Below are 70,541 nucleotides of genomic sequence, written 5' to 3'. Positions count from 1 at the left end.
TTGTCAAGAGGGCACACGTTGTCTTTTTGTACTCTATCATATGAAATATGTTCACCAAAACAGGACACTTGTTCGCCATCCTCTACTGCAACTTTAGATATATCTTCCCTGCTCCTTAAGACTTATGAGTAAAAAAATTTGTTACTTTCACAACAACACTATACTTAGCTCGATTGAAAGAATCGCATGCAACGAACCCAACATAAATGTATAACTTGTTCGTTAATTTATAGGAAGAGAAGCAAAGAAAACATGACATAAAAGGAACACAATACAGTTTCGTTTCTAAACCAAATATTTCATAATCGAGGAAGTGACATCATTTCACATAAAATGGTTTTAAAAAAATAAATTTTTATAATTTTTTTTAAAAAATAAAAAATATGAATAAATAGTATGAAATGAATATAAAAAATTATATATATTAAAATATCATTTTCTATGTATTCATAAGAAAAAAGTTAATTTGACTCCTGCTTAAAAGAAACTTTCATTTGAGACGATTTATATGAATATAATTATTATTTTAAATTAAAATATTATTATTTAACATATGAATAATCTTAAATAAAGTTTATAGTTTTGATTGGATTATAAAATTAGTTTTACCTTTTGGTGGGTATAAGCTTTTAAGCCATACTATGTGGCGTGGAAAAATCTTTTAGGAGTAAAAGTATGGTTAAGCATGAATGCTCGGGCCTAACTAAGAGGCATTGGTTTGGCACCTCATTGCCTTCCTTCCGCCTGCCTAACTTGGATGGTCTATATTTTTTATTTGCACTCTTATTAAATTACTTCGTAAACATATTTAAAACAAATATAAAATCAAATTTTAAATTAAATATATTTTTCATCTTCAAATTATATTAAAAAATTGCATATATGCTTATTATTTCCTTCTTACAATTATAAAAGTAATATAAAATGTAATAAACGTGAAAAAATAAAATTTCTTAGTGATTATAAGTTTTGTGAAGGAAAAATGTTTCATATGATTTTTTATAAGGTATAGGAAAAAATATTTATATATTTAATTTGTAAAATATAATATAATTATTGAAAATAATTTTGCAATGAAAAACATATATTTGTTTATTTTTTTTATTCTTTTGTAAATGTTTGTACAAATATTAAAGGTTTTTAAAATTAAAGGTTATAAAATTGGTAAATGGAACTCATGTTCATCATTTGGTATATTTGGTATTTGTATATGGAAAACTTTAAGTATACATTTTGTTTGATAAATTTGTCATTTGAAGAAGTTGGAAAACACACACATATATAATATTATACCTATTGCTACATATTATATTAGATGGGTCGGTGCAACTTCTAAGTTTTTTTAATTCATTTTGATAATAAGAATTACAAAACGCATTATTTTATTTTCATTTACATTCACACTTAAATTTTAGCCGAAACTATTAATAATGTTTATAAATTTCTTATTTCCAACATAAATATAATATGTCATTTGATTTCTTGTCAAACAAAGTTAAATGTTGATTTCCATCTAAGATAACAAAATATTGTGAATGAATTTCGTTTATTATATCCAAAATGCAAATTATGGTTCAAAATAAATTGTCAAGAGGACACACGTTGTTTTTTTGTACTCTATCATATGAAATATGTTCACCAAAACAGGACACTTCGAGTCATCCTCTACTTCAACTTTAGACATATATCTCCCCTGCTCCTTAAGACTTATGAGTAAAAAAATCTGCTACTTTCACAACAACACTATACTTAGCTCGATTGAAAGAATCGCATGCAACGAGTCCAGCATAAATGTATTCCTTGTATTAGTATTTGGCAATTCCTACTTTATATTTATATTTAACATTAAGATATTACTATAAATAGGTTGTAACTAATTGTAAATGTGAAAGGGAGTTCTAAATATCATTTACTTTCTAACAATTATTATTGTCTTTACATAAAAGTTTTAGTAAATAAGTTATCGTTTAAATCATTTTTTAGTTCCTAAGTTAAGTTCTGATATTCAGTTTAGTCCCCGCTTTTAAAAATGCTAACCTTTAGTCCCTATGATATGAAAAATGTATCAAATCAGTCCTATCCGTTAACAAATCTCAAGTTTTTCATTAAGTGATTTGTTGTTCATAACACCTTCCGTTAACAAATCACAAAATATTGGATACCTAGATATGAAGATTTGATACATTTTTCATATCATAGAACTAAAGGTTGACATTTTTAAAATCGGGGACTAAACTGAATATCAGAACTTAACTTAGAGACTAAAAAAGGGTTTAAACCATAAGTTATTTAGTTATCTACACTCCATTTCTCAGTTAAATTTAACCACTAAAAAAATACAAAGAGAATAAACAATAAAATGCATTCATTTAATTTTATCCATGGTTAATGATTCATTCGTTATTTCTCAAATTTTAATCAACCTCTTATCAAAAAGATTCACCCAACCAAATTTTAAATACTAGATATACGTTTTTGAAAAATTTAAAAAATATATTTTAAATTTTTTCCTACAGAATTTATTTTCAAAACATTTTTAAAAGTACAGTTAAAAATATCATGTATATTTTCCAAAATAACATTTTTATGGAAGATTGTCGATTCAATCATGAAAAAAATTATTAAAACACGAATTAGATTGGATTTTCGATTACATCTTTAATGGATCAAAATAATTTAATAGATATTTTGATCAGATCCATTACAATCTAAATAAAATGGAACTGATCCATTTATTTGACACTCCTAATTTGAACACCGTTTTCAAATAGGTGAGATGTAGTGCTACACTGTTGAAAGAAAACCTTTTTCCTTCGGAAACTAAGCTGCTTCTGTTTTAGTCTTTGGTTGTTTGGAACTAAAAAATCAGTAACTAAACTGTCATTTGCATTGATTTTGTAGTTTTATGCAAATGGCAGTGAGTGGAAATGTGGTACTTGTTGATATGGTATTTCCCTAACTAGGTCTGAAGTATGTGAATCGCATATGCAAAGATATAACTTCATCTTGAATTCAAGACTTCTATCGTTAATATCCATCAATTCCCAAATCAAATTGCAACACCAGCTTTGAATTGAACACCCCATTTTAGTATCCTATTGGGCAAAATTATTTGTAATCACCACACACTGGAGGACTCATTCCTCTAAATGAATGAGATAAGTTGCTGTCATTTTCGACAGTCAAAGCATATAACTCCCCTAGAATGTTTACTTGACGCCTAATTTAGCAAATAATTTTTAATGGATATGGTTGAAAGTGCAAGCTAACTCTTCATATGTATGATTCAAATAATAACATTCTGTCTAAATTACTATGTCAAGTGGTCAGCAAAGAAAGTACAAGATACAGAAGAAAACTGCCAGACTCATGCATCAAACAACGGACATTCAAACGCGCATCCCAAATTTTTAATTTTCTAGAGTAAATTTTTTCCTCTTCGTGAGGGATAGCAGTCCTCATTGTCTCAGCTTCACATCCAGTTCCACAGGAAAGACCTTGCCTCGGTGATTGAAGATCATGAAGTCTAGGTTGGCAGGTAAAGAGACAATCCTGCAACCAAGGAGAGAAAATCAGGTTATGGGGATCCACATAATTCCATAATATGTAATATTTGCCACTAGTGCCAGTGTATAGGACTACTACACGAAGGCACAACCAGAGAAATTACAATGGTTTTCAAGAAAAACTTTTCAGATAAGTGCCTTTACATAAATAGCTAAATACCCAAGTGACAATATGATCAGGAATTTTGACGTAGGACCCTTCAAATTTATAAATGTAAATGAAATAAGTGGGTCCATATAGAGCCCAAACAGTAAGTTTATTCAGGATTCCATTAAAAAAACTTCTATTCTATATGAGCACATCTGAATTTTTAGATAAAGTATCGGAACCTATGGAAAAATATAAAATCAAACAAGTTATTTAGCAAATAAAAAGAACTAGAAACTACGTCAATGTCTTACCAAGTATAATCTACGTGCATAAAATACCCCTTTTTCTTTCTCATTTTTTATTAATGATGTGGATAGTGAGTATATTAGCCAAATCAAACCCAGCCACCCATAATCTACCAACAGTGTATGAATGCAGAACTTGACAGGAGTAACTTAAGTGGCCCCTAATAATGGACTCCGGTAACAGAACTGGATTAGAGTATGCAAAATAAAACAGTGTACATTGACAAAAAAAATCCCTATTTTTTGATCTGTATCAATGAAATACAAGATCAGAAACAAAATTGAAGATACAACGATAGTGCAGATGAAACGACCCTTGGGCCAAGCACTCGAGATCTGGACTCTCCTCTAGCTTGATATTTAAATCAATGAAGACATATCAACAATTATTGGGTTTATACATCCAGATCATACCTCCTAGAATCTCCATTCTAAACCATCATGGAAGACATCCACTTCATAAAGCATGATAGAAAACAAAAGATTTGATTGGTATATATAACAGGAAAATCACAAGAGATTTGCATTGATTAATCATAATCCTATCAAATTATGCCTCTAACGTGAGATTCAAAACACGCGAAAATAACAAAATAAAATGACAGAAGCCAAAAACAGCACCAAATGTGAGAAACTTAACTTATATCCTCTGATAAACGTTTCCAAAGGAACAGAAAAATACGATAAATTACTTCATAAGGTAAAATTAACTAAAACATAATCTAAAAATCAACTTTTAAGAAAACTAATATGAAAGAACTTTTAGATATTAGCTTACTGACGAGCCAATTTTAGCTCATGCATAATCTTATTTCATATTTTTCTCTTTATTTCCTTATCACAGGGTGCCTAACATAAAGTTCAATCTTCCAAAACTAATAATTAAAAATTCAATTCCCCTAGAAGACCATTCACCACATCTAATCCAAACAAAAACATAGAAATAAGAGATGATATTTCACAATCAATTTCATCAGTTCATATTCATCTGGTTACAGCTACATCCATCCTAGCATTAATTTTAGTTACCTGTTCTCCTCGGAGTGAGGGAGTATGGATTTAAACTTCCCGGGCACAGTGAGCGCAGCCCAGAAACAAAGCAGCAGCCCAACAAACAGCTCAATCACCACCTGCATTATTCCCAAAAAAAGTAAGATTAGATACATTACATGAAAATAAACCCTAGAGTGCAGCGTTAATCAAATTACGTTAAATGGAGGCCCTGAAAACTCCTCCTCTGTAATCTTCAACAGACCCCTGTCTGGAACAAAAATCAGATCCAATTTCAGATCCACGAGCCCTAATGCTCAAACACATAATAAAAAGTAAAACAATCATAAGAATGAGTTGTAGAATACAGTGGATAGTGGAATAAGCGGCGTGAAATAGAACCAGAACACCCAAAGCACCGACGGTTAAAGCTAGACCCATTTATACGATCTTCTTCGTCTCCCTCTGCAACACCTTCAAAGGGTTTTCAATCGCCGGTCACAAACGCCAATTTCAGTTCTACCCAATCCTCGCCTACAATTACTTTTTATATTTTCAATTCATTTAACTACTAAAACATATTTTTTATAATAATATACATAAGATTTCTTTTTTATTACGTTATAGAGAGATACATTTTATAATGTTTTTGAATAATTAAAAAAGATTAAGATAATTATGAGAAGAGAAGCGGAATGTTATTAAAATAATTAAAAAAATTCTCGTAAGTCCCAAAAACAGAAGTATCAAGCAACATTTAGATATATATATATTATAATTTTTATGAGGCTAATATAACTTATTCTATTATTATAAATCTTTATCTTTCTAATTTTAAGATATTATCCAATGAGTATAGATATCTTGTATCATCTCAAAATCTGAATTTTTGGTCCAACATGAACAGTTGCAACACAGCAAGAAGAATCACGGGCCACTGACAAAAACGGAGCCCAAGAGCAGCCCTCCTACTAATACGATAAACCAACCTAAAAAGAACATCCAAACACGGCTTGTTATACTGTTTACGAATCTAAGTCATATTGCAAAATCTAAGACACAATAAAACAACCTCAATCTATCGTACAAAAATAAAACCAAAGGACAGGCAGGTATCTAGTCCGTACATATAATGCTTTTCTCATGGTCGGAGATCTTTGGGCTTAAACATAAGTAATAATCGTCCGACAAACGTCACATATCATTTCACTGTTTTTCAGTGGGCTTCTTGGGCTCTTTTAGTTCACAATAGGCCTTTATTATAGTGAGTCTATATTTTTAAGGCTCACTTAAGTTTCAGTGGCAATTTCTTTCTGCACCTCCACCTTTTCTTCCTGCACCCCATAGGCATGATGAAATGGTAGTTTTACAATGGTGCGAGGACCACCGCTTGTATTGAGGCGAACCTGAAGACTTCAAACCACTACCGCCTTCCAAAGTTGAGGGAGTTTTCCTTCATCAAAGAGGTCTGGTGCAAGCGCCACACTCCTAATGGGAGAACCTGACCTTCCACACCGATTACGACTACCTAGTCGGAGCCCTCAGTGATGCCTTTATATTTGAGCAGTGAATTGAAATTGGAGCACAGGGACTTCACCGCCTTGTTGTGCTGCCTCTACTTCCAGCGGCCAAACAGATTCAAGAGAGGATGAATTTTAGAGGGAGTAGAGAAAGAGAAAGAAGGGAGGTGCGAGAAGAAATAAGTTGTCCTGTATCCGTTATTGGGAAGGGCGTGCAGTTATGATTAAAAGTTAAGGAAAAGATAGAATGGGTTAGTGGGTGGAATATTTGTTAGAATGAGAGAAGTCAAGGTTTGCGGGAGAAACAGGGATCATGTTCCTATATGAAAAACAACCCACGAGTTTCTAGGCTTAGGGTTGGTAATTTGCATTTGAATGATTGGAGAGAAAGAGATGAAATTATATGATATGATAGACGTCATTGCTTCCTCAGAATATTATTATTAGTAATTTGGTGGAAATTATGGCACACTGACAAGTGGTTGGAGAAGATAACCTAAAAATGGGTTATGATTAAAGAAAAGCATTGAATGATGGGTGTGACGTGGAACACAGTAGAAGTATGCAGTACTTTTATGAACACCCACACGTGCGTATCCACGTGGGAAGTTCTCAGTGGGTGGTACAGAAAAACACGACATGATGGCTACAACAAACACACATCACACATCACACTTACATTTCAACCTTGTCAGTACTGCACGTGTTTCCCACTAGGTCCCCTCCCTCCCTCCTTCTTCCTATACTCTTTCTTATCACTGTATATATATATATATATATATATGACACATTTGATTAAATAAGAATATAAGTAAATATTTATTTTTATATAGATTTTAAGTACAACTGAAATTACCTAGCAAAAACTGTCTTAATCACTGTCTTTGAAGCTATAGATAGATAGATTTTCATTTTCAAGCATCTTTGTAGAAAACAACCTATTTAATTATTTAACTATTTAAACATTTTAACTTGCGGTGAATTTATGGAGGAGCAGTTAGTTTTAATAACAAATAAAAGACCAAAATATTCGTATAAAATATTAAATAATTATTTTGACATAAAACATTGCGATGATATATTTGACATTACTGTATTTCCAAATAATATATAGAAGTCTTTCAGAGTTAATTATCTGTTGATAATTGTTTATTTAAAATTTAAAATCAATTGCTTTAGTAACATTTTAGTGTGTATATATATAAATAGGAAAAACCAAAAAAGCTAAGGCAAAGGCGTGTTTCTTTACTGCAGTTTCACCAACCATTTTCACTCTAATCATGTCTCTAAAGTCAACTAAAGTCATATGGAATTATCTCAAAGAAGAATATGTGAAGATGATCGTATTAAAGGCATGAAGGTGTTGAATCTCATTAGAGACTTTGAATTGCAAAAGATGAAGGAATCTGAAACTATCAAGGAGTACTTTGAGAGGCTTCTGAAAATAGTAAGATTGCTTGGTTCTGAATTTAAGGACTCTCGTATTGTTGAAGCTACCATAACCACCTTAGAAAACACTAAGGATTTTTCCAAGATCACTTTGGCAGAGTTGTTGAATTCCTTACAAGCACAACAACAACGAAGGGCTATGAGAGAAGAAGGTTTTGTTGAGGAAGCCTTGCCTGCTAAACATGAAGACAGTTGGAAAAAAAAAAAAAAAAGGAACCAACAACCAAATAGAGAAGGTGTTGTCAGAAATGAAAGCAAAGTATGAAGCTCCAAGGGAAAGTATCCTCTTGCAAGCATTGCAACAAGATGGGTCATCCTCCATTCAAGTGTTGGAGAAGGCTTGACACTAAATGCACCAAGTGCAATCAACTTGGGCATGAAGCTATCATATGCAAGAACCAAAATCAACAGGAAGAAGATGCTCAAATTGCAAATGAAGAGGAGGAAGATCAACTTTTTGTTGCAACATGTTTTTCAACCAATGCTTCAGGTGAATCTTGGCTAATTGATAATGGTTGTACAATGACCTTTTACAAGGCACTCTTTAGAGATATGAGGCCAACTAATGTCACCAAAGTCAAAATAGGCAACAGGTTTATATCTCAGTAAAAGGAAAGGGGACATTTGCAATTACAAGACACAATTTATTTAAGACCTTGTTTTCGTTCCTGAAATTGACCAAAATTTATTAAGTGTTGGACAACTGATTGAAAGGAGATTTAGAGTTATTTTTAAAAACAAAAATTACTTGATTAAAGGGAAAAGCTTTGCAATAAACCATTGGAGGAGGAGCAAATTGTTTTTCATTCAAGGAAAATGTGACAGAAATCTGGCACAAGAAGCTAAGACATCCTCATGGTATTTTGGGTGCAGAGAGTTTGTTTTATTTTGCAGCAATGACTGCAAAATTAGTTTCGATCCTTCTCAATGTGGTTATTGTTTGCCATGGAAGCAAAATAAATTTTTTTCATTAGAAAGGTTGATAGGGCTTAGAACATGCCCCTTCACAGTGATGTATTTGTTGCCCCTTCTAGCTACAATGTTAGGGCCATGATGGTATAATGGGTGACCATGGACGAACCAAGAAACAATTTAGTACATTGGAACGATACGCACGAGGATGACCTTCTTGACTACGAAGACGAAGAAGAAAAGGAGCCTGAAGGTGCTAATAAAATCAGCGTGGATCTGTCAAGAAGAGTTATGTTAGAATTCACAGGATTAAGAGATTTTTTGTCTAAAGTCAGATTGACCCTTCATGTTTTGCAGCTCCTAAAGCAAGGACGAGTGTTAAGAAGATGCTTTAGGAGTATTTTATTTTTAATTTAATTGAGTCAAAGTCTGTTCTTTTTTTAGGATGTAGTTAATTTTTTAATTATGAGTTAGAATAATGGATTAAAATTAAGATACAAATGTTAGTAGGTAATTACTTTTTTTAAGTTTTAAATATTGTAAAGTTTCTGATTATTTCACAATCAATAATACAGAAGCATCTAGCTTCAAAATTTTTACTTTTCTTATTTTAAAAAACCAACAATAACAACACTTTTACATATGGCAAAACCTCACAAATTTATCATATTTACATGGATATAAAGAATTCGATTCTAAATTAAACCGAAGTCTATATCTAATTGCAAGAATATAGTCTTTCAAAACATGATGATATTTTTTAAAATATTTACATAATTATGAGTTTTAATTTTATAAAAAACCGAAACTTATAGTTGAAGAAATATTTTCAAAATTGTCACCGTAGTTGTTTAAATAACTTATTACGTTTATTTCAATATTGATTTCTATTTTTTAAAAAACTAAAACTTATAGTTGAAAAAATATTTTTAAAATATAAACTTTAATTCTTCAGTTAACTGATGCCTATATCAACATAGGTTACTGTAGTTGTACAAATATTTTAAAAAACATCATTACATTTTGATAGACTTTATTTTTTTCCAGAATATTAGAAGTTATTAAAGTTTATAATTATATAAATATTTTAAAAAATATCATTACATTTTGAAAGAATTTATTTTTCTTGAATATTAAAAATTATTGAAGTTTATAATTATATAAATATTTTAAACAATATTATGATTATAGACTTTAATTATTTAAATAATTAAAATATATAACAATATAAACTTAAGTAGTTATGCAAATAATTTTAAAAATATCATTGTATTTTAAAAGACTTCGTATTTTAAAAAAAAAAACGAAATTTATTAAGTAAAATTATATCACCTTTTTTTATTAGTGATACCTAAAAATACCTATCCTATTTTCAAAAACAAAGTTACCTATTCTAAAATTACTTTTTGAAAATGTATGAAGAATTAATCATTGTAGAGATAGATGGTTTGACTGTGATTTTAGTAGGCTTTATATATTTGTGTGAGGGAAAAGAGACAAAAAGATTCCTTTAAAAAATTTCAATGTGTATATTTTGCATGTAGAGAGATGTATATATATATATATATATATATATATATATATATANTATATATATATATATATATATATATATATATATATATATATATATATATATATATATATATATATATATATATATATATATATATATATAGGACACTTATAATTTCTCTTTCAATACACACATAGAGGATAGGATTCCATTTTGAGTACACTTGGGTGTTTGAACACTTAGAAATCATTTAAACCCTGAATTATTTTCAACAAATACAAAAAAGGGTCGTTGAAATTTGAATAGGGAATCTAAATTTTAGAAAGCTGTTATCCAAAAGAGGCACAGATCAAATGGACAATGAATTTAAAAAGGCTCAGTCACGGAAAAGCATCTACACGCTGGGAATGTGTACGTCCCATATCCTATACTTAATTTTATTTATAAATATGATCATATAACTCAAATCTTATTTATATAGTCAATAATCTAAGTATCTAAAATATTATATAAAAAATCTATAAAACTAATGTTTATAATTGTTGGAATGGAAATATGAAGTTTCTTGTTAACTTTCGTTTAGTTTTTTTATTTTTAAGTCTATAATAATTTAAGTGTGAAAAAGTGAGTGTATTTCGAAATTAATACTTTATTTATGAAGTGTATAAGAATCTGACCAATTAATTTATCTTTTAATGATTATTAATGTAAACTTTAATCGTAATCATTGTAATATTAATTATGCTTTAACTTTCACTCAAGTCGCTACTAAATGATTTTTTATCCAGTTTATCATCATAATTAGTCAATTATAAGTCCACAATAATATATATATATATATAATATTTTTCTAACTAATTATTCATAAAAAAAAATAAAAAAATGATATTTAGCATTCAACAAGTAAATAAAACCTTGTTTACACCCAATGATGCCATGCAGGAGTTTTGATAGCAAGATCATGATAGGAGGTTTAGATTAGTAAATTCTAGCCTTTTTCAAGTGTAAAGTATAGAAAAATGACACTGTTTACCTGTCAAATGATGGAATAAGATGCTATAGAATAATTCTTTGACTTTTGTTTTGGGGTTAATGATGAAGTTATGTTCATTTATATAGTTTATGTGAACACCCTATTACATGATTGTATTAAGATGCTGTAAAATTGTTATATCACTTTCTTTGAGAGTCAACTATGAATTGTCCATTCTATAATTATGTCAACAGGCATTGGGTAATGATATATAAGACAATATTTTTTTAACAATATTCGAACATCATTATGTGTCATTGTGTGATTGGTCCAAATGACACAATGACACCACCATGGACCAATCACATAATGACATGTATGATGATGTTTGTCAAAAAAATTTTCTCTAAATATCTTTATTCATAAATTATAGTATTTCATTAATTACTTCCATGACAGGAAAGAAAAGAAAGGCAAAATTGTTTTAGATCCATTTAAAATTTTCTTAATTATAATTTGGTGTAAAGAGAGGAAAAAGAGTGAGTAGAGATGTGGGACCTGAAGGATGTAAAAAGAGAGAGCCCACAGTGCAGGAAAAGAGAAGTGAAGGCGCACGAGAGTGAGGGTCAGACTGAGGGCCAGAGGAGCACCTTGGCTGCTACCCACAACTCTCTTTTTTTTCTTCTCATTACGATTCTTGCTGTCTCCTCTTATGACCCCACTCCCTTCACTAATCCCCATCCACCCTACTATCCTACCTATTCCTACCCCTACTCTGTCACACCATGCAAACAAGCTTTTCTTCTGGTAAATATCAAGTAATGGAGAGGTAAAATACCATGCTATCATTGCTTTTGTGCCTCAGTGAGGTAAAATAGTATTTGGTGTTGTGAGGGACCCAATTTCAACTTCATATTGAAAGGTTTTTTTTGATGGACATGTATGCAATGTAACACATGTTTGAGTTGGTCCTAGGTAAGGTTAATCATATTCCTCACTAGTTTCAGAGTCTGAGTAGGAGTAGGTGCTCAGCCATAAACCTAGCTAGATACTTTTCTTTCCCCTCCAGCTCTTACAAACTTTGCAACAGATTTTTATGGAGGAAACTTCCTTGAAATTTCAGACTGGAACAGAAATTCTCTTTTCGATATAAGGATAAGCTAATGATTTGAGAAAGCAACCAACCAGACGTAAAGTTTGTTTCATGCCCAGTCATATTTTCACCTACGTAAAATGGTATTGATAACTTTCTCTTGCCGTGACTTGGATCGAAACATTTAAGCACAGACGACGGTGTGGGATTTGAGGACACAGAATATTATAGAAAAAGTGGAAAGTTAAAAAAAGGGAATGGCGATGGAACCGAGGAAAAATAAAATTAAATTGAGGCTTGATCTTGTCTGATGTTTCCTTAGCACGAGGACCATTGTCTGAAAATTGACTTATCATGCATATTGGATTTTGAAGGTGTGGGTTGCATGATAATTGATGCATAAACAACTCATACATACATGCTCTACTGTTCTAAACTCATCTTCAGTAACCACACAATAATCAAACGGTTTTTAACTTGTGTTCTTCTTTTCACATCGTTTGTAAGCAGGGCCAGGTGAAGCAAACTAAATTTGGATAGCTCAATTTCTTCCTATTAAATAAAGACAACTAATATATTTCTGCATACACGTGCAATGGTTTCACCGCAAATTGAAGTTGAGACAAACATCATGCCAAGTTAGTTTCCAATTAGTATCTTCCGTGAGAGCTATGCATCAAAGAAGCAAAAGTTAGGAACAGTGATTGATTACACTGGTTTGGCACTCACCTACCATACGAGATCTTTGATTATATATGGTAAAGTTTGTTTATAAAATCTGGGCAGATGAAATATAAAGACATGGTTTTATGCAAACAAAGAAATCAACAGTTGAATCCGATGCCCTGGATCATTACGACAACCAGTGAAAGCCCTTTTTTCCTCATTTGAAACTGAAAAAGATAAAACAAATTACTCTCAAGGAGAAAGATGGGGATGAATAGCGACTCAAGCTCCCAATGAGCTAACTAAACCTCCAACATTGTAACATATGTGCAAGTTTGAGAGCGTCTTGACACGTGAAAAAGAAGATCTACTCAGTAGTAGTAGTTGAGAAAGTTGAAACAGATCTAATCTCTTTCACATGTTAGCTGGACGTAATTACACAGAATGCAATAATAATCCTATTGGAAAAAGTAACAATTTGCAGTGTGACATAGTAGTAATATAGTACCCTCTTTATGTTACAATGATAGAGAAAGGGATGGATGATACTGTGGCAGGCCTTGGTATTATTATGTCTCACCACGCTCATGCCAACACAAAAGCATGGCGATGCAGCGGCGAAGAATGTAGAATTTGGCACGCTGCTTCTTGACTAAGTGACTGCACTTTTGGCCAAAAGACTTGCAAGGATCACAAGCTTCTTGCTGCTGCTGCTGCTGCTGCTGCAGCTGAATATTTTGGCTTGTGTTGCTTTCCTTCACTGCCATGAATGATTTTGTTCTGGCAAGTAGTGTACTGATCCTGATTTGGCACCATAAAGCAGTAAATATAGTGGTGGAAACATGGTAGCTAAGGTTTCCACTAGGTATTTATATAGCAGAGTAGACATCTATTTGGGCAAGATGGGAAGCTAGTAATTCTTGGTCTTCTAGATCAAGTATGGACTGTTACTATTACAAAACCACCAGTTGTCAGAAGCGTATGAAAATAGAATGGGCCAAGGTTGCTACATATTTTACCCTCCTCCAATCTCAATGCTTTTATGGTTTTTAGAGAGGGACCTAGAGGGATAAAGTTAAAAGGAACAGAAATCAACTAACTGATTTACTCTCATGGACAACTTTCTCAACTTATTCTTTATAAATACTAGATAAGATACAAAACATAATAACCTTATATTAGATTTGTGGGATTAAAAGCTAATATGTTGGATTGAGTAGTTACTACTAACACACTTGCCCACTGGGAAGGACACAAGCACTGGTCCAGGCTATGTGTATGCCTCATATATGCAATAAGACAGACAGAGGTATAGTGCCTGTGAGGTCCCTAAGGATTGTTTTTTGTTCTTAAAATGTTGTGGGTGTAAGCATAATAGAGGTTATCTTTTCTTCTTGTTTCAATGTTGTTTGGGGAAATTGTGACATGAAATTTCCTTCATCAAGCATACATATGTAATGTCCGGGTCATTGCTCACACTTGCACAACTATTCACATTTTGGAATTTCCAGATTCCTTTCTTTTTCTTCTATTCATTTTCTACTGCCAGGAGAACATAAAGTGAAAAGGGTGCAACTTCCATTTTTTATGAACTTAATTATAGCTAGCTTCATTTGGGTCACCGTGTTCCTTTTCGTGCCTGCAGTGTACCCTTGAAATGATATCATAAAGCAAAATTTGAAGGGATTTGGTGAATGTTGACAGCTTTGTACCCATGCTTGGATCAAGAACTTAGCATCCCATTTACTATTTTTGCTAAAGAGATTATGAGAATGGAATTAGACAATAAAGTTAGATGCACAAGTTCGGTTTTGGTTTTATTTCCTGACGTCAACATTTAATTAAACAGAGGTCCACTTCACTGGACCTATCTTGTGTTAAGCCTGTCTTTAATCACTTTTTTGTGTTTCAATATACCTTTTCTATGAGAGGTCTTCATCTAACGTAATCTAACTCAATTAAACTTTATGATCACCCTCATTCTTTTAAAAAGATTCATACGTTTCCGTTTTAAGGATGTAACATAAGTCCTAGTTCTGGAGAAAGATACAACAAAATAAACCAACTACTCCTATTTGCAAACCCACTTCTTCATTTCCTTCCACATGTGTCATTTTGTCGTTCAAGTGTCGCTAATATGTCACTCACATGTCGTTTACCATATCAAATTAATCCGTTTGTTTTGTAAAGGAAGAAATATCTCAATAGTTTTCAATAAAAAAAAGGTGCTCTTTCTAATGCATGTGTGTGGTTCTGATTAATTCACGTACATATGTCAATGAATCAAAATCAGTCTTATTAAAAGCAACTTTTCCAGGCCCTTAATAATTAATTCGTGTTGTTCTGCATGTGCTTATATCATTTCTCAGTAACTGGCAAATTACTTTTATAAAACATACTTTTTTTCTTCAGAAGCTTGCTTTTCTTATGACAGCAACAAAATTTAAACTTAAAATCTCATATAAACTACCTAGCCCCACCAGAAGAAGTGGCGTGTAAAAATCTAGTTAGTATAATGTTCTTTTAAGTGTATTTAGGTAGAAGCGTAAGCGAATCTAGTAGTAAAACTTATAAACCCTACCACATATATTTGTACTGTAGTGGTTCAGTTAATACGGATTGAAAACTGCAGCCACATATCCCCTTTTCTCATAAAATTTGCAAAAGCAAACTTTACTTGTACCAAGAGGCAATTGGGTTTTTAGAGCACTTGTTCTTTTGAACAAAAATAATCAATTTATTAAGAAGAAGTTTATGTTCATAATTAACTTTTTGAATTGATTTGTATAGCATTTTTTTTTTAATTATGTAACTCCTATCATATTGACTAGTCACTGGGATATGCTTGAACAAATTTCTATACATAAACTTTAAAGAGAATTAAAAGAAAATAAACTTAAAAATATCGTTTTGTTATGTTAACTTCTTTTAAAATAATTAAGAAATATTCTACAAATCAACATGCATACAAACAGATTTTAATTTATGAAAAAGTTAATTCGGATTATTTTTTTCATACTTTCTTTTCTTTTAAAATCCTTTACGAAGAAATTTGTTTATGTAGACTCTTAACCATAAATTGATTTGTATAAATGAATTTAAAGACAGATATATCAATTATCTAAATTGTCTGTTAACTTCTTTTTCTCTTAATTTATACTGAAATGGTTGATATGCTACAGCTTATATTGGTGTCATTATGAGCTCCGTCTCCTGTGTAAAAAAGATACAGCTTAGTTCGTTCCAGTGCAATATAGATATCTCTCTTCATTTATAAGCAAATAAAAAAAATCCAATGTGATTCCACCTATATATTACAGCAGTTTAAATCAAAATATGTTTTCCTTTTCGTTGGCATTGATTTGGCTTCTCAATTTTTACAAACTGCACAAGCTTTTTTAGTTCTTCAATTTTCTTCAATCCCAAATAGGTACCACGGTGTCAGCTTTCTCTTCAAAGAGCTTGATCTAGTCATTGCCTTTGCACTTGGCCAGAAAAAAATGTCACAGAGAAGTAAGATGAACTGCATAATCTTGGTGTCTACTTGTCTATATAAGCAAGTCTGTGTATGCGTCAAGTCCTTGACTTTCAAGACACTCCTTGAGCTTGGACAATGCTCGGCTCTCCAACTGTCGGACTCTTTCCTTGGTCAAACCAAAAACCTTGCCAATATCTGACAACGTTTTTTCCTTGCCATCTTCAATACCAAATCTTAGCCTGATTATGCTCTTTTCTTTAGGGCTTAACATATTTAGGAGGTTGTGCACATGCCTCCTCATTAGCTGTCTTGAAACACACACATCTGGGATCTCAATTGCTGAGTCTGCAGTAATCTCCTGCAATCGTAATAAAATTGGGATCAATATTCTAACCATAACCAATCCTCCAACATTAGGATACCAACTTAACGGAAGAGATTATGTAATATTCCCAACCAAGGCCAAAAATAACTAGCCACTTCAATCAATACAAGGGAATTTTAGACAGTCAGTGGTCTCTGAGTCAACAAAGCCATGTATAGTGGGGATTAACTTTAATATGGAACAAAATAGAGTTTAGTGACCAAGAGTCCAGTCATTATTTCCGACGTACTCACTCCATTCCTAAATATACGACATTTTTTTAGATTTTTGTCCCTTTCTACAAGACTTATTTCACGTTCTCCTTTCCATTAATTAATTTTTACGAAAATATTCTTCATTATTTTAGTCCATAAATAATAATGTCATTGTCTCTTTCTATCTCCTATGAATATCAGAGAATTACGAGTTCTGTTTTGAAAATTAAAACCTCACCACTGTTATTTTCTATTCATACATTAATTATTTAAGGGTAATTGGAAAAATTACAATTATGAACAAATTTAATGTTACTAACTAAATTAAGCAACTTTTTAAATATATGTTAATCAGTTAAAAGAATATAGAACTTTTATTTTCCCTGTTTTTAAATTTTGGATCTAATAAATCATATCACAGGAGAAAAAAAAAATTAATTAAAGGCCTTACCTGGAAAGTTGTCTCTTGGTCCGCCCATACAGCTTGCTGCATGGAAATTGGATTTCTTGAAGCAAATACTAAAGTTTCCAACTTGTCTATTGTAATTCCCACCCTTCTTGCTAATTCTTCTTTGGATGGGTTAATGTTTCCCTCCTGAATGAATAATTTCTTTGCTTCTATGACCTTGCCCAAAAGTCTATATAAATTCTCCTGATCAAACAATCATTCCATGTTGTGAAAATAGAGTTGTTCCTTGTTACACAGATGATATATTATTAAAAAGTTAATGCAGAAGTAACAGTTATTTGTTATTAGTCAACATGCAACAATTTAAATAATAACGACACTGCAGAAGGAGTTAGGTTAAATTCGGCTAACTAGATTATAAAGAAATATACACATTGTTTTTACCGGTATACGGATAGTCCTGGAATGCAGAAATATCGCCTTCCTTATTGAATGCCTTATCCACCAGTATGCGTAAGTACCAAATCGGCAACCAGCTCCTGGTTTAAATTTGTCAATGCTCTTCATAAGACCCGTGCTTCCCTCCTATAATGTCACCAGGAAAGGAATGCCAAGATGTAGTGGCTAATTATGTATTAAGATAATGATTGCAACATTTTTTAAAAGAAATAAAAGATATCCTTTGGCCAAATCAATTTTTTCCAGATATTTATCTTATGGTTTTTGTGTTCAACATAATGTCAAGCCACACAGGAAAAACAGAGTACTAAGAATTAACAATAACTATGCAACGGTCCAGACATAAAAACTTTGATAGTGGGGAATGGTGACTTTTAATTTCTTAGAGGCTATACCTGAAATAAGTCCTGAAGGCTGAGACCACGTCCCTGATAATGTTTAGCAATGTGTACTACCATGCGCATATTGGCATGAAACAGCTTTTCTTTGCTTCTGTTAACACAATGAAGCTGTGTCTGCAGGGCACAACAACTAAGGCCCAAGACATCAGCCCATTCAGCTAAAGTTGGTTCCCGTCTTAACTGAGATTGAAGCCTGATCTTTACTTCTTCCAATCTTGAGAAATCCTGTTATACATTCTACGTTATGGAAAAAGAACCTTCATAGAACATACCGTGCATTTAAAAAAGATATGGAGTTTTGAGTGACACCTGAAGCTGAGTAATCAATTGAGACTCTTCTTCACGGGTCAAAAGTTGCCTTGATTCAGAACCCGACAAGAACATGCGTAGGGGGTCATTTTGATCAAATCCTTCATTTAATTTCTTTTCTAAACGTAGCTTTCTCTGTACAAAAGATTTTCTGTCAAGGTAACTTTCTTCATCAAGAAGATTTGACTTTGATGCTTTTCTCTGTTTAGATCGTCTTTCTGTAATCCGTGTTGATCTCACAATTTTATTCCTTTTCAGTGAAGAGTCAACCAAACTTGTGGAGGCCAAACTGAATGACATACTTTAGCCATTATTCTCAAAAGCAAATTATCCTATAAATAGAATAAACAAATTGAGGATGTCAATGACAACGAGAAAGATAAAACTAACCCAAAAGAAAGTGGATCATCATCATCATCATCAACTTCAATTGATGAAGCCGCTTGCTTTGAGGCTGACAAAGCTTGCTGAGCAAGAGAAACCGCATTCCTTGGCAGACCATCTGCAGGCCTCTCTGAATCGTTATCAACAGGCTGAAGAGTCAAAGAAGCAGCAATTTCCCTAGTAGGATAACAAGTCAGTCTGCAATAGGTACATGCACCCTTTAAGAAGAAAACCTTGGACATACAAAAACTTAGCAATTACAACAGATGAAGTTAACATGAGGTTGCAATTCAATTTCTTTTACAAGTTCTGTAAATGAGACCGGAGATGCAACTGGTGAACAAAATCATGCACTAACTGATCAGGATTGCCTGTGTTGCATTTCTCTTGAACTGAGGACATATCCATCTGCCTTGTATTTAACGTTGCCTTCAGTAAAAGCAAAGGGGTAATGAATTAGTAGTTAACATGAACAAAAAAAGGGATCATTACATCCAACGAAATTACAAGCCACTCTAAGAAAACAAGTAAAGACCATGAAGCACATAAATGATACTTGTATCATATATAAAACACATCCATTAAGGTAATATGATAATTCCAAAAATATACAGAATTTGATGTGTAAGATACATGTATATGCACAAAAATTCATAAAACATAATAAATATATAATAGCAATCCCACAAATCCAAATTAAGAATATAACATACTGGTTGGATAATATTGAAAGCAAACTAAAATTATAATATATGAATGTATGCAAATATCTTCTTACAGGGCTGTTTACTGAGGTTAAGTTAAGTTTAAAATTTATTTTCAAACAATTATAAGTCATACATCATTTCCTACTGCTTACAAATAGAAATAGTATAATTTGTTGAGATCATCCACAAAGAGAAAGCTTTTATTTTATGCTCAACAAGGGTCAATGCTTCCATGTTTCTATAGTACAAATGCTTCTATATCTTATATGTGGCTATATTAGATCTTCCTAACTTTTTTTATGGCATGAATACTTCAGGAATCGATAATATATCCAAGAATATTGATATTAGATAAATACCGAACATGGACGTTTAAAGCATATAAAGTGTTAGCCTTTATAAAACACTTTTATCATTAGTCTGTTTATATAAATTTCTCTAAAAGACTTTTTATGAGAAGAAAATAAAGAAAAAATGCAAAAAGAATCTCAAGCTAAAATTAATTTATAAAGTGTTAGCATTTTATAAAACACTCTTATTATTAGTCTTTTTATATAAATATCTCTAAAAGAAATTTTAGGAGAAGAAAATAAAGAAAAAATGCAAAAAGAATCTCAAGTTACAATTAATTTATACATACGCCAATCTTTAAAATTCTTTTTATATTAATCCTCTAAAAGGTTTATATTTTAACTTGTACACTAGTTTATTTTAGCTTACAGAGAAAGTTTTTTTCATTTCTATTTATTTTTTCTTATTTTCTTCTATAAACTATAAACTATAAACAAGCCCAAGAATGAAGAAATTGGTGTGTGTGTGTGTGTGTATATTAAAAAAAAAAAACCTCCTTATTATACGCGTGCAGTAGGGGCCTATACTCCTCACGCTGTTCTTGTAAGAGAACAGAGGTAGGAAAATGCCGAGCTGTAGAAGTAGAAGACCAGGATGCAACTGCTGGAGCAGCTTGTTCATGAAGCATCATAACTGCACACAGTTTTCAACTCAATAAAAATCCACAAGAACGAGAAAATTACTTAGCAAGCATAATACCCCTAAAACCCTCAATTTAAACTATCTCAACAAACAGCTTCCGGGGAAATAATTTGAAAAACAGAGGCATTTGTGAATTGAATATCTAAGGGAATCAAAATCATTCAATTGAAAGAATGTTACCTGAAGGCGAAGAAGATGAAGGAAACGGTGGAGAGGAAGAGAACATGGTCTTAGACACACTCAATTACTTTCTTCTATTCTCCCTTTGTATGAACTGTGTCTCCAATTTCCAGTTTCTATGGAGGAATTGCAATTGCAATAGATAATGTTCACATAATTAAAATATCTCTGGGAGAGAAAAAAAAAAGTAAGAAGCTTAAAGCCTTTTTTATTTTCTAGTTTTCTGTTTATTTCATCAAGTGTAAGTAACCCTATTGCTACTGCTATTATTCCTCACCTCAAGTTTCGGTCTGCGCAATCTCACAAAGGAATTACCTTTTTTTTTATTCTAGAAGGGCTTTTACTTCCTGCACCTCCACAATAGTTTTTGCACACCTTCTCAAATTTTCAGAATAATAATTCCCTGCTCCATCTTTAACCATCATAATCACCTTCTTCCATCATCACTGCACCTTCATTATTCTTCAACTTAAAATTATGAGAAATATTACCAGATGTAATATTAAGTGTATTGTAACCGTTCCTTGTTATTAATCTTTCATTTCACTCATTTTTACTCCCAACGATACTCAAATAAATAGAAAGCTCTTCTTATCGGCTAATAAGCTTTTTGAAATGTATATTAATTATCGGTCCTTTTATTACTAGTCTTTTATGTAAAATCATTTCGGCATGTTTTATAACGAATAATTTCATTTTCTCAGAAAATATAACTAATCTATTTAAGTTTCGTGTAAATGAAATTTTCATAAACATTTTAGAAATTAAAAAAAAAGTACATTAAACTTGTCTCAAATTAATATAAGCTTAATTTCAAATTTCTTATAAATTTTGTTATTTTTAATTGAGCTCTTATCAATTTTTCTTGATCTAACTACTTAAAATATTTATATTTTTTATTTAACTTTTTTTTAATTGTTTAACATATTTCTTATCTTATCTTATTTACTTATCTTCACATGTAAAATTTTATGATTTATCTAAAAATATTATTGCGGAAAACAAGATATAATTTTTATTAATTTAATTAAAAATACGTTGCATAATAAGATTATCATGTTTTCCATTGACTTTTTATGTTCATCTACAACAATCAAGTGATTGTCTTTGTCACTGTCTTTACTAAGACATTACTAAATCAGTTCTTATTATTCAACATAATGAAAGTAATAAAGATCATTTATAACAATATCACTTTACAATAATTACATAATCCAATTAAAAAAAATTAAACAATAAAAATCCAATTAAAAAATATAAAACATTTGAGTACTAAATAAAAAATATTAAAAATATTTAAATTTATCATGAACTTTATAATTAATTAAGTCATTAATTTATATATCTCTAACTTTCGAAGGAATTAAACAATATAACTTTTAGAGAAATGAATTGTATAAGTTTATTTTAGCCTTTTTTAAGCGGCTCCATACATTTGATCTTAATTTCTTTTTTTAGTGTTTATGAAAAAAAAAATCATTCAAATAGAGTCTCAAGTTATCAATTCAAGAGTAGGAAGTTGTTCACCTTTCAGCTCTTAATTACTAAGAATGTCTATAAACATGACTAATGTTGGATAGAATAATTATTATTCCTTGTTTTTAAAGTGATTTTTTAACATAGATAATTTATTTCAAAATCAACTTAGCAAACACTTTCGCAAGCCTAAGCAAGATGGAAACACTTGTATAAAGCAACGATTCATCGTATCAACTTTAATGTATAATCGTTTATGTATAAAGTTTAGTTTCTTAGCCAAAGCATCTGAAATGTCACTGGAATGAAACTGTGTGAAGTGAGCATACCCAAATTTATGATTATAATTAATAGAAGAGGTAAATGAAATTAATCATAAAAAATAAGCAGCTAAAACATGGAGATATAAATTCATTCCTGAACAAGGAAAATTGTACAGGTTCAAAATGGTGTGTGCTCACTGGCTCAGCTAAGACTCTAATGCTTGCTGCCAAAGCTCCACCACCTTTTCTTCTTTCTAGATTCATTTGATGGTATATCTGGATCACCATGGAAAAACATACACAGGATTAGCCAAGCAATGATAACCAAAATTTCTGACAAATAAATAAACATCCAAAACGAGGGTATAAATTGGAATTTTAATATGCAGAGTTCAAATCCTACAAACTATCAACACAACCAAGTGTGTGTTTGTTGAAAAGTTTCTCCAAACATGTCATCAATAATATATACATATATCCAACCTTAAATTTTATTAAGGTTGTCAGTAAATTTTTTCAAACACAAAGCTTCATGTACCAAGTATCTATTATAACAAACTTCAATCAAGTGTCCAAATAATTTAGAAGTTTGTTTGAGAAATGCAAAATATGTAAAATACCTCCTTGGGGATAAATGGAGTTGTAGTGCACCTCTGCCCAGAAACTCAGGAAAATCACTGCAACAAAACAGTCAAATTACCCAAGTTGTTCGATGAAACTGAAACAACTATCTTAAAATAATTAATACCCAAAGAAAAATGAAAAAACTACTAATGACACACGACAAAAAATAATTATCACAATTCGTGAGTATGAAAAATTATTTGAAACGATTATCTTTAAGATTTCCAACACAATAGAAACAGATAAAATTATAGAATCTTGGTAAAAGCATGCAAAAAATTCCTTTGAAAGGGAAAAAAGGATGAAGTTAAATTATGATCAAGGTTCAGAAAGATTCAAGAAATAATGTGAGGTGAACAAACTGAAGGAAGAAAAAGAAAAGTACTAAAAAGACGAGAGCGAAGAATCAATATTAAGAAAAAAAAAAAAAGAGTTAAAGGAGAATCCTTTCCCCAGACTCATCATAACGAAAACCAACCTCCTTTTGGGTTCTCAAAATGAGGAAGTATCTCTATGCAACAGGTGTCCTTGAAAGAAGTCATCACAAAAATTCTCACACCATACTGGAAGGAAAAGAAAAAAGAAAATCAAATATATTAATACAACTAAAATGGCATATAATTTTCATAGCAATTCCAAATATTACTGTAAACTTTGCAAGGACAATGTCTACAGAAACAAAATGTAATTGATGGAAAATTAGAAATGGCGAGAAGATTAACAAACTCTACCAGACAATGTCTCAAATGATATACCTAGTAATGTGAAAGGGTATGACAGTTTATACTATAAGAACATCCGACAAATGATTCATTTTATAAGCAGATACAGTAGCTAGGTTATCCATAACCAAATCCAATCATCTACTCTAAAGAAATATTAAAAATGATGACTAACAAAATAATTGTAAAGCATAACCACCAATACATTATTTCTATTTGTTTGACAAAACATTTTTTCTTTGTGCAGAGAATTGAATAATAACCGGACCAGACAAGTGCGACAGAAAAGTATACACGGAAGAGTAATAGGTTGCAGCAATCATACCGAATCTGCAGCTGCTTGGAGAGTAACATGATCACCCCATTCGCCACTCCTAGTTCCATTTAGGATAAAACCAAGCAAAAGGGTCTGTCAGTAACAAAACACAAACTACTCACTTGTTCGATGGTGCATGCACGCACACACACACATATATATATATAGAGAGAGAGAGAGAGAGATTATTACTTAGACATCTTGTCCAAATAATCATCGTACTCCATGGGAACATATCCATCATAAATCTCTGGATTAGATTTAAGCTGGTTAAAAACACAACTAAAGTAAGAATCCGAGAATAATTGCACAAACCTTTGCAGATATTATAAGCCTGATAGGCATAAAAGAAAAGAGAAACATAATACAGCAAGCAACAAACCTGATCAACAACTTGTCGTCTCACAAACTTGTGGTGATCAGGTGCGTGATACAATTGATCAGACAGTGCTCGGAACTAGAGAGGAATAATCATAAGGAAATTACATGAAAACTAAACTACTCTGACTATTGATACAACAGAAAAATATAAATTATTTTTATGTGATTGGGAAAGTTTTCGAAGTAGGTTGAGCAAGCAGTTACGTGTAGCTCATGCAATGTAAGCAGAACTGTATTGGGCTTTGGCTGCTCAAAATCTGAGGCTTTGTGTTTGTGAATTACTAGGTTAGAAATGAAATATGAGGATGGTGAACAATAGAAGACCCAGAAACCTCCAACAAATGACTTCAGAAATGGAAAACTAACCCGTTTGAAAACTGATATTCAGAATAATGTGGTAATCACATAAAAATAATAGATATTTCTCAAGTTCTCAATAATTACATTCTAAAACAAATGAAATCTACTCTAACCAATGGATTTTCAGAACATTAGAATCAATTGAATATGAGTAACACACCTGACAATTACCATCGCCATGTACTTTGTTCTCCACAAAGTCATATAACAGCAATCTGTTTGAAATTTTGACAGCTTAGTTTGGCATGTAGAGATAGAAAAATGTATGGAACCAATAATTTTTTAACCATTAATTTATTTACAAATTCAAAAACAACAAAACAATTTGAAATGAAGCCCGTATGTGACAATGGCTAAAGCTTTACTGACAGAAAAGAAGCAAAAGTGGCATACGACAAAAAAACAAAGAAAATAGTGAATACTTAGTTACTGGAGAAAAATGATTCACATTTTAGCAATTATATTAAGTTTTTGTGACTAATACCTATCCAGAAGCCTTTGATGATCTGAAGTTGCTTCGTCAATTGAAGGAATTTCACCATTAATTTTTGGAACATGCTAAACAAGAAAATGAAGGCATTTTGAGCATTGCATTCAAATACAAAAGTCTTACAACTGATCCAGAGAAATGAACTTTCTTAAAATCATACTACAAGTGAAAGGCAGTAGGTTGCCAATGAAGGGATGAAATTCATCATTAAGAGAAAAAGGAAAAATAAAAAAAGTCAAAACTTTTAAAAGTGAGTGCTTGTGAAACCACATTTTTAGAAAAGTAGATGAATTCAGCATCTATTTTTTTCTACTGAAAAGACCACTGTATGGTAGATGACTTAACCCAGAAGTTGCTTCACTCATCAATTAGCATGAAAAATAATGATCTGCAGGACTAAATGTTTCAGACTTTCAGCAACAGATAACTTATCATGACTTTCTTACTATAAATACCAATTAATTTAATAAAACGAAAATGTGGACCAGACAAAAAATCACTATAAGTTGACAAAAGTATAACACAGTGAATTAGCTTCTTAGTACCTAACGAGCATTAAAAAGCATAAATATATCTATTTATTGCTTCAATAGCTAATCCAAAAAGGAATCTACAGAAGCAAAGGAGGCTTAACATACGGGAATTGGTATCATTTGACTCAATCTCCTCCCAACTTCATCATCAAGTGGATAATTGTCAGTTAGCTCCAATGAATATTCCTCTGTTTCACAAGGACTAGAACATGAACTAGAGGGTTCTCCATCACCAACTCCTTCTTGAGCATAATCATGATCTGCATGTGCAAAATATTTAATTGAATAAACCAATACCCAGTAAAAAGATAAATAAATCCCAAATATACCCAAGAAAAATTAGTTTACATCTTTAATGATACCTCCTGAGCAGTAGTTCATCATTGAAGAGTTATGCCAATCATATGAAGGCTGAGTCTCAGGAACATGGAACTGTTGTTCACCTTGCTGAAAATATCCGGAAGATTCAGCAATCTCTAGCTGTGAAAACTCTTCTTGAAGTGTACGGGCAATGATCTCATCATTCTCTACATGGTTGCATTCATTATCATAATGGCTATGGAAGTAGTGTCCATTATAGATGTCTCCAGTATCATGTTGAATTATGTTGCCATAGTATCCAGGACTATAAGCAGGGTCACCATCAAGAAGATTAAGACCCCACTGAAAAACATCCGAATGCTCATACAAAACCATCTCTAAACATTAATCATGACAAGGAACCAAAAGCCTTTTCTTCCGACAAAGTTGAAATGATTCCAAACCAGAAAGAACCACCTATACAAATATGCTTAGATTAAGAGATTGGAACATAACATATATAACAAATACAACAACATGCAGCTAATTAGGAAAAAATCATAATATAAGGAATACAATCATCACAACAAGAGAAGATTCAGCTTTTCAAAGTTTAACATTAAGGACCTAAATTTAAATGTGTAGAAGTAAATTCTCATATGTAGAAGAAAGATAACAACCAAAAGAATGAACTCTAACTTGTCCGTTCAATTTTTTAAGTCCATGAACAGAACTGTTCATAACAATTTAGCGTGTAAATTTTATCAAATAAACAAGCATACCCTACATTCAGCACACCATACATGAAAATTTAAAAACTCCAATAGTAATATACAGTCCCGCAAGGATAGCTTCCCAGACATTGGCCAATAAGAAGTTAACTAATTGGAATCGTTCATAAAAGTACTATAAAACTATATATGATAATAGCTTTCAACTTTCAACTTTGAACACCACACCATATTACATCATGGAAGGAAAGACAGTCCACTTTGCTCTCCTTTTCAATTTGAACGAATCAAAATGCGCCTCCTCCGAGGATCTTATGCGTCACAAATAAAAAATCACAACACAAAAGTATAAACACTCCTCCATATTCTTCGTTCATTTTTGTGAGATCAAACAACTATTACCTTACACCTAGAGATTACCGCTTGCATCAATCTAAAACTAAACAAACCCAAATATGTTCCACGCCAAGTAATCCAATCCAATAACATGCAGAGAAGGAAACACTGAAAAATAGAGTGAACAAGAAATTGAAAAGCCCAATGGAAGTGGGTGATGAAAAAGAAAAGAGATAAGAAGTTCCCCACCTTCGATTCAGCGCCAACTGAATTGAGAAAGCGCAGAGAAGAAGAAGAAGGAAAAAAGGGGTTGTTGAGGTGAAATCACTGTTCACATAGGGAAGGTACAATCGTAATAGATGACGACGATGTGCATTGAATTGAATGAATATTTATGATACGAAGAGGGAAATATATATTGAAATTAATTAAATAAATAAATAAATAAGAGGCGCACTTCAATTCACGCGTAACGCGCTTATATACGGTTCGCCACGCCGTTAAAGGTCCAACACGTTCATTTATTACTTATGCTGTGTTTAATTGTACTACTGTTTCTATTTTTGTGTGTTTTTTCTTTATCACACCCATGATCCTTGATCCTGAAAATCTCCGCACGGTGATGCTCTTCGTGTGTCGGGATCTTGGGAAAATTTTTGTACTAATGACCGTTGATTAAGGAGTGGGGCTGGGTGTGGATCGAATCTGAGACTGTAGAAAGAAAAGGACGGCTCAGATCTGTTGCACAGTGAAAAAGACAGAGAATCAACGTCTCTGATTGGTGCAGCATTCTCAGAAATTTGTTTTCAAATAAATAAATAAATAGACTTTTCATTTTCTTTTACCTTTCTCTCCCTCTTTTCTGAAAGTTCAGTCTTCCATTTGGATGTCCAAGATCTAGCACACTACTTTCAAACATAATCTGGAAAAAGAAAGTGAAAAGATTTTATTCATAATATGATTAAATACAATAATTTATTTTGTTTTGTAGATAAAATACTTTATAGTATCTTTAGCAATTATTTCGGAGAAAAAAAAACAGGGAATTCAGGAAGAGTTGCTTTCCCTTGAACCTTTTAAGCAAATAAAATTAACTTTTTAGAAAAATTGTTTGAAAATAAGACCCAACAGCATAAATTCAGTACAAGATGACGCACTCGTATTTTATTATACCAGATAGTTTTATTTTAGTTTCTGTGTACTAAAATTGTACCCATGAACATTTTTCTTACCAAAATAAAACGAAATGGTTAACACAAAGAAAGTCAGAGTTTGGTTAATAATGGTAATGAATCAGGATTTTAGAGAATTTTAGAAGTTTGGCTGTCTAGATTAAGTCTTCTTTTATATTTCGATTAATATTCAACTAATTACGACTTGAACAGAATTAACTTAATTATCTTTGCTATTAATTTTATTTGTTGTATAATCGATCAGCTTATCGATAGTCTCTCATGAGATAAAAAGTGATTGAATGATCCATTATTGATCGAATGATTATAGTGTACATCTTTTATTATTTATCATATTTTTTATTTATTTTATTTTATTCCTTTACAGTTTTTTCTTATTTTATCTGTCATATAATTTGAGTCTATTAACTATATTACAAACAAAACATCATAAATATTTAGAAAATGATATTTTAACACCATTTTTTTATACCATTTTGATACTGCACACCTGTCAAAATGTGATTGAACAATTTCAAATTAAAAAAGTTGAGGCAGGGATATACTTAGAAGAAAAAAATCAAAGTTTGTTTTTTTAATTTGAAATCGTCCAACCATATTTTGACACATGTGCAGTGTCAAAATAGTGTCAAAAAATGGTGTTAAAATATCATTTTGTTGGTAACACACAAAATATTAGTTACTACAATTTAACTCTTGGGAATTACTAAACGTTCAGGATGGAAATGAGAAGTTACTAATTTAATATTTTTGTTGTTATTCAATTTTGTATATGATTTTCTAACTTACAAGTAATATTTTCTTTCTCTTAACTTCAACAGTTACGTGATTGAAAAATTATTTCCTAAGAAAGAAACTCCATGTATTTATTCTAAGGTCTGCACTGGCGGGCGGAATATCTTGCAACAAGGAACATTAAATTAATTTTCAATTATATTTTTTTTGTATGTTTTTTTATCTTTGTTAAGATTAAATAATAAAATGAAAGTATATTAAAAAGTTTATGTAAGAAACAAATATCTAACACGATTATTAATAGTCAGATATTTAAACCTATTATTCTCATATATTCCATTTTTAGACGTATAAAAGGAAAAATCCTTATTAAAATTCATGTCGATAATTTATAGATTTGAAAAATCAATCTCTTCGTTGTTAATTATAGTTGTTTATATTTTGTAGAATTTTTCTTATAAATATTTGGCGTGACTTTACAAAAACTTATAAAATAATTAACAGGATATTCAAATTTTCATAGAAAAAAAAAACTCACAAAATATAAAATTTAACGTTAAAGTTAGTATTTAATCAAATTCAGAGAATTGGATTACTATTGCAACTTGTAATAGACGTTTATAATGACATCCACGGAAGAATCACATATGCAATGACGAGAGCAAATCAATCCGTTCAATTCAACGCAATTCCATTGTCTATACGTTTCAAATAAAATGAAATAAAAAAAAAATGAAAATAATAAATATAATAAGAAAAGGTTGTCTTAAAATACAAAATTCAAAAACTAAGAATTATCACGTATAATTTTATTTTATTTTTTTACATTTTAACTAGAGCTTAGCTCTTTTTTTTACCATAAATGTTTCCCCATGGAAAATGAAAGGAAAATAATCTATTTGAATTCAACTTTTACAAACACAACATCAATGACTTGTAAATAATCTATTTATTTCAATTGGTGCCAAGACTTTACTCAATTCTACTGTTTATACATTTATTATGGAAATGTGTATATATTGTGTTGAGAACAACGTTAAAGATGAAATCTGTTTATGCATGTAGGACCCTGCAAAATCTGTGGAGAACTCTGATGGAAGTAGTAAAACCAGAATATCTTGATGAAGATTTGTTTAAGACTATAGCTAGACTTTTACAACCATTTTCTATTGAGTGGTTACTTTCCAGCAATTATGATTTCTCCGAAAAGTAAAACAGATAGAAGCAGCACTAGTGTCAGCCAAGATGCCTACAGTGTCTTCCATGGAAACCTATAGTCTCCCATGAGATTCATAATCAATTTCCTCAATTGCCATGACAAGACAGAAGCACCACCCATATGCTCCCACATGCCAGATTTATACACATCTCTTAGATCAGATAAAAAGGCTGCACATTTTCTGTCACAACATGCCACTGTAAAATATGCATCAGTTCTTCACCAATCATAGCATGCTTCCAGATATGAAGTCTTCTTTTCCTCAATAGTCTCTCTTTGTAATGAGTTCATAAACAGCTATACCCATTGACATGAAACTTCCAGCTCTAGCTTATTCGTGACCTGCATGTCCTGTGTTTGGATAAACATTGATGAGATTATGTAACAATTAGTAAGTTCAGTGTAATTTGATCATAACCAGTGTGAGATAAGAACTGCCTAAAATTTTCTTAACTCAATCATTCTTTTAATGTAAAACCAAACATATAAAGATTTGCCTAAAATCACTTAACTAATATTTACTGCAGTTTGGAGAATTCAATGTTAATTACAATCAGTTGATTAGTATAAACGGCCAGCATTTTTGTATTGGGAGCATATAAAGATTAGTTTTAGGAGGGGAAGCCTTTTTAAGGATCAAAGTTTTTGTTTTTAAGAAATAGTTTTCGGTAAGATTATTAATGCGATAAAAAAAAAATCTTTTTTAATCTGGGAAATAACTTTTTCTTTTCATCATAAGTAAAATCTTAAAGGTTAGGATTATGAGCAAAGCAAAAATTATTCATCCTCAATGATGAGTCATTTTACATATAAATTCCACTATTAGTAATAATTTCATATTTATACAGTGATTTGATCATATAAGTCTTAAAAAACAATTAAAACTAAAAGTTATTTTAAAATTATTTCTCACATAAAAAACTTCAATTGTTAATGGATTCCCCTTATGATTTACTAATAATGGCTGGATGGTGCTGCTTGGAATTTAGACGATATTCATGTCAGAAAGGCAATGAAACCCTTTTTGACTTTGGTTTTAAGTCAGGTACCATTGATTGTGACATTGTTACATGATGATTTGATATAATATGAAAAACTTACACAGACAAAATCAACATATATAAATAAACTATCAGAATAATCATTCCTGCATATTTTAAGAGCACACAAAATATCTCAACAATCACAAGTTCACATCATTTTAAACCTATATCAGTTCAACCAAAGGAGCTCAAGGATAAGGTGATTTCCAAGTAGGATTAATTTCTTGGCTTCTGATCTTAGGCAAGAATCATTCGTGCATTTTATGTATTTGTTGCAGAGACTGCAGAACTTCCAGGGACCTCTAACAGAAGTAGTAAAATTACAAGATGAGGCTAAAGATTAATTTAAAACTATAGCTAAACTATTTTACATCAGAAACCTGTCGTTTCTCCTTAAGTTCATAAATCATCGCAGAAAATTTCCTCAATAACTTGACAAGAAAGCAACACCTATGGTACTTGGTAAGTAGTATGTGATGGCAGATTTATACACATCCTATTAAGGGAAAAGTTGCACACATTGTTTATGGTAGCATGGCTGGAGACACCATATCATGCATGACCCTAATCATGAAGAAATTTTGCTCAGGCTTGATGGCTTTAAATTGCAATAATCAACATGTTCTTACAAGCTTTGGTCTCCACATCCTAGCAAACCAATTACTTTCTCCATGCTTCTGATCCATGGTCCGTTTCTTGTTATTTGTTTCAGTATCCTGGGAAGTTTCCACTCTTGCCACACTCCTCAAGGGCAATGGTGGACTGGAACAGGATGAGGAAGATTCTAACATCCCATTCACCATTTCCAATACCTCACTCATCTTCGGGCGATTCTTTGGATTTTTTACCAAGCATCGGTTTGCTATCATAGAAAGTCTATGGGCTGATTTGAAGATTTGTTTCTTATCAAGTCTTGGGTCTAATATTAGTTGAAATTTCCTCCCATCTGATAGGTATGGCCTTATCCATTCCAAGAGCTTCTGCTCACCCCTGGGGCGATTTCGATCTATAGGGCGCCTACCGGTGATGAGTTCATAAAGGAAGACTCCGTAGCTCCACACGTCATTCTTTGATGTTAGACGTCCAGTTTGAACATATTCTGGAGATGCATATCCCATTGTTCCCACAACCTGACAAGCACATACAGCCATATGAACACAAGTAGTATAGTTATTGGATTCAAGTTTTTTATGGTTGGGTGCAGTTGAGCAATTAAGAGATTGGTCATTGTCGTCACTCATGGTTGCAAAAAAGCCAGAACAAGAGAGGTGTGATAAGGGAGAAGAAAAAACCTAGCTCTGATACCATAACAAAGGAAGAAAAAGGAAAAATCTTAATGCATACTGCCTTATCTTTATTAATGTGGCCAAAAGCCAAATATATACAAGCAAAGAAGAAAGAGAAGAATACAAACAAACAAATCAGTTACAACAGAAATCGTGAAACCAAATTGGTAAAAACAACAAATAACCAATTATTCTTGAGAATGCTACACACTTGAACAACAAAAGGGGGTAACTTAACCATCTGCATGCCCATGTTGAAATAACAGTGATAAAATGAAAGCTGAATTTAGATTGAGTATTGTATTAGACTATACATTATTCGAGTAAACATTATTAGAGTACACATTATTTGCTGTTATAGTTTTTGTTTTCTGTTTTATTTAGATTCAAAATAGTCATTAGATGGCTTCTAGACTATGTATGTGCTATTGTTAGTTAACTGTAATCTATTAACCATGGCTAGTAGGTTTTTTGTACAGATAAGCTTTTGTTGACCCTAATAAGGTAGCTTTTGCATCATTCAGAATTAATAAAGCTTCTCCTTTCTTTATGTTATATTAGAGTCTATCTAAAAGGATTACTCGCCACGTTACATACATATGAAGTCCAATAGTATCTGATGTGAGGAAATGTATTGGAAAAACTTAAAATCTCATATCAACTATAGATAATATCAAAATATAGTATATAAATGGATATAATACTCACCTCGATCTGATTTTGTAGAATTGAGTTAGGTCTTAATCACTTTGTAAGAATAATCAAGAAACGAATTCAATTTTTTGCACACATTTAGGTTCTATAGATGGTTATAAGAAGACACCGAGAGAATTTCTTACGATTTTCAGAACTGAGTCAAGATTCATTCTATTATACTTCATATTTTTCACAATGTTATTCAGCCCCACTAGATCCCCCTAGTCTTATGTTGAATTTCTCTATTTTCTCATGTGAATTAAAACGATTAAAGGCAATTACCAGTCTTCATATGTTAGCAATATCTATTACAAATTCATGGATTAATAGTACACAAAGCCATACCGCCGTTGAGACATGAGTCAGTCCATCCGATGGTCCCAACCTTGCCAACCCAAAGTCTGAGAGCTTTGCATTCCATTGTTCATCCAAAAGGATATTTGAAGATTTGAAATCTCTGAAAATTATCTGCATTATGCGTACACAGTTAGCATAGCATTTACTGCACCGAGATATGAATGGTAAATAAATTAAACACGACATTGATCAAAGTACTCAAATTAACCCCTCCGAGATACCTTTCTTCTTTTTTAGCTAAATTACACTTCTCTCTCATGAGATATGCTTAAATTACAGTGCCTTCTCCAAGAGATTAACATGTTTTATGCTTTAGTCTACTTTAACGTGAACAAGCCCCTTACAACTAGTTTTTTATCTTTGTGATCCTTAGGTGACGTCTAGTAGAAACAAAAATTTTAGTTTCCCCGAATTCTGAAATTGGTAAGCTATATTTTCTATGCTTGGTTTACTTTAAGAAAAAAATAACATCCTCACAAAAAGATTCTTACGAAAGAAGGTAGGAAGCTAACTTTTCTGAATTAAATAAAATTTTTAATGAAAAAAACACCATGTTAGCCTTATTACATCATTTAACACAGTAATGAATTAAAGATTTTAGGAAATTTCTAGAAACACGGCATGAATATTTCTAGCAATATTTTTTATCAACCAAATAGAATTTAGTCATTCATGAGTATTATAATTCCTACGATTCATGATTCCCATATAAGAAAAAATGTATCAGATAACAAACAACCTTTTAGCTTAGTAGGTAGACTCTGGAATGCTAGAAGATGAAATAAAGATTTTAAGTTTCAAAGCCATTAACAAGGGTGTCTAAAAACATTATTTCATCATTTAAAGTCCTAAAGTCTGTGTAAAGGCAATGATAGGATGCTCAAAACTAGCAAAAGTTGTACAGAGGAAAAATGTCCCTGGGAAAGTCATTAGTAGTTGTTTGCATTAAATGGACTAACACATTTCATGTCACAAGGGAGGGAGTTTAAATGTTAACATAAAAGAGTGTGAGAGGAAAGTATAGTGTTAGCATCTTTTCGGTGAGGACGGAGTAATTCACCTTTTTCCTTTGGGGATGTGGCCATCTGGGTTATATAAATGTGCAGCAAAAGATTTGTAGACAAAGGCTTATTAAATTGAATAGGAATTTATGAAACTTGTGCCACAAACCTATACCTGAAAACCCATTTCTTCATGCAGGTATGTTAATCCACGAGCTGCATCTCGTGCTATTTTCAATCTCCTACTCCATGAGAGAGGAGCCTCTGATCGATGGGATAAATGGTGTTCCACACTTCTGTTAGGCATGTATTCATAAATCAGAAGCCGCTGGATTCCTCTTTCATCATCTTCTGCACAATAACCCACTAGTTTCACAAGATTCGGATGCTCAACAACACCGAGAACATTCACTTCTGTCACCCATTCCCTGTGCCCCTACAAGCCAAAAGTAGAGTACCAAAAATTAAAGCGGAGAAAACAATACATAGAAACAAATAATTCATATCTTCAGTAGCAACCATAGCATGTCAGTGTATTTGGGAATGCACATCAAATTTATATCAACAGAGAAGCTACTCTTCATGGCTTCTGTAGTTAACATTAAATATGTGCATCGGATGTATGCAATGCAAAAATCAAACATCCACTTACTTGACAACAGAAATCTTCCAGCCTCAACTAGGGATAACAAAATGTAAGAATTTGAAGATTTTTCTCCCAAGAAAATTATAGTATGCGATGAAAACATACAGTAAGATGACCCTTACATTGGAGAGGACCTGAGATAAAAACAAAAGCTACAGCCTTACCTGCATTCCCCTTTTACTAAGCTGTTTAACAGCAACTTCAATTCTTCCAGAGGGGACCTCCACACTTTTAATCAATCCCAGGTAGACACACCCAAAGCCGCCCTCTCCAATCATAACAGAGCGACTGAAATTCCTTGTGGCTGATTTCAGTTCAGAAACAGTAAACACTCTAAGGTTGCTGGACCTCTGGGACAAACTGGGTATTGCATTCCTCCTGAGAGATTCTGTGCTGCCATTGTCTGAAACTTCCTGAGAATTTAACTCAGAACCAGATCTTCTAATATCACCATTCGTGGAATTCTCTGACCGGCCCGATGTTGATCGCAAGCCTTTTGGCTCTTCTTTTTTCTCTCCATAGGAGAATGTAAAACACTTCATGGCTGCTGACTGGACTGCATTTTCATTTTCAGAAGAGAATGTTGAGATTTAGATATTCATTTAGAAGCAACATCGCCTCTAATGTAAAGACATATATGATGAAGAATCCTCAAATTGAATTCGGAAAGAAAAAAAAAATGCTTCAAATAACCATATCATCAAACACCTACTAAAGCATCCATGTCGGCCTAATTCCCCCAGACATCAACGTCTCCAGTTTCAGATAACACAAATATAAACGTTTTTAATCACCGTTCCATGTTTCTTTTACCCTCAACAAAAGTTAAACAAGTCAGAAGGTTTCAGATAACCAATCACAATCTAGGAAGTAGCCCAATTGACCATAAATACTAACAGAAACTAAGTTTTACTTTTGGGAAATACATAATGAATTCAATTTTTTGTCTTTGGGGCGTACCAAATCTCCATACTTTCAGAAATACTGACAGAAACCATCAACCCGTACCAGATAAGTCAAAATTTGAAACTACAAAAGATTAAAAATTGGTAATGAAAACAAAAATTTCTTTTTGGGAAATAAGATTAAGAATAGAAAGTGTCCAAATTGGTCATCCATATCACAATCTGAAAGTGTAGAAGCCCAGCACCGTTTGAATCGTATTAAGGATCATATGGGATCAGTTGCATGCACCCTTTAGTTATACAAAAAGAAAAACTAGAAAAGGAGATATTTTTGGGGGTGAAACTCACCTCCGGTTGGTGCAAAAAGGAAACTTTTGATCTAACAGAAGTGAGATGTTGGCAGTCCCCTTTGGGTCAAGATTCCGAAGAGGACCAGCACCATTTGCCTCCAAAAGTAGAGACTTCAGAGAGTGAAAGGAGAAAGAAGAAAGAAAGTGTTTAAGAGAAGTTTTACACACGGCAGCTGCTGGCTTGGTCACCTTAGTTTACCGAACAAAGTTCAGCCTAACGAAGTAAGTACTAAATATTGGAAGCCATGTTGAGAAGAAAAAGATAGTGTGAAAAGGGTGTTGTTTTGGATTTGACTATAATATTAAACCATTCCTGGTGTAATCTCTGAGCTTTGACAAGAGTGACTCTTGAATTTAAGAACCTAAATGTTGAAATAATGAGTTTTAAAATCAAAATTAAAATTTAATTCTAATATAATGCTTAAATTATAAGAAAAATTATAAATTTCTTACATTGAAAAAAAAAACAATGTTGTAAAATAAATAAAATAAAAACAGAGACTCATGTAACACTCTTTTATAATACTCATAATGGTGCCGTAAGAGAAGGAACAAACAGCCTGTATCATCAAACTTAAGTTCCCTGTTGTCATAAAGCGATACATGTATTTAAAATATAACAAAACGTTAGTAATACATTAATTAATATAATTTTTAACAGTGTTTATAAAATTATAAGCAGAATGCATTAGATAAAGTGTGACTAATGAAAGGAACAGTGTTAGTGTTAGTGAAGTGGATAACTGAATATACGCAGAATTTGGACGAAATGAAATAACTTATCCAAAACGTCAAAGAAGAAAAAATGTAACTTTGGAAGGAACGTGGAAGAAGCACAACTGAATGAAAACGAATATAATTGAAAAGTTAGGATAGCAACAATCAAATTAATGCACATTTCATTTCTTCGTCATGGTCATGTCATGGTGAACCTTCCACCACTCTTCTTCCTTTCATGTTGAAGTCTTTAGTGTTTGACTGCATACATGCACAGTAATTAATTTACTATTTTTCTGCATAGACACTGCAAAGAGTGTATCTTGTTCATAAAGATAATTCCAGTCGTGTTACAGAGATATTTTTACAGGTGGGAGTAAACAAGGTAATAGACAAGAGGTCATATATTTTTAAAATATAATCTTTATAAAAGAAAATAGTAAAAATAAATTTATTCCAAATTGATTTTACCAATAAGTTACAGCGGACAAAAAGATTATAGACGTGACGTCTATATAAACGTCTATTGTATATGTGATCGACGTCTATTTATATATTGGTTATGTACACAGTCGACGTTCATAAAAACTTCCGTGATAACTTGATTGATGTATAATTAACATCATCTGTATAGACGTTGGTTCCATATGTGACATTAAAAGTCCAAAATAGTCGACGTTAGATAACGTTTTTCGAATAGTAAATTCTCTTTTAAATCAATTCACAATCAGTTAGAAAAATATTAACAATTAAAAGAAGTATAAAAATTAATTTTATATATTTGTATTTTTTTTACTGATGAAATTAAAATCATTTTAATTTTTTGAAAATTATATTTTGTTATATAACTTCTTTATATTAATATTTTTATTTGGACTATAGTTGTATTTTAGAATAATATAATTTAACATTTAAAAAAATAAATAAAAGAAGTATGTGTAAATATTTATGGATAAAAGAAATCATGATGAGTATTTTTTAAATAAGTATGAAGTAAGTAATAAGGCAAATTCTCCCCTTATCTTTTTGAAAAACAAATAATAACGCTAATGAGCACCACCTCTGCCTAACTACACTTACACAATTGGATCTTATCCAACATTTCATATTTTATATACTTTGAAGTTTGCTTAGACCTCTAATGAATTTTCTTTTTTTTAGTTTAAAATCTCAAATAGAAGTTCATGAACATCAATTGTCAACAATTGAGGGTTGCCTACTACTTTGTTTTTGTTTCCATCATTGTGTATAAAGTCTTCAAAAGTATTTTTGTCAAAACTTAAGTTTCTCCTCATAATCAAAAGTTTTTGGGGGAATTCCCCTTTATATTGAACCCAAAATGCCCGTAATCACAGTTACATAAATATTGATAAACAATATAAAGAAAAACTCATTTATTATCTAAGTTGGATGAACTAAATATCGATTTTAATATCATGATATTTTGAAAATTCTTATTACCAGGCTATTGGTTTGGTTTGATAAACTTTTTATTTTAAGATTGTGATTTCTCTTAACACATTGTTTAAAGTGTTGATTGGTTCAAGACCCATGTTAATTAGATTAAAACAATCTATATAACCAAAAATCACTCCATTAAAAAGTTTATACGATAAAAATATCACAAAAGTATTTTCGATAAGTAGTAATCATGTATTTTCTTTTTCTAAACAAGAAAATTATATTATTTTTTTAGAAATATATTACTAAACTTTTACTATAGGACGACATGTATTTTAGATAGGACGGACTCAATCGAATTTGTCGTCCAAATTTATGTTCCATCCACAATCGACAAAATTGGCCTCGATCAAAATTTAACTGATTTTTGCCGAATGACCTTGGTTGACATTTGGTCGAGTCAACTTGTTCCGACAATTGCTCGGATAGGCTAGTCTTGATCTTTGACTCAGGACTTACCCGTCTCGACCATTAGTCTAGACTAGTCTGTTTCATCTTTCGACTAAGCTGATCCGTCTCGATTTTTGACCTAGATCGGGTAGTTTCAATCTTCAGTATGGGTTATCCCGTTTCAACCTTCGACTTGGGTTAGGAAGTCTGGAACTATGGCTCATACCAGTTCATCTTAACTTTTGACCTGGATTGACTTGTCTCAAATTTTGATTCGGGCTTACTAGTCTTGGCCTTCAGCCTAGGTCGACCTTCAGAATGTGTCAACCCTTCTCAACCTTTGTCGTGTTAGCCCATCTCAATCTTTGGTCAAAACTGACATGTCCCTGCCTTTGGTCCTGGTCAGCTCATTTCGACCTTTGATAGAGGTTGGCCTTCTCAGCCTTCAGCTCATGCCGGACCATCTAGACTTTGGACCTTAGTTTGCCTGTCTCGACAATCGTTCATGTACGACCTGTCTTTGTCTTTGAATCGAATCAGCCTATCTTGGGCTTTGGCCCAGATTGGTCTTCTCCACTTTCGAATTGGGCAAACCCATCTTAATCTTTAGCCCTACCTGACCCGCCTTGACCTTTGGCACGAAACCACCCATCTTGGTTTTTAGTTCGGATCGACCCGTCTTGACCTTCGTTCTAAGATGGTCCATCTCAGCCTTTGACCCATGATCAACATGTCTTTACCTTCAACTCGAACCAACCCGTCTTAGCCTATGACTCGAGTCGATCCATATCTGCGTTCGTCCTGGATCAGATTGTCTAGACCTTTGACCAAGACTTGCTCGTCTCAATAATCGATCTGATCTAGTTTGTTTCGATCATTAACCCGTGTTGATCCATTTTAGCATTCTATCTAAAGCCAATTTATTTTAAACTTAATTCAAATTAATCTAAGATGACTCAATTCGATATTCGATAAAGACTTATAATATTACTTTTAAAAATTAATTATAATCTTTTATCAAAACTAAACTCCTAATTCAATTGGGAGTGAATATTGAGACATTTTATTAATTGGTAGCCTCTAAAAAAGAATTTTAAGGATGAACTATAGGTGCCCATGAATCATTTATCAAATTAAGATATCTTATCTTATGTTACAAGCATTAACTAATTTTTGTTTGCGAAAAAAAAAAAGATAGAGATGTTAAGCAAGATAATGACTTATTGTATGAAAACGCTAACTATCAAGGATGCTCGTAAGGTTGTTGTTGTTGTTGGGATGGGTTCCAAACCGAAATTTACATAAAAGAAATTTGAGTTGTTTATGTAATTTTTACAAATAAAAATTATTATCTTCACACTTTTTATTATATATTATAACTAAGTTTAAATAAAACAACATGTAAAATAATGAGTTGTTTATAATTTCTTCTATTAAAATATAATAGAATGAATTGCTTGATTATGATATGATATTTTAAGTCCTAAATTTCTCTAATTGGAGATGCTCTAAGTTTAATTACATATGCATGAAAAAACTCCGTGTCTCGTTTGTTATTTCGTTCTTAAACATTCTTACTAGTTCAGAACTTGATACATAATAATTCTAGTACATTTACCCTAATGCAAGATTATCATTATTCTAGATTGTTGGTTTTGACTTATTAATGTGTCTTTCTTTAATTGTTGTTTTTTCTAAACTGTTTTTAAAATTTTTAAATTAAAAAAATATTCGGTACATTGAAATGGTACTTTTCTTTCAAAATAAATGACCCTAAATTAAACAATTTATACATAAAACAACTTATTTACAAAGTTTAAATAAAACATAGCAAAGTCAATAAGATTAAAAGAAAACAATATTTTATTAAAACTAGTTTGGTTTGGAGTGATTTTTTTTCTCAAACTCTTGAAACTTATGTAAGGTTATGACAACTTTGATATAAAAAATGTAATATATGTCACTTAGGACATGTTAATATTTTAGTTAAAATAATCCAAATCCATTGTAACTTTTTTTTTTTTTATGTAATTAGCAATTTTGAGTTGAATTGAAAAGAAAAGAAAATGTAAATAACAAATTTGAACATAGTAGAGCGCCACACCAAAGAAAAGGGAAAATGGAAACCTTCACACAATACCATGCAATATATGAAACCAGCGTTTCGAAACGTGGCTCCCTACAATATATCAAACCGTCTTTTCTCGTTCCTTAAATCCTAACCCTCTCCTTCTGGTATCCCCGTTTTGGAGACCCGAAACGTTTCACCTTTCAGCCCCCGTTTCATGCTTCTCCTCCTCAATGGCGGAGCCTCAGTCGTCGCTAGAGAAGCAATTCGACTCGTTTAGGGTTCAGCTGGAACAATCTGGAACGCTCCGCGACCGAATTCGAAGCGTCGTTTCGGAGATTGAGTCTTCCACTAGGCTCATCTATGCCACTCTTCTTCTCGTTCATCAGTCTCGCCCCCACACCCGGTACCACCGAACACACTATGCTCCTCTGCTCTTCTTAACCCTAACTACATTTGTATCCCCATCTCTTTCGTGCACTTGCAAATGTATTTGTTTTTTATGAGTGTTAAATAGAAAACGTCAAGACTTAAACACGTATTCCGCAATTACTGGTTTCATACGAACATACTTTTTGTTATCCATTGCAAGTTTGAGATGAATTTTGAGGGTTGAAGTGTGTTAAGTTTATTGTTGTTTATGGTTTAGTTTATCGTAGCAAGGGAATGGATTCTGTCATTATCTCATGGATATTTGATTTTTTGGGTTCGAAAGGGCTTTTAGAGAAGGCCAAGTCTCAGTTCAACGTGTTAAAGGAGCAGTATAAGGAGCTTGCTGAAGTTCTTGGAGGAAGCTCTTAGCAATACTATAGGTGATTAAATTCGAAGTAACTGTTCATCTTTTATTTGTTTCATTTTTTTGTGTCTTTGTAATTTTGCCTTTTTCTTGTGTAATGTAGGTATCATGGTGATTGGAAGAGTGAAACACAGACTGTAGTTTCGATGCTTACGTTCATGTACTGGCTAGAAACAGGAAGCCTTCTCGAGCACAAAGAGGCTGAGGAAAAACTTATGTGTATGTCTTAATATTCTTTAAAATTTGAAGTATGCCCTACATATGTTAGAAGCACCAGATCTTCCATTTAATCAAAGGTTTTATAGCCTCAAGTGCCATTGAATTCTTTGTTTTACATTTAAGTGTCTTGCCTTGTGTAGATTTCCAGTAACACGGGGTTTTAACATCTAAATCAGAGAACTAAGCATCTTTTGGACAGTTAAATTATCGAACCTTTTGCAACGCTTTTTTAAATTCTAAGACGCATTTAACTTAGGATTGTGGTAATCTTGTATGGTCGATAGTGTATGGCAATTTGTCTACTTATCTTCTATATGCACCATACCGCAATTATCTTTACTCAGAATAAGTGGATGCAAGTTGTGTTGTTTTTTCCTCCCTGTTTCTTTGCCATGATGCAACTACTTTCTACTCGTTCCTAGTCACTGAGATTTAGTAATTCTGTATGCTAATTGTTGTTTTGCAGTGGGTTCAGACTTTGGTCTAGACGTTGAAGACTAGTTAATAGGTGAGTCTTTTAAAATATGTTCTTGGCTAGCATTAACTGTGTAATAATCGTTTCTGGAGATGAATATGATCCTATTGCGCATTTTCTTGGGCTAGCTTCCTTCAGGGAGCGTGGTCAACTTAAATATGGTTATAATTTTAAAAAACACGGGTATGGCGGTTAGAATAAGTGGGATTTCCGGGATAACGGATCAATAACCAAATGTGTATGTTAGTATTATATTTAGTCCTTACTCATCTCATTAGTACTGATGATTCTTAATTTTTTTTTCCTGATTACTTTAATTAGTCAACAAAAATCTTCCAACTCCATCTTTTGATTTGAGCCATAGGTATAGTTTTTGCGGATTATGATTTCATAGTTTTGACGTATATGTATTGATTCATTTTTTATCATGCAGGTGTCTGTTTTATGTCTAATGAATTGGTAAGAACTCATTTCCTCTGACGTATCATCCTGCACAAAATAGTGGAGATATTCACTATACACTATGTTTTTAACCATATGCACCTACACATACACAACAGATTATCAAACTTCTGTATCTTTAAGGGAAAAATATCATGACTATTGCAACCTAATTTACAATTCATTTGACATTGCAGCCAAGGTATGTGGTGAATCAAGTGACAGCTGGGAATTACGATTGTCCAAAGGTCTTAAAGTTCTTGACAGATCTCCATGCTGCATTTCGTATGCTTAATCTTCGAAATGATTTTTTTCGAAAAAATTTGATGGTATGTTATTACTTGTACCTTGTCCATGCCTTCTTTCTTTTCTTTTCTATTGTCATCACACTACCCAATGATATAGTACTGTCATTGTATTCTCAATGTTGACACAAATATCTATCCTCATAAAGCAAGATTAGTCAACTAACCGCAATGAGTAACGGCATTACCATAACGGTTTTACCCAGAAACGGGCAATAATTAAAAGAACATCATATAACAGCTATGTCTCACTCTCCATCCCCAAAACACGTGCACCAAAGATACCTGCACTGTTTACTCATACCTTCCGTTTGCATTATATCTTTCAATCTTTGACATGGCAGGCATGAAGTATGACCTAAGAAAAGTAGAAGAAGTTTATTATGATGATAAAATTCGGGGTTTGGGGATCAAGGAACCAAAGGACAATCGTTTGTTGTGATAGCTGTTAAGCTAAAGCTAGAGAACTTACTACATGGAGCTTTACCGACTGCTCAACAATTATGCACCTTAAATACTTTGATAGGCTGCTGGATTTTCTCTTTAGCTGTAACTGAACTTTTCCATCACCGCCACCATCAACACCATCACCAATAATACCACCACCACCCCTACCAACACCACAACCAGCACCAGCACCACCACAACCAGCACCTGCACCTCAAATAACAACACCACCACCAACACCAATGCCACAATCATCACCACCACCACTACAACTAGGTGTTTTCACAATGTTCTAAATGGAAAAGTTTTTTTTTTAATCTTTCACCTCTTTGGCCATAAATTCATATTAATTAACGAATCCAGGAGACATGAAAGTGAGAATCAAGGAGGTAATTCGTTTATTTCTTAACAAGTAACACTACCTACAAGCTTAAACTGGTGGAAGGGATAAGCGGTCTGACTTTGATTATATTTGTCTCTCTTTTTATGTAAAACTTAACATCTATTCTAGATGCTCATTTGGAATTTAGGTTTTATTTTTTATTTTGTTAAAGAATGGTATTATCATATTTGTGTCTATATTTGTTTGAATATTAACTAATTCTTGTTAATAAGTTATTACTTAAAGTATTATTACGACACTATAAAATCTCATTTAGGTTCGTTTCTTATATCTCATCAATCACTTGTTTTTCTAGTACATATAATTCAACAAAAAAATATAGGAGGTTAAATCAAAATCTAAGAGAATCTATATTATGTCATATCAAATATATTTCTAAAATCAAAATTTATATGTGAAGAAATAACATCTATTCACACCAACTTAAACGTAGCACGTTTTTCTCTCTAAAAATGAGAAATTTTAAAATTAAAAATATTACACAATCAACTAAAACTTTCATCTTTTCCTGACATACCAAGAGAGCACTCACTGAAAATCATAGTCCAACCATTGAAGAATAATATCATAAAAATAATTGGTGTCTAATTTATTTAAAAAAAAAAAAAACAATGGCCAAAAGTTATAATGTGGTTTAAAGTCTAATTTGAAACAATGAAAAGTTATAAATATAAAAATAGATTTCTAAATAACAATGACGTAAATATCAAATATATTATAAAAAGTAAAATTGAAAAAAATGTGTATATGAAAAAAAGAACATGATAAAATTATATATATATATATATATATATATAATATGATGACAAATATAGACAATGTCTAAATGCAGTTTTATATGCCATCGCATCACAAAGTGAAGTCTTCAAAATTTAAACAAATAGGAATCTCAAAGTTAACCTGTTAAATTAAAATTTTATAATTCTTTTAGGCTTTTTGATTTTGTTGTATTAGTTAACAAATATTTTTAGTAGTGAGTTTCGTACATGCTAACCTTGAATGAAACACCAAGCAAATAGTATTTTTTTTTCTTTGGTTAAATAGTAAAACTGACACTTTTTCAACTATTGACTCGGGATTTTCATCTCTTTTAGAAAAATTATAATTTTGATTTGTTGGTCTTTTATATTTTCATAAATGAAATCATTTTTTATTGTATTTTAAAACATGTTTGGTTTGAAGTGTAATCAAATAAAAAAAGGCAATAAATTAAAGTGTATAAAAAATTGGAAATTAGAAATTTTTGTAAGATTATTTAAAACATAACTAAAATCACAAAAAAGAAAAAACAACACTCTACTCCAAACAACTAAGTAACCCAAACTATGTTCCGTGTTATGTTATGTGCCAGCAATTCTTACATATTGTGCCAAGTTACTTGCAAGAACTAACAAAGAAAAACCATATATAATATCAACACATGCAACCTATGCTTGCTATTTCTATCCACATCATGCATGAACTGGCCATCTTCTTTTCTATTTCTACCATCTTCAAAATCCCTGCTAAATCCTTGTACTTTTCTTTAGGCTTGTCATGGTAGTTTGCTTTCTGTGTTACATCATAGATATTGGTCTTTTCTTTTTCAACGTTTCTATCACTTTTCCCCTATTTCAATGCCATTTCACTAAGATTTAATTTTTGAGTCTCCTGCAAAGGATGATGGTATCTCCTCTTTGATTTCAGTCTTCCCTACCTCTGTCATATCAGATAAAGATATAATTTGACAGCTCATGGCTTATCCTTTCGGGCTGCTTTCTATGATTTTTCTTTTTAAGTTTTTCTTTGCAGTGAAAACCATAAAGTTTCTTTCATAGAATGCTTTTGCATGACCTGAATTGCGATTGCTAGAGTAAGATAATCATTTCATTTCGCACAAGAAAATATCAGACAAAGCTGTTAACATTAATAAATCCAATTAAACTATGCATGCAAATGAGTAAGAGACTGAAGATCTGTTTATTTCAGGTAAAGAACCAAGTTTTCTCACTAGAGAAATGAAATTAGTTTAATCACACATCTTAATTATGTTTACTAGCTTATAACAGTTCTATCTAACATCTGTTCTGTTTAACTTTTAAAACAAAGGAACAAACGCTGTAATACACATCACATCACATTTTAACAATAGTACCCGCTTGTTGTACCATATATATATACATTTTCATGTCGAATGATTGTGTGAGAGGGCCCGAGGAAGATGAAGGACATATGTCAACAGGTTATTTACGATTAGTTTAGCAAAATTTAGATGTTCTTCACTGTTGTTTTTCATCACAGTTGAAGTATAACTTTAATAATGATCATAATGAAAATTTACATTGAAGATACAAGATTGGATAGTAAGGTAAAACTGATTCTAATGGACAACAATACCAGAAATACATAAAGAGTGAATTAAAGCTAAGAAAGTTCAAACATAAATTTATTTGTACATCAAAACTTGTAACTGTGTACTGAAATTGTAAAAATCAATTTTCAAATTTGAATCCAATCATAGTGAGAAGAAAACGAGAATGTCATTGTTATGAACAATGTTAGCTTCAAGTATGGATAATGCTGATAATGCAGAACATCTACTTATGTAATTTGAAGTCCAAAATGAGATACAATCTGCTGTTGCCTATAATTCTGTCTTCCATTTTAGGACATTCTGCAAACCTTATTTCTGACAATCAAGCTCTAAAACATTATTTAAAACTCTTACATATGGAATGACAACTAAAAATTATGGACCTTTTTTTTTCCTTCCATAGAAAATAGTAGGTATTAGTTCTCAAAACCAAGGTTTCCACAGACTCAACCGACACTAAATTTTAAATTTCACACACGATTCTGACATAATAAAATCCCCACAGTAAGTGTACAGAGAGGCATTGCTCCCTAAACGGAAGCATGGATAGGAATTAATGGAGGGATGTAGGTGGGGCACTTAGGAAGAAGTATTAACAAAGTGATAAAGTGGCCTGTATCACCAGCTCATGTGAACAGAAAATGCACGTGGAATGGGAGCAAAGTAAGTCAAATCAAATAATTTCAGTGCACAAAATGGATGGTGATTGCAATTGTGTTAGTGCTTTATAGTAACCAAGTTCCTGTGATTCCACTTCTCATTCTACAAACAGAATATCACTTGCACAATGAATCTTATCATATCTCAATTTGAATAACTACCTCGTTTAGCCTTGAAAACCCTATCTTATCTTATGTTGAACAAGCAGTCATTGGATTTGGGTGAATGGATGGCTGTTACATCAACAATTTGCACATATATGATCCATTTCAATTTGCAGTAACAATGTTGCTCTCTAAAACTCACTACAAAATGACCATCATAACACAAACTAAAGATAACAGCTGTTGGAAGAGGAGACTAAATTAGTGTGAAAACAAGAGATCAAGCAGCATTAACTCTATGATCAAACCTTCTGAAAATGGAAGTTTGACTTTCATTTGTGACAGTTCGTGAATTTTCCTTTTCTACACAGATTTGTTATATTTGGTTATTTGACATGGCAATTTTTATGGAAATAATTGTCCAGGTTCATTGTTGAACTAATCTTCTTGTATAAATAGTATTTCCATTGCAAAATTAATTTCAAAAAATCCACAAAAAGGCTTTTCCATAGCTTATACTTGGCATGGTCCCTCTCATATCTGGAAAACTGTTGCAGGTTGTGTCAAAATAAACATGCTATTCTTTTCAAACAACCCAACACGACCCACTTTTGTCTAGGGTCAGCACACTGAGTCTCAGTGGTCACTGAGCATCTGTCTACGAAGAACAGACCAGAAAAAAAGGATCACAAACCCCATCTTCGCCAATTATTTTCAATAAAAGAGCTAAAAGTTTTTCTTCATAGAAAATAGTGTTTCCAGCTCCCTTATAACTTTCTAATTATAGTATGAAAAGGTAAGATTTTAAGAACTACCCCACCTTTTCCTCAACATCTCAACCAAAATAGAGTGGCAAAAGCATCTGTCTTGGTACAAATTGTTTGGTTCTTTGATCTTTTTAGTTTATATTTTTGGTTACACTTTCAGTTTATCTGTATAGTATACTTTCTTATTACAAAATTATCTTTCTTGGTAAAAATTGTTCACCTTCCTTCTAAGAAAGTTTCATGTGCTTCAATAAATAACTGAAACTTGAAAACCAATGAATTTTGTATGAGAAACCGGATTGCGGGAATCAAGTCAAACATGTCACATATATCAAGGCAAGGATTTCAGCAGGGTAAAGAACTGTGAGAGTCATTCTTTTGTCTGCATGTTTTCTTCCATCCCTTATTCAATGTATAGCCCATAAAAGAGATATTTTATTATAACAATTTTCTACAAGTTTTTTTACTTATTTATTTTCATCACATCATTCATTTTATGAGTTATCTTATACACATTTTCTCCTAAAACTTCTCTGACTATAGAAACAGTTACGAGGAAACATAGGATAACTCATTCCTAAATACGTAAGTAGGAACAACGAAACACTAATCACAAACTCATTTTCTTAAAGGACTGAATAACATTTTTGTACGGATAGTACCTCCTTATTCTATGAAAAAGTAAAAAGCCTTGGCCGTTATGCAGAAATTCAAGGTTTTTGCATCTAAAACAAGTCCAAATAAGAACAATAAATTCACATCAATACGTCCTTATAAATAAAATAGCTCGAAGTGACAAAGACACCAATGTTCTACAGTAAAAATGTCTGAGTAGGTCTAAATGCACTAAACAAAATAAACAGATCTGAGTATCACATTCTCTTGAGACACATGTTTGTGGCTGCTCATGTTTATTTATCTGTGATACAAGGATAAAATACACAGCAATAATTATACTAGAATTTATTATCACTTATATAAAGCTTACTAAATTTACATTTTAAAATAAAAAGGAATATAAAAATATGAAAATTCAAGAGAAATAAGCGGTTTTGCACTTCACCCAAGAAGCTTTTTCCCATCCCTCATTCATATCTTATCTTTTCCTAACCAAGTTGTGGGGTCTGAATGTTAAGAACTTCGAAAGGTCACTCCATCAGGCACCGGCCTTTAAGAATTACAGAGAAAGACACTATCCTTACATCTTGGGATTAAATTAGAACATTGAATTTACTGTCAACTGGCTTTTATCAGCAAATTTAACCTTTAAATATTTTTAATGTTCATAATATAGGTAAGTTCTAAACTCTATTTATAAGGTTGCAGACATGTTTGCTAGTTTTTTTTCCAAACTCTTTTTTAACTGGTATGTCTGTATATTGTCAATACAATAGTCTTTCATTATTTATTTGCAGTGTTACTGTATGTGCTCTATATCTCGTAATCATGTCAATTATTTTATCATATATTTCATTATCTTCTATATAACTTTTATAAAAAGTTATGTAAATATGATTCCTTATTTTAACTGCTAGTATATAGTTGACATTTTTGCCTGATTCTACTAACTCAGAAGTAAATGTAATTATGTATTTGTAAGTACCATTATAGAAGATCACATAAAACCTAGATTTTTCAATATGTTTACTTAGTTAAAAATCACCTTTAACTTAAAATTCAAAACATTCTAAAATTAAATTTACAGCTATAAACCAAAAATCGTGTAAATGACATGCATATCTATCGATCTAGCGTAACATAAAAGTTATTTTGACTGTATTATAACAGAAATTAATCTACTATTTCTAAGCAACTACTCTGGCATTGCATGCTGGTATAATTTGACAAAGTGCAATGCTACAAAGAAGCTGCTAACAAGCAAAAGGCAGCTAAGTATCTGTGACACGCTTTAGAATAATATTAATATATATTAGATTTTGATGTATCCAAGTATCTGACACACTTATTGGATATTGATGTTTCCGCAATAATTGTATAGGCAAAAGCTACGATGTATCATGTCAACCATTTACTGTATCTTTGGTTTTTAGCTCAAGTAAAACCTAGCCGAATGTAACACAAATATCGTAAATAAAATGTTTCACATTGTTAAGAGTCTCGTGTTCAATGGCAATTTACTTCTTATTCTTCCATTTAATGAATTAATTTTTCAGATTGGAGTCTTCTGCCATGCTTGTTGGTAGATGTTTTTATCAGGGAAAGAACTATCTATATAGAGAGAAGATCAGAATATATAGTAATTAATGAGTAATTCGAAAGACCATAAAGCGTCCCGATATTTGCATGTCACACTGAAAACAAAAATCTAAAAGAATATATAGTAGGTAAAAAAAACACGACTTTGATATCAAACAAGGAGAAAAAACTAAGTATCTGACTTAGAAAAGCAAATGCATCCCATAATGTTCTGGAGCATTTGTACTTGCCATGCCGCAATTATATAAACATTTTCATGTTCGGAGTACTCCACGTACTTTTTCTCCCTCTTTCTTTCTCTCTCTCTCTCTCACAGACACACACATTTAGAAGCTTCAAGAGAAGAATAATGAAGGGGAAGTTTCTGAGAGGGTGTCTTAACAAGTGGAAGAAAGTGGGGAGTCGAGTGATCCAGTGTGGTGCCTACGGTTACTGCTGCGAATGGGAAGTGTGGCCATGGATGCAGAACGAAGGAGAATCTGATATTCCGAACGATGTGCCAAAGGGTCATTTGGTTGTGTACGTGGGAGAACACCACAAGAGATATGTGATAAAGATCACGTTGCTCCATCATCCTCTCTTCAAGACCTTGCTGGATCAGGCTCAGGATGAATACGATTTCATTGCAGACTCAAAGCTCTATATTCCTTGCACTGAACATCTTTTCCTCACTGTCCTTCGCTGTGCAGCCTCTCCACATAATCAACGACTCTCTCTCTGCGTCTGAGTCATTATTTACCTCTAACAACTACCACGACATATATATATATGTAGCCATAATATTATGTTGTAGATCGAGGTTCTTGTTTGATCTGTGTTTTTTTCTCTTATCAGGGAACATGCAGAGTTAATTAGCGCATTGAGCAAATTAAGGGAAGTTCATTAGTTCTCAATATAAGTTAATTACTTGATCCTTGGATTGGATTACTTAAGGATGATGAGGATCTCTTGGTAGCAATAAGAAAATGAACTGTCAATAGTGTAGTAATATGCAGAAAAGTTAAAAGTTTGTGGAGACATGTGTGCCGACCAAAGTCCAAGGTAGATCTGATACTCTACATGCATATAAATAAACTATGTATAGCATTTATATTGGGATAAGGATGTGTTTGGAAACCGTACAAGAACATATAAAGAGGAAAGTAGAGATAATAAAGTAGTTTCTTTATACTGTTTTCTTTAGAACTACGATTTTATCTTTAAAAACTGTATAAAAGAGAATTAAAGTATGAACTTGTGAAACGTGAAGTATTACTGGACAAGTGAAAAGAAGGAAGATAATGAGTTTTCACCTCTAACTTTAGGGAAGCTGAATTATTGAGAGTTAGCTCTGGTGATCCCTGTGACACCATGTCATACTCAGTTCATGGACATAAGTTTTGTCGTCTCATCCAACACATTCTGTCCTTCTGCAAATGATAGCAGAACCATTGGGCCTAATCTAAAGATATTTGCACTGGTTGACTAAGATTTTCTTCCGTCTTCATCTGTTGGAGCATCAAAATCATTCTTTCGAAGACTAGGTTTCGATTAATTATGTGCTGTTTTGGATTAAAGTTTGGAAAAACAAGTTCAAATGAACTTCGTTGTGCAACTTAAGTTTCAAAAGCAACTCTAATGTAACTTTAAACTTGGTTAAAAATAATACAGGTAAGCAATGATTCTTCAATATCCTATTGTTTAATTTGAGAGTCTCTTTTTAATATTTAAAGAAGTCATTAATTTTTTAGAACACGATCTGGATTTTTTTTTTCAAATATCTAATAAGTAAAAAAATGGAAATTATAAAAACTTTATTTAAAATAGGGTCTGTATACAATTTCAAATTATCATTTTATAGTTATAGTTGTATTAAAATAAGTGTTCATTTTTATTATACCAAAGACAATAATTAAATATATAAATTTGGAAGGTATTATTTTAACTTTCTAAAAAAATATTGGTTAAGATATGTACCTGGACTAAAGGTGCTTCTTCCTGCACTTCATATATTTCAACATCCTCTGTCATAGGTGATGAAATGATATATTTGTCTTTATCTTCTTTTTTTCATATTCTTTTTCCTAAACTTATATCCCTCTCTTCCGCTTTTCATTCTTTTATGTATTTTTATTGAAAAATATATTTTTAGATTGTACAATCTATACTATATTTTTCAATTTTCTATTTTTGATTAATTTGAAATGCAAAATTGAAATTACTAGCTGAGATGCAAAATAAAAAATATATTTTATTGTACAATCTAGAATACACATTTTGTATTGTATTTCATATAGTTTACATTCTGGGTATAAATTTTGTATTTTGGATTATACATTGTAATACAATATGTAATATAGATTTGTAGTTTGAACTACACAATCTATAATATATATTTTATTATGCATTTCAAAATATACATTCCAAAACGTTTTAAACAATCCAAAAGAGGAAAATTATAAATAAGAGGATAATTTGGAACTTTGAAGTTTACATGGATGCAAGTTAAAACTATATAGGTGCACCAAAAAGTTACCTAGAATAAATTAAAAACAACTTGCAATTTTTGTTTTATAATTTTTAATCATAAATTTCTAAAGTTATTTATAATTTTTTAATCATAAACTTGAGTATCTTATTGAAATATTTTTTTACATCAATATAACAATTACAAAAACACTTATGGATTAATTATTTATTATTTACAAGTAAATAAGAAAATGTACTATAAAAAATTGTACTTATAATTATTTAATATTAATGAAGAGAATATTTAGTTATTTTCAATACACAAGAATACAAAATAAAATAAAATAAAAATTACTAGTTGTAGGATGGGATAGATCAATAGGTTACTACTTATGCAATAGGCCTATACAAAATTACATACTTAAATGTCTAATTAGTTTCATATTTTTTTATAGTAAATTGTTTACTTCATCGTATGGGTTAAACGGTCATAAAGTCGCTCTCACAATCAAACATGTCGGACAGTCGTAGAGAGCCGGATGTAACTAAATATAGTAGGAATCCTGACAAAGACCGAACGGTTGAAGATGAACGTATGTTCTAAGTCAATAATTAGGTCTTTCTACAAATATCAAAGGAGGTAGGTGATTCACACTCTGCATATTTATTACCCACGTTAAGCTATGGTATAGATTAGACGACTCCCCCAAAAAATTTATATAGTTATTAAAAGTTATTTGACCTCACTTTCAAAACATTACTAATCATATATATATATATATATATCAAAAGAATCATATATAAATAGTATCTCCTTGTAATCCGACGTTAATATATTATTATAAATTATATAAGATTAGATCTAAATTTAAAAAAATATATATATAATAAAAACGACATGACATATCTTTCTAAGTTAATAACAAATCATTAATGAAAAACTTGTTTTCTTTTTTTAATTTATTAAAATGTAATAATTCTCTTAATAAAAATATGTTGATATACATATCATTGGTCGTCCGGCTCCGTGGATCTCATGCCTTGATTTCAAAAGACAAAAATTGAATGTATCCAACTTTTTGTTTTTTGAACTGAGTGCACTTATTAATGAACATCATATCATGTACGGATGGAATGTGTGAATTTTACGAGTGATTTAATTTATATTATGACTTTAGCACGTATGAATGCAATTGTCTGGGCCTTGGAAACCATTGGCTACTTGCTCAAATCGCACGTTCATCTTGGCTACCTCTATTATCTCTATATACTATATTCCATTTCATGTTTGATGTTTTCTTGAGTGAAAAAAATGTTGAACTAATAATAAATCTGATTGTTTTGGATAAGCTCAAGATGGTGAGTATCTTGTCTCACCATTAAACACAAACAAAATGTTTTACTTTCATACTTTGGTCTGTCCACACCACACAACTAAAACTGCTGCTTAGTACCTGCCTCCTACCACGTTTTTCACTAATAAAATTTGAAAACTCATCCTTTGTTCTTAAAGCTCTGTCCATTCTTTTTGCTTCAAGTTTGCTTTTGAAAACTGCTTTCCTTTGGATTTCAACAACACGCACAATTATTGAGGTTTGCTCAAAAGAGGATGTAAACAAATACAAGTAACCATGCAATTTTTTTTTCATTTAGTTCAAGTTTTTAATGTAATGAAAAGAAAGCAAGGTTCACTTTGAAAAACAATTTTTTTTTTTTTTGCTTCCTTCCATGTTTTTTATTCAATGTACACTTCAAAACTACCTCCTCTCCAGTTTTCTTACAGCAATTCAAAGAAATTCTCTCGTCTTTGGTCTTCTTGCAGCTTTACAAAAAAGGGCATGAGATCAAGTAAGTGCATTTAGGTAAATTCCCCTCCCTCGTAATGGCCCTTCTTTTAGGTCAATTCCGAAGCTATCTGGTTGAAAAACAGCATTCAACGTCCCCAGGCTGGATGGAGTGGACAATCAGAGAAGACCAAATAAACTAACCAAGTGAAACCATATAAAAACAGAAATCCTAAGACTGCTGCTCACTTATTTTTCATGAAGAAGTGCATCATGTATTTGATAGTAATGGGATTGTTATCAGACATAGGTGAGACATAGGTGAGAAGGGGAACCCTTCAAGGAACTTTTGTTTCACAAGAGTAAACCTCAACATGATGCCTAGGGAAACCAACCTTAAAAAGACAGTTTATTTAGTAAATCATCGAAACTCAAGCATTTTCACTTTTATTTTGCATTTCGTTATTCTCAAGGAGAATACTGTCCCATAATGTTACATATGTTCTGTTAAAAGAACAGGAAAATCCTACAGTCACAAACAGCCAGGAGAAAGAGTACAATTCATTAAATTGCAATCTAGTTGCTTTTACAAACAGTTTATATCACAATTCATCTTCAGGTAAATTCCATTACTCTAACAAAACATTTATACATAAATAATCGCATTCCTCGATGCTAGTCAAAGGGAAAGGCTTGCAAATTCAGGAAGACAAATTATTATAAAGTAAACATACAAAACACCAGACAGAAAACATCAACTGTTTACTCTGAATATTAAAAAACAGTCTAGCAGAAGTACACACAAAGCTCTCCAAGAAATAATTAAAAACTTGGAATGCCCCTTGATGTAGCCCTAGTTTTGCTATCAGCCAAAATTTTCGTCTCATTCAAACTTAGTCGAGTAACTCCATGATGCAAAACAAGTTTTATGAACTTTCTACAAGATGATTATATACATACAGCAAATGTGAAGGCTTGCTTATGAAAAGGATTTGAAAATCATACAGAACAAAAAAGTATTAGCATAAACAGCCTTCCTGGAGAATTTCTAAAAGGGGAACACAATGCATAACTCAAACTGATAACTTTCCCTGTTCTATGTAGCAGATTAAAGTGCTTTTCATTGTTTGTGATTATGTCCAAGTCATGCCACCAAATCCCCCTAATAAATGGAGCATCACTCCAAACAAACAGAAGGCTATGCAGTTACTTTTGTCATCACAGCATAAGCCCAAGTTGCATGGAGAAAAATCATTACTATTCTTCATTACCCGAACCCTGTAATTTGTGACTATCATCACCAGCACATATTTGAGTGAACTAATTCAACAATTCCATGAATAATATACATAAGAACTACCCTCATTCAGAATATACACGAGAAGTAATCAGCCTTTTGGTGAAGTACACATTTGACACATCGCTGGTGACAAAACTAGAGAATGGCGACAACAGCGACGGTAAATGTGGGAGACACAAAGAACCTTTGAAACATTGCTGCTGCTACTTGTGCATCACAATAAGAAAAAAGAAAGAAAAAAGCACATTCATCCATCCAAGTTCAACCATCCTCAAATATCATCTGAGACCTTCAACCAAGCCCTCTAATTCCCTCTGTCCAAACCTCCTACCATGAAGATCGGCGTCCCTACACTTTGCCGCAAAGTAAAACAAAAGCCAAGTAACCATGAAGTAAACCTCCATGGTGGACTGAAACATCTTGGCGAAGGACCTCCCGCAAACCCGGCCCAAACCCCACCTGACAAAGGACCCACAAAGTATAGCCTCCAAGCACTTAACCTGAATAGCCTGGTTGAACATAGTAGATATCAAATAGCACCCTTCCTTCACAATCTCCCTCCCACTCTTCCTTGAGTCCACAATGGCAACCCAAGCATCCACAGAGAATATAAAAGCAACAAAAGTATCCACCAGAAACCAAGTAAACAAGAACCCAGAAATCTCTCTCTCAAAGCCCCTAACCCAAGGAGACATAACAGAGAAGGGCATCAATTTCAACCTCACAAAGAGCTTGAAAAACGAGTACTGATCCTCAATTTCTCCGAAGTACCACAACCCCAGAAGCTGAGTCAACGCGTCCCTCACAGCCCAACGCATCAGAATAAACCCCGAAAGCCTCTTCAGACCTAACCTTGAACCATCCCAAACCAAAACCGTAACGGAGCTAAACCTCCCCAACAGATCATTCACAACGGAAACGAACACAACACCCAACACCCACGAATACGTCACGAGAAAAACGAGAATCACCCATCCGTAGGCGGCGGAGAGGAAACTCACCAGAAAAAACAGCGCCGCCGCGTCCCGACGACCCACCTCCATCCCCTTCACGAAAAACTGCAAATCCACGCCCTCCTTCCTCTCCGCGTTCTCGTTCTGCTTCTCCTCCTCGCTATCGCCGCTATCGTCGTCGCGAGGCGTTCGCGACGACAGAGAGGACAATCCTAGGGTATTGAAGGTGGTTCCAGAGCGGATGACTTGAGAAACCCTAACCCCGTCGTCGGCGAGGAGATCGGAGAAGGCTGAGGTAGGGGGGAAGGGGAAGAGGCTGAGAAGGGTGGCGTTGGAAGGGGATTTAGGGATGGAGCCGAAGAGGGAGCGGTCGTCGTCGTCGTCGCCGGAGAAGAAGTCATCGTCTAGGGTTCCGACGCGGGTGAGGTGGAGGAAGGGGCGGCGTCGGTGGCGGAGGGCGTGGTTGGCAGCTGTGGATGGGAGGTCGTGACCGTGGCCATGACCGTGATGGTGGGCGTTGCCGGCGAGGTCGAGGCGGGAGAGGAGGGCCCGGAGGGAAGGGTCGCGGTCGATGAAGGAGGTGACATGGGCGGTGCCTGTCTCGACGAGGGTTCGGAAAGAGAGGGTTAGGAGAGAGAGGAAAAGGAATGTGATGAAATTGGATGAGAACGATGACAGAGATTCCTTCAATAGGTGCGAGGTGGAGCGAAGGTGGTGCAGCCGTGGGTGGTGGTCGCTCATGGCGATTCAAATAATGCCTCCGATTTGTTTCGTTAGTTACCTTGTGATTTCCTGTCTTGCGATTTTCTTTCAACAAAGGTAAGAGAAGGTGGTGGTCGCTGGCTGGCTATGACTCTGGGAGTTTTCCTCACGCGCTTTGGTATGACCGTGCATTCCACGCTCTAATGCACGCTCTAGATGACAATACGAGATGAGAAGACGAGATTATGAAAATAAAAAGATGAGTCGTCGGGATCTGATTTGGGCTTCCACTTCACAAGCCTTATCAGGATAAAACAAAACCGTTAAAATGAAACTACCGCTGTTGCAAATAACTCTTTATGTCTTAAATTATTTAAGTTATATGATTTAACTTACATAATTTAACTAAATTTCATGATATTAATAAATTTTATTATTTTTAATAGTTTTTATTTGTTATCAGTATTTTAAAGCTTTATATTTATTAATTTACGTGGTTAATATTTTGTTTAATCTTCTTATATGTTTTTATATATTATTCAGCTGCACAAAAATGTCCTTGTTCCAAGCAAGCCGTTTCAGCAGAAGAGAACCAATCAATTGGTAATATGGTCTAAGCAAAGGCATTAGTAATAGCCTCTTACACTATAATCAAATACTTCGTCACCTTTTTGTCTCATTCTTGTCCGATAAATTATGTCCATATAAAAAGCATCACATTGCTTACAATTATGAAATAAAATTTATAATAAATTATTTACACTTCGGAGACCCTGTACTCTTAACGAGGGAAACCGAATTTAAATTGAATTAAAATATTTAGAAGTCCAAGCCATATTAAGATGGCAATTTAACATTTTTACAAGATGAACCGATAAACCAGCAAAACAAGCTCATAAATTCAATGTTCATATTAAAAATCATTTTAGGGGAGCATAGTTTTAAATATCTAAAAATGCAAACTAGTAAATCGAGTTTTAGGAAATTCTGCCAATCTGAAAAGAATTAATCAATCGGGTCAGGCGATTGATACTTGCAGACGAAGTGGCCAGTACCTTCCTTAGCACGGTAACATTGTTCAATGTCTAATAAAAAACACTCGGTAACTGCCATATAACAATTCAATTATCCGTTTCCTTCCAGTGAAACTTTTCCTCATTCACCCAAGGGATGAAAAATAAAAGCAGTTAACGGCAACTATCACAATACAACAAGAAGTTTCCCAATGACAATCAAAAGTTCATGAAGGCAACAGAACTGAGAAATCAGTCAATGGAAATTAGGCTTCTCTGGGTAAGTGCAGCCAGATCTTTGGATGATGACGTTTGCTGCATAACAGCCACCTCTCACACATTCTTCTATGGGCTTCTCCTGAACCAATTGTGAAAGAAATCCTCCAACAAATGCATCTCCTACAGAGAAAATATAAGAGGGATGAAACTAAATCCAGAATTTGCTTGTAAACTACCAATGTGCGTGCCTTACAAATCATAAATAATGTCACGATCTTTCCATGTTGGTAGCAATGTTGTATGAGAATAATATACAATGCATTTAAAAGAGATGCAGAGAGGAATTATGTATTGTATGTATGTTTATAAGAGAATTTATAGCCAACATGGATTTAGAGCATATCACAATTGAAGACAACAGCAACATGTGAAAATAGGCTTGCTACACAAAGCCTAAGCTTCACCTAATTCTCATATTTAAGCTGATTTATTTAACTAATAAGGCCTTTTAGCACTTTTTTAAAGCATAGTCTAGTCTAAAGTCTATTTGGTAACGAACTCTTTTAAATAGGTAAAAAACCCACCAGTTAATAGGCTACTAAACTTAAACTTATATGTTTATTAAAAGGATTAAGCCTGTAAATAGGACAATAAGAACATAATCTCAAAATACTTAAATTTTTAATATTATAATAATCATGACAGATGCCAAAATAATGATCCTATTTTAAATAATTATAAAAAGTGGAGCCTTTCCTCACTATATTGAGTCAAACAATGTTATGTTTTTCATTATGAACTAAATAATCAGAAAATCAATTCCCCATTCGAACTAAGCCATTCCTAAACTAATGATTATGCACCTCTAACTATAGGGCTATTCTCCAACTAATCCACTCTGCCCTATGTGCTTATCACATGAAAGACCATTACGAGATTTATTTACATAAATAAATATGTAGCATAACTGCATTTGAACTCGTAAAACCAGTAACACAGCACCTGCTCCGTTTGTGTCAACTAGTTTCTCTTTAGGCAAAAGTTCCACGGGGAACTTTTTCACCTTCCCATCCTCAGCAACACATACAGGATCCGCACCCTGTGTGATAACTGTTATCCTTTTGTGCGTTCCTGATGCCTTTGGCCACTGGGAAATCTTTAGAGCTATCTCCTCGACATTTTCAGTCTAGAAAAGAAAGGCCAATAAATGTAATGGTTTAACATTCTACATCCAAAACCACAACTTGCCTAAATATCAGATATCAAGGGTTACCTCCCAGCCTTGAATTTTAGAAAATATTTTTGCTTCAGTCTCATTTCCAAAAACAAAATCTGTATACCTGAATCACATAATGGACATTCTTAAGATCAAATATGTAGCATTTCAATCATTTTTATTTATCAGAGATGAATCCTTACGGTAGAGCTTTCTCCAGTCTCTCCCTGAATATCTCACAAATGAAAGGGGCAGAAAGGTTCATCGAGAAGATCTGCATACATAAATAACATTAATCATCAGAAACCTCCTTCAAAAGAAATAAAATAAAATTTTCAATCATATATTTAACCTTGTTATTTGCAGCAGCATGCTCAGCAACTAACAGGATAGAATCTGGTGATACAGTGAGGAAAAAGCCAGCAATATAAATATATTTAGCCTTTTCAACTGTGAGGGAAATTAGCACAATAAAATGTCAGTCGACTGAAGTTTGAATTATGAATTACACAGGCAAGAAGAAATTAAGAAAAAAAAAAAAAAAAAAAAGAGCCTGCATAGACCAACAACAAAGTACCTAGTGCCCAATTTTCTGGTTTCTTCAAATGCCCAGACCTGTAGCAATTTGCAGCTGCTAAGTTTGCAACAAGCGACCTGTATTCAGAGGTGATCAAAATGTAAGGCTTCCAAAAATTTGCAATCAAGTAGAAGTCAGGCTGAAGGACATACTTCATTTATAAACGGCATAAAATAATTTCAATTATAGAAAACACTGAAGCAAAAAAATACAGAAAATTTTGATTGTTTGACCTTTCGCCACCAATTATACAAACAGCACAAGTTCCAGTAGGTGTGGATTCATCTTCGTGATAGTGAACCTGGTGAATGAAAAATAAGATAATTTTTAAGCCAGTATAGAGAAGCACGTGACAATGAAAGGAGAAGATGAATGATTAAACCCACTTTTACACCAGCAAGCTTTGTGCTCTTCTTCATCTCTTCGCCAAACTTATCCTTTCCAATGCCACCCATGAAACTTGTTGCACCAGGAACTTGGAGCATCCACTACAAGAAGTAATGGTAAATTACTTTAACCAAAGCTACTACACATCCAGAGTATTACTAACTAACTATCGAGATACATACCTGAGCAACCTTGATTGAATTCTGAGTAGAACCTGCCAGCAAAAAAAAAAACAAATTGTAGCAACTGTCATTACCAACTATATTTTTCCACTGCTAATCGTTTTCTTTCTTTCTTTTATTCAATTCGCTTTTGATATTATCCAATACTCCAGATCTAGTGAAATACCTCCAGCAATGTACTCCACGTCATATTTCTCAACCAACTCTTCATATCTGAAATGGAGCATCTTACCAAATTAACTAAAAAGATATGTTTTAACAATTAACCAAAAAATATGTGCAATTAAAGATCAGCACAGAGAGATTCAAAATCTTATTAAAATATGAGTCTGAATACCATATTGCAACAAGTCTTTACTCTACAATCATGCAAAAATACACGCACGGATACCAATTACCATGTATCTAAGGGAAGACATGCCAGAATCTGAATATTCCTTCAATAGTTAATATAAAACTTAGATCCAGTTCTCTAAAAATTTTCTTGTGTTGTATTTCAATTAGAGTTGAGATTTCACCTTAAATCTTTTAATGCAGACCTTTGGTCTGATTGTTAAAGTAAATCTTTTATTATAATTTTAAAATATATATAAAATCACCCAAAGCAACTGTTTACCATATAACTGTATCTAAGTTTTCTCCTAATAAGAATAAGCCCACGCAACCCAAGAACCGTATCAAACTACGTTTCTGATATCCCAAGAACACAGTCAAAAGCTATACAACATCAAGCTCCAAAGTGTAAAGGACTGCAGTGCTTGTAATGACTAAAAATTCGACGTTCCGATGATAAAAAAAACAACGGCGTTAGAGGGCGATCAACACAGCACCGCGTAAATGGAGAAATCTTACATGGGTTTGTGCTTGTCATGCGCAAGAATGGCATTGTTCAAGGTGAGAGAGTACCTGTCATGTCAGACACAAAATCAAAAGAAAGAACACTCAGAAGCAAACCACACGACTTACGACGTCGTTTCGCCGTCCAAGAAACAAGGTTAATCGTTATCTCAGGAAATTAAAAGTAACGATAATAGAGGAAATAACGGCATGCAAAAGAGAAAGGTGGCGAGAGTGATATACTTTTTCAAGAACTCAGGATCAACGATGGCGGAGATGTCGAGGAGAGGGTTTCCCATGCCGAGAAGAATGCCTTCGGACGCCATTGTAATCGAATCCAACAAAACGGTAAGAGAAGAGTGAGTGACTGAGAGGGTGAACGAAGAAAATACAATGTTACGGTTTTATACGTGGTGCTTACTTAGTAGCGGCGTGTGTCTCTTGGGCCCACACGTTGAAATTGAAATTTGATTTGTCATTTTCCACCGGGACGTTCTTCCTGCACTCTTTTTCTTCTCCTTGCACCCCAAGTTTTTCTTAATACCAATTTAATCCTAAAAAAATTTAAAAACCCAAAAAGCTAATTGCGTTGTTTTAAATTTTGCTACTTTAATAATTTTAACTTGTATGTTTGAATTGATCTAAAAGTGTAGCTTGAGTATGGGAAATTCTGTTTCGGATGGCTTGCTGAATGGTTTTTGGATGTTTGGAACAGGAGAAATTACTTATTGAAATTGGTTAAAAATATTATTGTACTGGTTTTTTTTTTGTATTTTAATGTTTGATTTGATGTAAATTAGTTATTTTTAATATGTTGAGTATGTGTGTTACATAAAATATTATTGTTTTGATTAGAAGTGATATTGAATTTGATAATCAAGAATCTAGTCATTTAAATAAATTGGTATTCAATCGGACACGTAAATCTATTATGGAATTTTTTACTAAGTTAGGAATATCAAGTTTGTCATTTGAATAGGTTTTTGGTTTTCTAAAACTCATTGTTGAAGTTCTTGGCTTTTGGTGTGGCACCGAACTTGTGTGGCATTGAACGCTGCAAAGTCATAGAACCTCTAGGCTTTAGGACGTTAAGCGATACTTTTGGATGTTAAGTGCTGCAAAGTTAGATAGCTCATGGGTTGTGTGGCATTGAGCGGTTCTTTTTGGCCTTGAGCATCATTTCTTTTTCAGCAAGTTTGTAACTTACCTTCTCCCTAATTTTAGGGGTTATCTTAACACTTTAATAATCATTAAATTTCAAGTAGAGAAGGGTGAGTTATGTTATGATTAATGGTAAGAGGTCTTAGTTTATGGTCTTATTTCTTGGTCATAGTTAGTAAATGGACTAACTGTGGTAACTTGGGTGGGGAAGTTGTTTGTCAAAGTCTAACATTAATGTTTTATCCAAATGGTCAAATTTATAATGCATGGTGGTATGTCTTGAGATTAATTTATATATCTATATATTGTATTTTAGATTGTAAGAATAATCTTTTGCATTTGTTTTTTTGTGTTTTTTTTTTTTCTTTTGAAATGATCACTTGAATAGTGTGAACAGAGAAAAATGTTTCTCTTGATCAAGTATTGGTTGGTGACGCAAAAGAAGTTTAGAGTAAAAGTTTTAGTTTCCTTATAGATCTAATCTTTTAAAAAACTCTAATCTTATACTTTTGGTTCTAGTGTAGTAGAACTCTTAATGGTATAAGTTCTAGTATGTATGTATATTTATTATCATGGTCATGTATTAAAATAGACATCTCTTTTAGAGTTATTTGTTTTTCAATGATTTATATTCTTTTAATAATTGTATACTATTAAAATAAGATATTTACAATAAACATTGATAATATATATAACAATTTTAAAATAATATAAAATCTATTCATAATAAAACATTCCAAATCCAAATGAAGAATGTATTAAGAAATTCTTTTTATTAGTATTGATATTCGATACTTGGATACAAAATATGTTTATTTTGAAAGACAACAATTACTTTTAAATATTTTAATTACATAAAAAGTATTTTTGACTTTTTAACATAAAAATTATGTTATAAATTAATTCATCATGAAATAAATTTAAATTTTCTTATTTTATCATAAGAAAATAAATTTGATATCTATATATTATAATAAAAATATATTATTTAATAAATTAAATTTAAATTTTATTTTAATTTTACTATTTATTTTTTCATTTTATAAAAAAACTGTATAATTTAATTGATAGAAATTAAAATACTATTAAAGAATAGATTAATGTTATTATCATTTTTTATTATTTATTACGAATTATTTATTTATTATTTATTATGTTTATTTGTATTATTATATTTGTTATGATTTATTGTTATTTATATTTTTTTTATCATTTTTTATTATTACTATTTATAGTTATATATTTATTATGATTTGTTATTGTTTATATAATTATTTATAACAAATTATTGTACTATTTTTTATCAATTATATGTATATTATTTATTATCCGTCATTTATTATAATTTATTATGAATCATTTTATTATTACTTATTACATTTTTTATATTATTTACACATTATATTTATTTATTGTTATTTATATTTATTATTATAAGTTATTATTTATTGTGATTTCTTATTATTTCCTATTATTTATTTCATATATTTATTCAGAATTTTTTTACTATCATTTTTTATTTATACTCATATTATTTATTGGTTTGATATTCCAAAAAAATAATCATTTGTCTAAAATTATTTTTAAACACCAATTTTAAGAAGTTAAAATCGGTTTAAATATTTTTATAAGTAATTACTATATGTTAAAATATATTAATTGTAGAAAAGGTATTTAATTTTTCATAAAAATATTATTCTATAAAATATTCAAGAAAAAATAGACGGCATTGGAGAGTGGGAGAATAGTTTGTCTGGTAATGATGATGCCATAGACAAAAGTGAAATATGTAATGTTTTTGCTACCAATAATAGACATGATTTTGATTAAGAATCTAAAGATTCAGCTGAAGATCAATTGGGATGTCTTGAAATTGTTTTCAGATTTTAACCTCTTTTTTTATATTTACCCGATGTATTATAAAAAAGTAGTCCGTGTGCATATGCTCTTTTTATGCATGGAACGTGACTAGGCTGGTATTCATTTTCAATATCCTTCCTCGTGCAACTTAAAAAGTAAATTGTATCAATACTTCATAAAAAAACATCAAAATTAAACAACAATGTCACAAATATTGCCCTGACTTATTTCTTAAAATCAATTTTGTACAAATATAAGAATTTCTTTTATGAAATGTTTAAAGACTTAAAGATCCTATTTTTAATAGTATTTAATTATTATAAAAATTATCATACATTTAATATAAAAAACAATTAACTCAAATAAAAAATATAAGATGTATAGTCATATAAATATAACTATAACACAAAAATATATATACAAAAATATACACAACTAAGTGTATTATTACATCGAAACTAAAAGCGTAACAGAGTCGATTAAAACAAACAAAATGAAAAACATCTTATTTTATGTTTCAGTACCATTCAGTCTTGTACATGATCAATAAAGACATCTTTATCTGCTTATAACATTAAGGTGATAACTGTAAACAAGAATACAAACAAACAAAGATAAAAACATAAGCTAATTTACCAAAGGAGAATTCTTACGACAAAAATTTAAATGTTAACAAATATACAAAGTTATATCGATCAATCCTAAGAAACACAATCATTCATTCTATACTTGACCATCCAGATACATGTATTGATGTAAGACTAGGAGAGTTGTGCATTTGGAGTGGTGGAACAACTTGTCCACCAAAGCTACCACACAAAAGATTAGTTTCTTAACCATCTTTGGTCAAGGTAAAGCTCTTGGACTAAGACCTTCTGTTCCTCTCACCACATACTTCACTCTCATTTACTTGAGATTAGATTGTTATTAAAGCGTTAAGATAACTCTCAATACATAATCCATACATCAATACATACATTATTGAAACCATTAAAAAAAACTTCTTGAAATTTTGTTCACAGCATGCACCATTCATATTCATAGCCATGTTACAGTCCATGAGACATCACAAATCTATAACAAACATACATAGAATCAATAATAAACCATTTCAAACAACAAAGGATAAGAAAATCAAAGAAAACCACATGTGCTCATATTGACGCCTAACGCAAAACCCCCCGCCAAAGGGAGTGCTTAACGCTAGAGCTCTGCAGATTGTCTCATTCTGTGAGACTAACTCGTTGCTCAGCGAATTATGATGAAAAAGGCTATCAACGTACAACAAAAAATGGTGCTCAACGGTGCCCTAGCATCGCTTAACGTCAGACCATTCGCAAAAATGGTCGCTCAGCGATGGAAGTTGACACTCAGTGGTTTGAAGCAAAACTACTTCCAGACTTACACAACCAGATGCAGTCAGCGCACCGCTCAATGCCATATTAGAAACCAACAAATTCAATTCAGTGATCTGGCAAACCGAGGACCTATTTCGATGAACAAATTAGTATTCTCTAATCAATACTTAGTTCAAAAACAAGTTTTAGTGTCAAAATGCATACCAATTTTCTCAATGGTTAAATCTTCAATCCCTCGACTTAAAACCAATTTAGACAAAACAAGTATCATATCCAAACTACTCAAACATATTTATCATCTATTTAACCAATAATTTCAACAGTTCCGTCGATCTCAGACAAATTAAACATGCAAACACAAAATCTTATAGCATTAAAACTTAGAAACAAGGTATTTAGCTTTCCTTATCTTATAGAGGATCAAATAACTCTACGGATCCTAAAATAGTTGCAACAACTCAAGGAACTCTATTTGCTTCTACAAATCACAAAAACATGACCAAGGTACATTGTTAGGATTACTGATCAACAAAGAGTCTTATAAGATGACTTAAACCTCATATGCAAGCAATATATGCTCAAATGCATGAATAAACACATAAACTAAGGAAATTTCATAAATAAACTTATCCTTTTTGTAGAGATTGATTGAATAAAGTAGAAAATATCACCTAAATTATCACTCGGGCGGTCTCTAATCTTTAGAAGACTTAAAGAGATGGAAGATAGCTCTTAGAAAAAGAGATTGTAGAGAGATGATGTATTTTTACATAATGAAACTCGCTAATAAAAATTCTATTTATACATTGAACTTTTAATATTAAAATAAACGAGTGTTATTATCTAGAACATGATATCACTTCTAATACTTGATTTTCTATACTCCATCAATCAATTGTTATCCATTTGTCTATCATTGAATCTTAAATATAGCTAAAAAAAAGGTTTTTTATGTAGTTTCGATAACAAAATTTAATCATGGTAACAAAATTGTAAAAATGAACACAAGTCTCAACTTTACTTTTCATAACACAACCAAATGAATTTAGATATCCGTGGATGGATCTCAATATCCAGGGATGGATATGGGACATGTAACTGTAACGCCCCGGCAACTTACAGGGACTGTTGACTACCCCCACACATCACCACGAGACTTTCCAGTGTGCTTTGTCCTCACTTGCACACTTTCCGGAAAAACTTCCCGGAAGGTCATCCATCCCAGAATTTCTCCAGGCTAAGCACGCTTAACCATGGAGTTCTTATGGGTTAGGCTTTCGAAAAGTAAATGCATTTTGGTGATATGGGTAGCCAATTCAATTCCTTTAAGCTATCCTTCAACTGTATAGTCCCATACCTATACAGTCTCCAGATCCCTCTCATTCCGGTGTATGTTCGATTCGTCCATGTGCCCCTTCCACTCGAAGCCTGCCAGGAGCCGCTCCTTGTCCGTGCCCCTGCACCATGCTTCTTGCAACCATGCTTCTTGCACCATGGTTGTCGGGGCGTTACATAACAAATATGGGACATCCGTTGAGCCTTCAACGGATCTCGATATTTGTGGATGGATCTCAAGATCCGTTGAAGGCTCAACAGATGTCCTATATCTGTTGAAGCCTTTCAACGTTTTGGGTGTTTTCTTCCTTTGAAGGTCGAACTGATCTCCCATATCACTTGAGACCTAACGTTATGTTTTCTTGTTTTTTTAGGTTATTAATTTAATTTTATTTAGGTTGTTAATTTTTATACATTTATTTTAATTTAATATTTTATATGGTATTATTTATTCAACTTTCCAAGATTTCTTTTGTTTTTTTTACCTTTTAGTTTATTAATTTATTGATTTGTAAATTAATTTTTAGATACTTTTAAAGTTAATTAATTATATTTTAATTATAATTATATTTTAAGTAAATTAATTTTGTTTTATTTAATGAAAATAATAATAATTAATTTAATTAAAGTTAATTGATTTTGTTTTGAATTGTTTTATTTTTAAAGGAGAACCGTTACAGGGAGAAGGAAAAAAAGAGGAATTTGATTTCGGTGGAAGTAATGGGGTGCGAGAGTGCAGTCATATATTGGGAGAAGGAAAAGAAGAGAAATTTGATTTCCATGGAAGTGGTGGGTGTAGAGGTGCATCCATATATTGGAAGAAGAAAAAAAAGAAAAAATTGATTTCCTTGAAAGTGGTAGAATGTGGGGTGCATTTATGTATTGATGGGGACCGTTATACTAGTTGAAAGTTGAAGAAAGTTAAAATTTTTAACCACCACATTAAATATTCCAGAAAAACAAAAGGGGAATGAGAAGGTACATGGAGTAATTCATGCTCCCATTGCCAGAGAAAGCTTTTCCATTTGTGTGAATCTAGTTAAAAGAAGAGAAATTTGATTTTCTTGAAAGTGGTAAAATGTGAGGATGCATCTATTTATTGACGGCGACTATTAATAAAGTAGTTCATAATTAGAGAAAGTTAAAATTTTTAACCACCATATATTACAAAAGAACAAAAAAGGAATGAGAAGGTACATGAAAAAGCTTTTCCATTTATATTACAAAAGAACAAAAGAGGAATGAGAAGGTACATGAAAAAGCTTTTCCGTTTATGTGAATTCAGCTAAAGGCTCACGTTTGTACATGTCTCAGCCAAATATTTACATTAAAAAAGGGAGATAAAGTGGAAAAGAAGAAAAGGGAGTAGAGAGAGTTGATTTTTACCTAATTGGTGTAGTTCAAATTGGACGTGTCCCATTTTTGGTCTAGGAAGTTTAATAAATAAATTAAAGTTAAAGAAGATAAAAATAAAATTAAATATTGTTTTCATAATTTTTCGAATAGAATTTTATACATTTTTGTAAAATATAATTATTAAATTACAACCCAAATAAAAGTGTCCAGTTCAAGAAATAAAATGCATGTAAATCTTTATTATAAAATCTGAAAATTAAATAATTATTTAAAAGATTAATTCAAAATTATTATTATTTTTTTTTAATTTCCTTTTTGTTTAATGTCTCCATTTTTTTATTACCGAAACAAAATTTTCAAAATTTTTGATTTTGGTTCAGAATTGAGATCAAAAGGTTTTTTAATTTCATTTTAATATTTTTCTGTTCTGAAATTATTACCATAACTAAAAATGATCTTATTGTATCAGTTTATTACATTAGTGAAAAACAAATAAGTTTAATTAAATAAAAAGGATTTTATCATTAAAAAAAAACACCAGCATGCAGCTAATTCGAATATATTTAAATTCTATTTCAAAACTTCAAGATAAGTAAAAAAAAATACTATCATTATGACATTTAATAAGTGACTTGACTCTCATTAAAAATGGTATTAAAAATTTAAATATAAAATACTTTTTTCATGTATTAAAAATTTCAATTTAAAATACTTTTTTCGTATATACATGAATAGATAATTTTATTTGTTATATATTTTTTTAAATTGTGATAATTAAATGTTATGTTTTCATTAGGTAACATCATCCTTGTAAGGTGCAAGTCTTTTCATCTTCTTTGATATTCCACTTCCATACAAATTAATAAACATGCCAATGCATGGCTTGTCTTCCCGCCTTATCAAATTATAATTGTTTTCTATTAAAAAATATTTTAATTTAATAATTTTAAATATAATATTCTCATAATTTTTTATTATATGGTTAAATATGTTTTTGTCCCTTAATTTCAAGTTAAGATTAAAATTAGTTCCTCTTCAAAATTTTTGTCTAATTTAATCCCTAATTTAAAAACGTACGAATTTAGTC

General features: G+C 32.0%; 10 protein-coding genes across 15 annotated transcripts; 3 read left to right on the top strand and 7 right to left on the bottom strand.

Annotated features, from left to right (window-relative positions):
* Positions 1–3,224: 3,224 nt before the first annotated feature.
* Positions 3,225–5,510, bottom strand: LOC106757235 (membrane magnesium transporter). Its single transcript, XM_014639861.2, has 4 exons — positions 5,321–5,510; positions 5,171–5,223; positions 4,992–5,092; positions 3,225–3,552 (listed from the first exon to the last, which is right to left on the bottom strand). The coding sequence occupies exons 1-4, from the start codon at positions 5,391–5,393 to the stop codon at positions 3,459–3,461; spliced, it is 321 nt and encodes a 106-aa protein (XP_014495347.1). The 5' UTR covers positions 5,394–5,510; the 3' UTR covers positions 3,225–3,458.
* Positions 5,511–7,778: 2,268 nt separating this feature from the next.
* LOC106756916 lies at positions 7,779–8,186 on the top strand. Its single transcript, XM_014639514.1, has one exon. The coding sequence runs from the start codon at positions 7,779–7,781 to the stop codon at positions 8,184–8,186; it is 408 nt and encodes a 135-aa protein (XP_014495000.1).
* A 4,445-nt stretch (positions 8,187–12,631) lies between these two features.
* Positions 12,632–14,143, bottom strand: LOC106756915. Its single transcript, XM_022778973.1, has one exon. It carries the CDS (start codon positions 13,846–13,848, stop codon positions 13,651–13,653), a length of 198 nt encoding a protein of 65 aa, XP_022634694.1. The 5' UTR covers positions 13,849–14,143; the 3' UTR covers positions 12,632–13,650.
* Positions 14,144–16,295: 2,152 nt separating this feature from the next.
* LOC106757818 (RNA polymerase sigma factor sigF, chloroplastic) lies at positions 16,296–21,233 on the bottom strand. Of its 4 annotated transcripts, none has more exons than XM_022779233.1 (9): positions 20,981–21,233; positions 20,652–20,791; positions 19,405–19,529; positions 19,107–19,277; positions 18,717–19,005; positions 18,402–18,632; positions 17,992–18,132; positions 17,590–17,790; positions 16,296–16,917 (listed from the first exon to the last, which is right to left on the bottom strand). In XM_022779233.1, the coding sequence occupies exons 1-9, from the start codon at positions 21,024–21,026 to the stop codon at positions 16,630–16,632; spliced, it is 1,632 nt and encodes a 543-aa protein (XP_022634954.1). In that variant the 5' UTR covers positions 21,027–21,233; the 3' UTR covers positions 16,296–16,629. The 4 variants fall into 4 exon arrangements, with proteins under 4 accessions (XP_022634954.1, XP_014496116.1, XP_022634955.1 ...); XM_014640630.2 differs by having other exon boundaries at positions 19,107–19,298; positions 19,459–19,529; positions 20,981–21,232; XM_022779234.1 differs by having other exon boundaries at positions 19,459–19,529; positions 20,981–21,232.
* Positions 21,234–22,727: 1,494 nt separating this feature from the next.
* LOC106756678 lies at positions 22,728–27,984 on the bottom strand. 3 transcript variants are annotated; one of them, XM_022779232.1, is made up of 11 exons: positions 27,762–27,984; positions 26,508–26,922; positions 26,251–26,405; positions 25,607–25,680; positions 25,283–25,337; positions 24,764–24,790; positions 24,574–24,647; positions 24,391–24,439; positions 23,822–23,906; positions 23,340–23,396; positions 22,728–22,995 (listed from the first exon to the last, which is right to left on the bottom strand). In XM_022779232.1, exons 2-11 carry the CDS (start codon positions 26,839–26,841, stop codon positions 22,934–22,936), a joined length of 972 nt encoding a protein of 323 aa, XP_022634953.1. In that variant the 5' UTR covers positions 26,842–26,922; positions 27,762–27,984; the 3' UTR covers positions 22,728–22,933. The 3 variants fall into 3 exon arrangements, with proteins under 3 accessions (XP_022634953.1, XP_022634952.1, XP_014494679.1); XM_022779231.1 differs by having other exon boundaries at positions 24,764–24,838; positions 27,579–27,981; XM_014639193.2 differs by having other exon boundaries at positions 24,764–24,838; positions 27,762–27,980.
* Positions 27,985–30,395: 2,411 nt separating this feature from the next.
* On the bottom strand, positions 30,396–37,263 carry LOC106757883 (probable serine/threonine-protein kinase PBL19). Its single transcript, XM_014640725.2, has 6 exons — positions 36,942–37,263; positions 35,853–36,244; positions 35,218–35,478; positions 34,030–34,152; positions 32,332–32,832; positions 30,396–31,010 (listed from the first exon to the last, which is right to left on the bottom strand). Exons 2-6 carry the CDS (start codon positions 36,228–36,230, stop codon positions 30,957–30,959), a joined length of 1,317 nt encoding a protein of 438 aa, XP_014496211.2. The 5' UTR covers positions 36,231–36,244; positions 36,942–37,263; the 3' UTR covers positions 30,396–30,956.
* A 4,351-nt stretch (positions 37,264–41,614) lies between these two features.
* On the top strand, positions 41,615–51,867 carry LOC106757509. The gene is made up of 7 exons (XM_022779230.1): positions 41,615–41,985; positions 42,295–42,391; positions 42,479–42,594; positions 43,061–43,102; positions 43,503–43,528; positions 43,708–43,839; positions 51,083–51,867. Exons 5-7 carry the CDS (start codon positions 43,514–43,516, stop codon positions 51,491–51,493), a joined length of 558 nt encoding a protein of 185 aa, XP_022634951.1. The 5' UTR covers positions 41,615–41,985; positions 42,295–42,391; positions 42,479–42,594; positions 43,061–43,102; positions 43,503–43,513; the 3' UTR covers positions 51,494–51,867.
* Positions 41,813–43,095, top strand: LOC106757351. The gene is made up of 3 exons (XM_022779017.1): positions 41,813–41,985; positions 42,479–42,594; positions 43,061–43,095. Exons 1-3 carry the CDS (start codon positions 41,813–41,815, stop codon positions 43,093–43,095), a joined length of 324 nt encoding a protein of 107 aa, XP_022634738.1.
* A 3,557-nt stretch (positions 51,868–55,424) lies between the features above and the next one.
* Positions 55,425–58,164, bottom strand: LOC106757928. The gene has a single exon (XM_014640784.2). It carries the CDS (start codon positions 57,990–57,992, stop codon positions 56,577–56,579), a length of 1,416 nt encoding a protein of 471 aa, XP_014496270.1. The 5' UTR covers positions 57,993–58,164; the 3' UTR covers positions 55,425–56,576.
* A 785-nt stretch (positions 58,165–58,949) lies between these two features.
* Positions 58,950–62,781, bottom strand: LOC106757239 (adenosine kinase 2). The gene is made up of 12 exons (XM_014639864.2): positions 62,628–62,781; positions 62,400–62,453; positions 61,714–61,760; positions 61,548–61,579; positions 61,365–61,466; positions 61,212–61,279; positions 60,979–61,055; positions 60,754–60,851; positions 60,605–60,675; positions 60,459–60,525; positions 60,188–60,371; positions 58,950–59,365 (listed from the first exon to the last, which is right to left on the bottom strand). Exons 1-12 carry the CDS (start codon positions 62,708–62,710, stop codon positions 59,223–59,225), a joined length of 1,026 nt encoding a protein of 341 aa, XP_014495350.1. The 5' UTR covers positions 62,711–62,781; the 3' UTR covers positions 58,950–59,222.
* Positions 62,782–70,541: the final 7,760 nt, after the last annotated feature.

Source organism: Vigna radiata, chromosome 3 (assembly GCF_000741045.1).
Source record: "Vigna radiata var. radiata cultivar VC1973A chromosome 3, Vradiata_ver6, whole genome shotgun sequence".
NCBI classification, from domain to species: domain Eukaryota; kingdom Viridiplantae; phylum Streptophyta; class Magnoliopsida; order Fabales; family Fabaceae; genus Vigna; species Vigna radiata.
Note: the sequence above shows the minus strand (reverse complement) of the source record. Positions and strands in the feature narration are given on the sequence as shown.

Excerpts from the sequence above, each read along its gene's own strand:
- LOC106756916 (XM_014639514.1), top strand. The coding sequence starts at position 7,779 with ATGGAATTATCTCAAAGAAGAATATGTGAAGATGATCGTATTAAAGGC.
- LOC106757239 (XM_014639864.2), bottom strand. The coding sequence starts at position 62,710 with ATGGCGTCCGAAGGCATTCTTCTCGGCATGGGAAACCCTCTCCTCGAC. Across the intron at positions 61,580-61,713 it reads CGTGGAGTACATTGCTGGAG|GTTCTACTCAGAATTCAATC; the intron begins GTATTTCACTAG and ends TTTTGCTGGCAG. Across the intron at positions 61,056-61,211 it reads TGTATAATTGGTGGCGAAAG|GTCGCTTGTTGCAAACTTAG; the intron begins GTCAAACAATCA and ends CTCTGAATACAG.
- LOC106756915 (XM_022778973.1), bottom strand. The coding sequence starts at position 13,848 with ATGGCAGTGAAGGAAAGCAACACAAGCCAAAATATTCAGCTGCAGCAG.
- LOC106757818 (XM_014640629.2), bottom strand. The coding sequence starts at position 21,026 with ATGTTCTCTTCCTCTCCACCGTTTCCTTCATCTTCTTCGCCTTCAG. Across the intron at positions 19,006-19,106 it reads GATGATCCACTTTCTTTTGG|TTTGGCCTCCACAAGTTTGG; the intron begins GTTAGTTTTATC and ends TATGTCATTCAG. Across the intron at positions 18,633-18,716 it reads AATTGATTACTCAGCTTCAG|GATTTCTCAAGATTGGAAGA; the intron begins GTGTCACTCAAA and ends AATGTATAACAG.
- LOC106757235 (XM_014639861.2), bottom strand. The coding sequence starts at position 5,393 with ATGGGTCTAGCTTTAACCGTCGGTGCTTTGGGTGTTCTGGTTCTATTT. Across the intron at positions 5,224-5,320 it reads CGCTTATTCCACTATCCACT|ACAGGGGTCTGTTGAAGATT; the intron begins GTATTCTACAAC and ends TTTTTGTTCCAG. Across the intron at positions 5,093-5,170 it reads TTTCAGGGCCTCCATTTAAC|GTGGTGATTGAGCTGTTTGT; the intron begins GTAATTTGATTA and ends GGAATAATGCAG.
- LOC106757883 (XM_014640725.2), bottom strand. The coding sequence starts at position 36,230 with ATGAAGTGTTTTACATTCTCCTATGGAGAGAAAAAAGAAGAGCCAAAA. Across the intron at positions 34,153-35,217 it reads ATGAAGAAATGGGTTTTCAG|ATAATTTTCAGAGATTTCAA; the intron begins GTATAGGTTTGT and ends CGCATAATGCAG. Across the intron at positions 31,011-32,331 it reads GGATGTGGAGACCAAAGCTT|GACATGCAGGTCACGAATAA; the intron begins GTAAGAACATGT and ends ATCCAAACACAG.
- LOC106757351 (XM_022779017.1), top strand. The coding sequence starts at position 41,813 with ATGGCGGAGCCTCAGTCGTCGCTAGAGAAGCAATTCGACTCGTTTAGG. Across the intron at positions 41,986-42,478 it reads CAGTCTCGCCCCCACACCCG|GTATCATGGTGATTGGAAGA; the intron begins GTACCACCGAAC and ends TGTGTAATGTAG. Across the intron at positions 42,595-43,060 it reads GGCTGAGGAAAAACTTATGT|TGGGTTCAGACTTTGGTCTA; the intron begins GTATGTCTTAAT and ends GTTGTTTTGCAG.
- LOC106757928 (XM_014640784.2), bottom strand. The coding sequence starts at position 57,992 with ATGAGCGACCACCACCCACGGCTGCACCACCTTCGCTCCACCTCGCAC.
- LOC106756678 (XM_022779231.1), bottom strand. The coding sequence starts at position 26,841 with ATGGTTTTGTATGAGCATTCGGATGTTTTTCAGTGGGGTCTTAATCTT. Across the intron at positions 24,648-24,763 it reads GACGACAAGTTGTTGATCAG|CTTAAATCTAATCCAGAGAT; the intron begins GTTTGTTGCTTG and ends GTTTTTAACCAG. Across the intron at positions 24,440-24,573 it reads TATTTGGACAAGATGTCTAA|GAGTGGCGAATGGGGTGATC; the intron begins GTAATAATCTCT and ends AAATGGAACTAG.
- LOC106757509 (XM_022779230.1), top strand. Across the intron at positions 43,840-51,082 it reads TTTTTCGAAAAAATTTGATG|ACACACACATTTAGAAGCTT; the intron begins GTATGTTATTAC and ends TCTCTCTCACAG.